The 70,979-nt window shown below is 44.8% G+C and overlaps 2 protein-coding genes and 1 long non-coding RNA gene across 4 annotated transcripts; 2 read left to right on the top strand and 1 right to left on the bottom strand.

Moving 5' to 3' along the window:
* The first annotated feature begins 5,127 nt into the window (after nt 1–5,127).
* On the top strand, nt 5,128–8,864 carry SLC16A3 (solute carrier family 16 member 3). The gene is made up of 4 exons (XM_082492276.1): nt 5,128–5,403; nt 5,896–6,039; nt 6,432–7,199; nt 8,535–8,864. The coding sequence occupies exons 1-4, from the start codon at nt 5,181–5,183 to the stop codon at nt 8,819–8,821; spliced, it is 1,422 nt and encodes a 473-aa protein (XP_082348402.1). The 5' UTR covers nt 5,128–5,180; the 3' UTR covers nt 8,822–8,864.
* Nucleotides 8,865–17,190: 8,326 nt separating this feature from the next.
* Nucleotides 17,191–37,307, bottom strand: CSNK1D (casein kinase 1 delta). Of its 2 annotated transcripts, XM_082492237.1 has the most exons (10): nt 37,013–37,307; nt 32,488–32,598; nt 31,199–31,347; nt 30,454–30,682; nt 29,915–30,085; nt 28,166–28,314; nt 27,530–27,701; nt 27,037–27,176; nt 21,777–21,843; nt 17,191–19,933 (listed from the first exon to the last, which is right to left on the bottom strand). In XM_082492237.1, the coding sequence occupies exons 1-9, from the start codon at nt 37,086–37,088 to the stop codon at nt 21,811–21,813; spliced, it is 1,230 nt and encodes a 409-aa protein (XP_082348363.1). In that variant the 5' UTR covers nt 37,089–37,307; the 3' UTR covers nt 17,191–19,933; nt 21,777–21,810. The 2 variants fall into 2 exon arrangements, with proteins under 2 accessions (XP_082348363.1, XP_082348362.1); XM_082492236.1 differs by lacking the exon at nt 21,777–21,843.
* Nucleotides 37,308–54,431: 17,124 nt separating this feature from the next.
* On the top strand, nt 54,432–55,571 carry LOC309679164. The gene is made up of 3 exons (XR_014269813.1): nt 54,432–54,542; nt 55,148–55,304; nt 55,480–55,571. It is a non-coding gene; the product is annotated as an uncharacterized lncRNA (long non-coding RNA).
* Nucleotides 55,572–70,979: the final 15,408 nt, after the last annotated feature.

Here is a 70,979-nt window from a genome sequence, read left to right on the forward strand (position 1 = left end):
CAATAATATAATCTGATTTTCCCAGATAATGTAAAGAACAAGGTTCTAACATTTTCATTATATAAATAAAAAACAGAAGCACAACTTCTCCTGTAGAGCACTTTACCCAGATAATCGAATGTACACTGGTTAGTAATATTTGCCACACATAAAGTTGCAGTGTGAATTTACTGTGTCATTGCAGTCTGCTCATAACTTGTGATGGTTGTTAATTACTGTGCTGTAACAGTGAACACTAAAATGGTTTGAGGCTAAGTGGGGGGCTGGAGATTGATTAATAGTAAGTGTTGGTACAGAACATCACCTACAGCTACAGACAGCACAAATTATTGTATGGTTTATCCTAGGAGTTTTGAGAGAGAAATGAGAGATTGGTGAAAGCTGGCAAACCCTTAAGAAAGGCAGATGCAGCGGAACTGGAAAACTGTCCCTGATAAAACGGAGGAGGCCGAAATGGGAGAGTGAAAGTCACTGCAGGGCCTTGCGGGGAGGACAGGCTGTCAGGGCAGGCATTGCTAAATACAGTAATGATTTTGTAGGGAACAGGAGTTTGCAGCAGCCTTTGGAAGTGAATGTATAATTCAGTTGGCTGATATTTAAGCAGGTACGCCATAAGAAACGCACTACTGTGTCATACCAGCAGCCCATCCAAATGGCTTGTATGAAGTACCTAGAAATGAGTTGTAATAAATAAAATTTGAATTAAAGATATATGCATTAGTGCTTTAGAGCATCGGGAAAGAGTTAAAGTCATTCTGAATAGGCAGATGTCAGTGATGTCAATGCAAAGGATAGTTGTTTTATATGTAGAGGGCTATAACCAAGGCCTGGAGGATATTAGAGGTCATTTCCTGCAAAATTTCAGTAGAGTTGCTTAGTCTTAGGATTCTTCAGTCGAAACCAAGGATAACATACATCTTCTGTTTAGTCTGCTTAGATTTTAATACCCTTGGGCAAATATAGGAGGTTTATGACGCCTATTAACACATTATTGATCAGTCTGCACTTTTCTGCATATCTGTACTCACAACACCCTGTGAAGAAAGAATCATTATTCTTTTAATTCCACAGATAACAAACTGAAGGAGGATCTCTACATTGCTCAGCTTAGACAGTCTTCCTCCTTTTATAATTGTACCGTTCTCAACCTAGTGGGGTTCCAGACTGAATTCCAGTCTGAACTGGGTTCCCTATGTGAAAGTTCATGTTTTATTTTTGATAACCATTATTTATTTCTATCCTAGGAATTCAAGGCTGGGTAGATTTCTGCCATCATTAAAACAAATTAATTCAGGGGAAGTTCTCAAGCTATATATATAGGTCAGCCTACATACTCACAAATGCCCTTCCTACCCATACTGCTGACCATACAGTACTGCTACATGGCCAATAAGGGTATTAGCTAAACACCAAAGTTAGATTCTTGCAACTTCTAGCTGCTCCTTTTTAGAATACAAATGCTTTCTTTTTGTGTATGCTGCACCATCGCACCAAACACACCACCCACAATGCTACCTAGTCACCTAATATTTCCTCCTAACCGATCCTGTATTAGTTTCCATGGCAACAGGAAGATAATCTCAGGAGCATGAAACCCCACAGATTTAATGACATTTGCTCACTTTGTTTTACACATTACCAAAGCAAGAATCCATTTATAATAGGAGGAATCTGGAATAAATACCGACAGTACTATCATGCCTGTTGTGGAGATACTGAAGCTGAGCTGCAGCCAGTTACATGTAATCCTTTGCCTCTGAACAGGGCTGAGCTAGCAAAAGCAGAAAGCAAAGCAAACTGTTGCTGTAGCCTCCTGTCTTAGCGGGCTCTGGCAGTACCCCCGTACTGAAGTAAAACTCTAAGTAGAAACGTTGCCTGTGCAGATGCACCACGAGCAAACTGGACGCATGGGGCTCCCCACCACTGCCTTAGCAGTGCCCGAGGAGGTGAATGGCCCGGGCTGAAGCGCATCTTCTGCTGTTCACAGAGACAGGGTTGATTTGGTTCTGCGTAATGCCCTTTTCATTTTGATGTGTGAACAGTCCATCAGTAGGTGGACTGAACCAGATGAACAAGATTGATGTATGCGTGTGCACACATAGACCAATACTAAAAGGATGGTGTTTGAAGGTCTAGTGTGCTGGTTTATGGTGATTTTTAGCCAAACGCGGCAATAGACATGACATAAAGAAGAGTAAATGGATGCTTCTGTTTCCCCATAGGCTTATTTTTATGACGTGCTGGGAGTAGGTCAGGCTACCCACATCTGCAGGCCCAGCTCTTCCCTCACAGCGAGCACGCGGCCGTCGGACAACCCTGTCGTTCCTCCCGCGGCACGCGAGGCCGGCGGGTCCCGCCGGGTGGGGCGCGGCGCGCTGCTGGGCGCGGCCCCGGCTCCAACCTCGCGGCAGCCAACCGGCCTGCGGGCGCGCGGCCTCAGCCCCGCCCTCGCCGGGCCGCTGCGCGGGCAGCGTGCGCGCAGCCTCTGCTGCAGTGGCGGCAGCCGCCCCTCCCACCCGCCCGGTCACGTCCCGCACGTCTCAGTGCGGCGGCCGTCGGCGCGCGCGCCCTGCTGGGGCGGCCCGCGCCGCCGCACGTCACTGTGGCGGGGTCACGCGGGGCCGCGGCGAGCGGGCCTCGCCCTAGGCCACCGCCGGCGGGCGGGAGCTGCCCAGTGCGTCCCCTGCCCGGAGGGTCGCAGCTCGGCTGCGGGCGGTAGCCGGGCCCGCCTCCGGGTCGCGTTTGTTATCTCCCGCCCCCCCCCGAGACGCTCGACTCGGCGAGGGCGGTTCTTTCCGGGAAGGAGCAAGCGTGCTGCCGGGTGGCTCTGAACAGTGATTCGCCTCAAAAGCCACCCAGGATGGCGTGGGTGCGGGTATCGGGGTCCAGCACCGAAGGTCTGCAGAGATTGCCCCTGAAATGCCTCTGCTGCCGGCTCCGTAAAGGAGACGGTCGCTCCCCGCCGGCCTGCGGGACAGAGCACAGACGTGGATGCCATGAGCCATTTCTTCCTAGGGCTGCCTGTTCCTGCCCCAGCGGTGTCAGCAGTCTGAGAAGTTGACGATCACTACTTCTCAACAAAACGTGCTCACCTATTATTACTGACTTGTATTGCCACTAGATAGTTAAGACAATAAAAATTACACAACCCTTCCCCCAACACTTTAAAACCTTCACTCCAAATAAAATGTTCTGCCTGACAATTTGGAAGTAGTGAGAGTGACGATTACTTCTGCCCCCTGGACTCTTTCAGTCTTACATCTTATTCCTGTTCTTTATACACTTGAGCTGAGATACTTGAATACGCATTTTCCCTGTTATTATTTATATTACAGAGCTACCAGTGTCACAAAGGATGACACTTTGTGCACTTACTCTGTTTGGTTGTCTGGTTATTGCTTTAAAAAAAGTAACAATATTTTTCCTTTTTTTTTTTTTTTAACAATGCTTGTATCATACAGAAGTTATGAAGGGTGGACAGATCCCAGTGTCAGGACAGTTGGCAGAGATGCATCTTAAAACTTTAATTTAGCTGCCCAAAGTCCAGTGCAGAAATCACCCAGTCTAACAAGCTGTCCGTTTTTACACGCAGCAACCAGTGAATCAGTCATCTCTAGTAGGAAGCACCTAGATGTCTACTTTTATTGAGGTATTCTGTTTCACTTATTGTTTAACCATTTTAGGTTCTAGTTGTATGGACTTAAGACAAATTGTTTTCTGTTTATATTTGATTTCCAGAAAACAAGACCTGAAGTCAGTAGGATGAGGCTTACTGTCTTTGTACAGCCCAGGGTAACAGAACAGCTATAGTCATGGCCAGGTTCATTTCTGCATCCTGTATATAGTTGTTTCTTCCAAGAAGTGGGAGTGTTGGTCTAAATGCCATAGTAAGTACGTTCATACAGGCCTATTAACAATCATGCATTCAGTGCTCAGTTGTCTAGGTGAGCGGTAAGAACATTCCCAATGCACAACAATCCCTATGCAGACCTACGCCTCTGAAAGCAGAAGCATTCTTTACTGATGAACATCTCTGATAGGCAGCTGTGCTTGCACTCCACTGTTAGATACTGTCATAGAGAAGCACTGACCCAATGGGAGTAATCAACTGTATGTAAAAGAAATGGTCAAGTTTTGTACATGTAAGATTTAATATATAACTTGTTTGAAGCTCACTTTAACATTTTCAAGACTTCTATAATACAGATACCCTGCAAAAACCTAATTGCTGTGATGCAGAATCTCCCTGTGCTTTTCATATACAGGGACACTTTATCTGCCTTTTCAGTGTTCCCCCCCTCCACCCATCTCTCTTTTAAAACTTTGCAGCATTACTGTCTAGTACATAACATTCTCACAAGAAAATATTTTATTTTTTAAATGTGAAAACGCTTGTGGCTGCATATGGAAGATGTGAAAGATAAGATTAATCAAATAAAATACTAAAAAGTTTACTCGGAATAACAACAATGGAAAGTATTTGCTTCAGGCAGACAGCGATACTGAGCATTGCTGCAGTTACTAACTCCCATCATCCACAGAAACTGCCCATGCAGATTTTCATTGCAGTTTGGCTTAGGTACTTATTGGATGCATGAAAACTGATAGCTCATCAGAAGCTCAAAGGGATCTGTCTGTCTTTTCAAGATATCGATGCATCAGGGCTGTATGGCTGTCCTCAGAAAGGAATAAAGAGCCTGGGCAATTTGTCCACTGTTGCACAGAATACTTGGGATGCACCAGGATTTTGCATCCAGGTCTCCTAAGGGAATAGTCCAGGAACTTCATAAAACAAGGTGTTGTAAGAAAAATCCCGCAGACTTTAATGCAGTAGTTATTACATATTTGTGAGAGTCAAATACACCCTGAACTGCTGTAATGGTTTCGTTTTTTCCATGAAACAGTGATTTGGTTCAAATCCAGTTTTGACTTTGAGAGAGCTGTGAGGGGACATGTGGTTCATTTAATTTAATTTTTTGCATGCTTTGTAAGGACTAAACCCAAGCAAGGAATAGTTACAATTGCACTGCATCTTCAAGGTTTGTATTTAAAATAGTCCCGTATCTTATTTGTAACTTTAACTGTAGTGCAATTTCTGCCTGTTTTGGTTAGATAATTGTCCCAATGTCTACAGACTGTAATTGTTTTTTGTTTCTTAGGGAACACTCTTGAGCTTCGTCATGGGAGCTGTAGTAGCTGATGATGGTCCATCTGGTGTTAAAGCCCCTGATGGAGGCTGGGGCTGGGCTGTCCTTTTTGGCTGTTTTATCATCACAGGATTCTCCTATGCCTTTCCTAAGGCAGTTAGTGTCTTCTTTAAAGAACTTATCCGGGAATTTGGCATTGGATATAGTGACACTGCATGGATTTCCTCCATTCTGTTGGCCATGCTTTATGGAACAGGTAGGTAGTTCTCTGTTTTTTGAATCAGTATTGCATCATACAATGATGTTTGTAAAGGATACAGCCATTTACAGTGTGAATCATGATTGCACATTGTTACTTGTGTGCAAGTAAGGCATTCCAAAGAAGAATTACTATTAATCACATAAATCCAAAAGTTATTTAAGCATATCCATCTTGCATATAAAATTAAGTCTCTGTAACTCAGTAGATGTAACTCAGACAATGAAAAATTGCATGGCACTCTGGAGACAAAAAAGATTAAGTATTTGACTGTAGAGGCAAGAACACTCTTCTGGATTGGCCTGAGAGTATGGACAAAGTACGGAAAGAATCACAGAATCATTTAGGTTGGAAAAGACCTTTAAGATCATTGAGTCCAACCATAAACCTAACATGGCCAAGTCCACCAAAGAAGAAATGCAAACTGACACAAACCAATTTTTGCAATTGATTTTATCTTAGCAACTGTAACTTGCTCTTCTTGCCTAGGTCCACTCTGTAGTGTATGTGTCAATCGCTTTGGCTGTCGGCCTGTCATGCTGGTGGGTGGCCTTTTTGCCTCCATGGGGATGGTGATAGCCTCCTTCTGCACAAGCATTGTTCAGATCTATCTAACTGCAGGCGTGATCACTGGTAAGTAGTATATATGGTTGAAAATGAGTTAGCTATGTCTTCGCTTTAGGTTGAAGTTTTGTGTAAGTGACAAATACCTAAATTACCAGGATCATCCAAATGGACTTTTATAAAGATGGCAGATAAATGTGGAATTCAACTGTCATTTATTTTTTTATGAATGTTAATTTTTTCTGGTATGTTTAATAGTCACTGCTGTAATCAGCGAAGTGTAACCATAGAGTACAAGAATATTATGGAGGTGGAATGCTTTTACAAATGTTCTCTTAGAATTCTTTTGTCCATTTGAAATAAAACTCTTTTAAGTCATAAATCAGAAAAACTGTAATTAGGGTTTTTGTTAATAGCTATATTGTAGGCAAGTATTAATTTTTATGTACCCTCTGTTACAGGTTTGGGTCTAGCACTGAACTTTCAGCCTTCACTCATCATGTTAAATCGTTACTTTGACAAACGCCGGCCCTTAGCCAATGGGCTATCCGCTGCTGGGAGCCCAGTGTTTCTTTGTGCTCTCTCACCGTTGGGGCAGATACTACAACATGAGTATGGCTGGAGAGGAGGGTTCCTTATACTGGGTGGGATGCTGCTCAACTGCTGTGTATGTGGAGCATTAATGAGACCTTTGGAGCCACCCAAAAAGTCTGAAGCTACCAAAGAACCAGCTGAGAAGAAAGTGAAGAAAAAACTTCTGGATTTCAGTGTGTTTAAAGATGGTGGTTTTGTAATCTACACACTAGCAGCATCCATCATGGTGCTCGGCCTCTTTGTTCCCCCAGTTTTTGTTGTGAGTTATGCCAAGGATTTAGGGTATCAAGACACCAAAGCAGCTTTTCTTCTGACTATTCTGGGATTCATTGATATCTTTGCTCGGCCTATCTGTGGAATGGTAGCTGGTCTTAAATGGGTTAGACCACGCTGTGTCTACCTCTTCAGTTTTGCTATGATTTTCAATGGCTTTACAGATCTCATGGGTTCTATGTCTGTTGATTATGGTGGCCTGGTGGTCTTTTGCATTTTCTTTGGCATTTCTTATGGAATGGTAGGTGCTCTTCAGTTTGAAGTTCTCATGGCTATTGTTGGTACTCAGAAGTTTTCCAGTGCTATCGGTTTAGTGCTTCTGGCAGAAGCTATGGCTGTTCTTATTGGTCCACCATCAGCGGGTAAGTATTCCATTAAGTTCAGAATTCAAAATCATTTGCATTTTATCCATTTACACAAATTGTATGATAAGGGAGCAGAGAAAAAGACAACGTGATTCACTCGAGAAGTGCATATTGTGCTAGTGTTGCACATGCTTCAATGACTTTCTGCAGTTACAGTCTGAAATAGTTCAAGACAGGGTGGGATGTCTTTTACTTCTTGGATCTATTTCAGGATTGGTTGAACTGCCATGTGGAAATGTTGCTCTTTCTCCACTGAAAGCCTACACTGGACCTTTTATTAGTAGATGGCTAATATTGTATGAGACGAGTTTTACACACACAGTGAATAACTTCTGTCAAGTTCAGACCTCTTTGGAGTTGGGATTCAGAATATGGAACATGTCAATTTTCTGTGGAAAGTACTAGAATAGATTCTCTATACCCATGGTAGATTTGGTGGAGGAAAGAAAACATCAGACGGAGGAGGGGGAAAAAAAAGCCTTACAAGGAGGAATATAAAACTGCACTGTTTTAAGGAAGGTAGACTGCTTCTGTTGCATCTGTCTCACAACTCAAGGATAAGGGGACATTACAAAATATTCAAATTCATTAATTTGAATTAAAACCAGCAAATGAATTACAACTCAAAAAACATAAATTTTACAGACCCAGAACTGAAAAAAAACCAAAGCCCACGCCAAACCCACCAGTTCACTGCTATAAAACGTTTACTCTTTATACCAGACACTAAAAGCATCAAGTATTTTTATCGTGACAGAACCCCTCGTGGAAAAAACAGTACTATGCACAACTTCCTTTGATCTTCAGGTTTGGAGAGGGACTTCTTCCACATCCTCCCTTCCTGTTCTTTCACCTCCACCTCACCACTAAAGCATAAGAATCAGTCAATTACACCAGACCAACTATTAAATAAGATTGGCATTTAAACCTGACAGTGCACTGCCTGCGTAGGAAGGGAAATGAGACAGGGAACAAGAGGATACTGATGATACTGATCCTGGCCACGGATGCACACATTTTGATCTGAAACACATGGCACTTGTCTCAGCTCTTGTATATGAAGGCTGGGCTGGTTTTATTCCGGTTGAATTGCATGACTCTGTGTGCACAGAAAACTATGTGTTTCAGAATGTGACGTAATGTCAGTAAATGTTAAACTAAATTGAAATAATTGAGAAATATTTTGTTATAAACAGGTTAAAATGCTATTTCAAAAACCTTGCTTAGATAGTCGTGGTACTTCTAGACAGTCATTTAAATGTAAAAAAGAGGAAAAAAATTCATTGCAAGATAACCACTTTTGTTAATTACCTGTAATGGTGTCATTTTCAGGAAAACTCTTGGATGCAACAGGAAGGTACATGTTTGTTTTTATTATTGCTGGAATTGAAGTTACCACCTCAGCACTCGTACTGGCCTTGGGAAATTTTTTATGCATTAAGAAAAAATCAGAAGAACCACATACAAAAGAAGAAGCAGCAGAAAGAGAGGAATTAAACAAATCTGAAGATAAAACTCCTGAAGATGCCAAGGTGGACTCTATTGAAGTGGAGCAGTTTCTGAAAGATGAGCCTGAAAAAAATGGCGAAGTTGTAACTAACCCAGAAACATGTGTGTGAGCATGACAGGAAACCAACAAAGCATTTAAAAAAGAAAGATTTTCAACACTATTTATTTTAGAAATAGAACTAGTTTAGGGCTGGGCCATCTCCTTTATTAACTGGAGGCCGTTTAGCTCATCAGGTCTCTCTGGAAGCTGATTAGCTAGACAACCTTTTATTGGAAAATTAGCTTTATCAGTAAAAGGTGGAGTATTGTGGTTATACTTTTTACGTAAACTAAAAAGTTTTTATAAACACAAGTAGAGTCTTGCTATGCATCACCAGAAACTGCTCACTTGATGAGATATAGGAAGAATATATTTTAAGAAAAGTGGAATTATATGTATGTTTTCAGGCAATAGTGGTGAAATCACTGTGTTATGCAGCTAAATATAACTTCCCTTTCTGTGTTCTTGTGAAGGGGAAAGAGTTTGAGATGGAGAAAAATCTCAGGAACTTAAAGGTCTCCATTAGGTTTTTTAATTTCTTACTTTTTTAGATTAATTGGCTCAGCCCTAATTTAATTTTGATAATATCTGTTACTTTGAATGATGTAAATGTATTTCTGAGTTTTATCTAAACCTGTAATCTTTGTAATTATCATCTGGAAATACTGTACGTAGAAAGGCACATTACAGATACTGTCCTCAACAGATCACACAAGTGGTATTCTGAGGTAGTACTAAAAGAAAATAAAATGAGCAGAATCAATCCTGGCACACAGCAAGCAAACAAAGTTAGCCTACGTTTACATACACAGTTTTCAGCAGTTTCCCTGCAGCACTGAAAAATACTGCAAGTAATATGGAGAAGACAGATATTAGGTTTAGTACAACCTTCTGGAAGAATGTCCATTTTGTATATAAAAGAAACAGTGTAAATTTCCAGATGACCTATAAAATAGAGTAGGTAGACTTAGGGAAGGGACTGGACTATTTTGAAACATTAGCCATCTTTAAAATGCAGTGTTAGCAACCTAGGAAGGTCTTAACATGTTTGTTGTTTGGGTTTTTTTGTTTGGTTGGGGTTTTTTTTGTTGGTGTGGTTTTTTTTTTTTCCTTTTTCATTTACTCCACTTCCCTATCCTTTTGCTTAATCTATGGACATTCAAGGTGCCATTCTTGCTGGTTGAGGAAACATGATAGAACTGTTGATCATATTTATGATGGCAATGCGTAAGGACCAGTCAAAAATGGGGTTGGCTCCGCTACTCATTGCACAAACAGAACGGGGATCCTCTGGCCAGTCTTTAAATCTTCTCTGACATTGGTATGGTGGAAGGCGAAGAAACAAACAGATCAGACAAAGCAGTGATGGCACATTTGAAGAAACGTGGAAAGGGAAAAGATTAATTGTGAGGACACTGAATACAAAAGGAAGGAAGGTATTCTAGATAGTCCTTTTTTTTTTCACCAAACATATTCAAGAAATGTAATCTTTTATACAAAATCATATTACTGCAGGCTACCTTTCAGATAGGTTTATAAAAAGCTCTCTAGGCTTTGTGGCTGCAGTACAATCTTCAAAACAGACTAATTGTAACAGATTCAGTTTTCTTGTTGGTAGCAAAGGAATATTGGCTTCCAGTTGCTAAAATTGTTCCACTTAATAACTGAAAACTTAAAAAAAAAAAAAAAAACAAACTGAAAGACCCTAAGCCCTTAAAACCATGTATCCCTTTTAAAAAATAACATCATTAGTTGTTTCATACGTGACCATTTTAGCAGAAGCATACAGTGAATCCAACAAAGTGCCAAAACCATGAACCATCCTCTAATGGAACGATCTCAGATACCAGCTTCCATTCTGGTAGTGTCTTCAAAATGGTTTTTAGGTTTTTCAAAATGGTTTTCAGGACAACCTTGAACAGAAATTGAAAAGTTAAGAACATGACTCTTTTTTTGAGTTATTTTAAAAAGAAATGGATGCTGGACAGAATAAACTGTTTATTTTTATATTGCATATAGTGGGTTACTTTAAAACCTTTTACTCATTTAGTGACAGGAATTGCGCTGGCATGTCCTAGTTATAAGAAATTAGTCACAGAGCTTAACTCCGGTTTGCTAAAGACTAAATCAGTACTTGAAACACAACACTGCTAGATCCAGAAGGCTGCCATATGAGAGGGCAAAAGGAAAATGGACTCCACAGATCAGTTTATGATATCCCTGGAGGCTGCTTCAGATGATACATGAAAGCTTTCAGATCGGAGTTCCCTGTTCTGTTTTGAAAAGCAAAAAACTAGAAACCTTCCCAAAGCGGCATTCAGGTTCTCAAATAGCCATTTTTTTTGTCTTACTGTAGGTTTTGCTCACCAGATTTCTTTGCTAAATAATGCACAGTTATCACAGAACTAAATGGTTATTCCTTTGACATCAGGTTTTGGCACAACTTTACATTCTGCAAATTGTCTAAACTGTAACGTCTCAAAAATTTGGGCTTATTATACTGTCTTTCCAAACTATGTTTCATTTTCCGTACATAATACCTTTATGGTTAAGCTGGAAACAAGAAGTGTTGTCACAACTTCATGGTATTGGGGCAGAAGAGGCTGTTATTAAGACAAGGGAAACAGATTTTAACGAGACACCAAAATAATTTCTAAAGTAAATCTAGCATTCACAGAAAGTGCCTCATTGGCCTACACAAGTTCTTTTCCTCAACTCAAGAATGAACAACTCTGAGTAGGACTGCCAGTGCTCTTGTGCTATTTTCAGCACAGATTCACCACTGGACTGCAGTATTTGTGACAGCAGGAGATGCTTATTGCATGAGGGAGGTCAAATCACAGGACTCTTACCCACTGTGAGAAATAAGGGTTGGAATTAAATTTGCTAAGGAGTTTCATACAGGCTATAAAGTCTTTTACCGTTTTTCATTATTTACAAGAAGCATCAACACAGAGATGAGAAACTCCTAATGCAGCGCTCTCCTCAACATCAAACTGGCAGGCTTGAGAGTACTTCTGAGTTCTGGAGCCAGTTAAGCTCCATGCTTCACTGTGTCCCATTCAGGGGTGACATCCAGGTGTGTGCTAGCTCTCTAGTCCTCCTTCCGTTCAGCTGCCTTTATTTCCTGGGAAAGAGATTGACTATACTGATGGGAAGGAAACGCCCCTGCTTGCCAGATCCCTAGCCTGGACAACTGCGGGCCAGTATGCCAGGCTGTGCTGAGGCATACACCCAACTGCTCCTACAGACGTGGCCACAAAGGCTTTTACATTGAGCTTCTCTTTTATAGACCTCCCTCCTTCCTACCCCAAGATGTTTTAAAAAAAAAAAAAAAAGAAAAAGAGGCAAGCAGTGAGTCTTTACGTTCTCAGTGCTGTCTTAGAACACCAGGTAGAGAATGTTAGATATAGGAGGAGAGGATTGTATTGGAACCCTTTCTCTCTGCAAGACTAGGTTGGCTCCATTATTACTTTAACTCTGCTTATTGTAAATTCAGAAGGAATTGCTTTTAAACCCCTCCAGGTATTTTGGTACAGTATTTCTTTAATCTCAACACCACTGAGATGCCCTTAAGAGCAGTTTGTGAAATGCGCTCTTTCATATATTTTGAGGACATGCATTGTCAGAGTCATAAAGCATTGCTGAAGAGACATTAACTGCCCGGGGCCACAAGCAGAACAGTTCCATGCAACATCTACCTCAACAAACCTTTGTTCAACCTTCATCTGGTTAAAATTCTGCGATTTGAAAAAAGAAAAGGGATGAAAAGGGGAAAGAGAAGGGAAGGCAGGCAATTATACAACTGAATTTCCAAGCAACCCAAAGACATAATTTGCTCCTGCATCACACACTGTTGGAACAAACATAATTTCTTTAGACACATAGTTCATTAATCTATTTAAGAAGTCTGTGAGGGAACCAATCGAAAAACACAAGTGCAAAAAATCAAAGTATAATTCTATAAAACAGTTGAAAGATAGTTTTCATAGATTATGTCTCTGAAACTAATGAATGGTCTTTTTGTGTACAGGCTAGCATAATTTTTAAAGCTTTTTAGATCTTTGTATGTTCTATAAATTGTGTACTATAGAATTTATGGTTAAAATATTGCGTGTTTGATCATGTAATGGATCTTAGGCACTTAATTTCCTAATGCAAGGAGTGTGTGTATAAATGCCTGTAACACAACAGAGAATATATAGAGGTGTATATGTGTGTGCATATATATATATTTATATATGTATGTATCAATCTCCATATATCAAACATGCAAAATACCCAGTAGAGCAGAAGAGACAGTTTGGCTGTTTACTAGACAATGAGCAATGCAGAGTTAAAACTATTTTGTTCCTCCTCCTATACAAAGATAAGTTTGCTTTTTTAAAATTTCTGAATAAAATATCTTGTAGCTATTTGGAGCATAGAAGATTTCAGTGGAACAAAAAATCTTAAAGTGATGCAGCTATCTGTTTAAAATCACAATCTCTAGATTTTATTTTTCTCCAGTCCTTAAATACATTACAGCAAATCTTTACCAGTACCTGCTGCTAAAGCAGCTAGTTCCCTAAAGTTGAGACTTGAGATGGTATGAAGATAAGGTGTGAAGGACTGGACAGATCTTGTGCTTGTTAATATTAAATCCCATCCAAACATGTGTTAGACCATGTAAAATCATTCTCTAAAAAGAAATAAAAACATTCCCCTAACCAAGCAATGAAACTTCAAAATGAAAATCCAAGATACACTCATGTATACGCACCTTTGTAACATCCCAAAGAAAAGCCTGTTTGGTAGGCAATCGTAAACGGAGGGCTTTCAGGAGAATGCAAACTCTTACATGTTACAGCAGTAAGTACTGACTTGTGTACATGCGTCGGTGTCTCTGCCACACTTGTCTTTAGGATTAGGGAAGTACACTTTAGTTTTGTGCAAGTGAGATAACTTTTTGTTTCTTGTTAATGCACTTTAATGTAATGTGTACATTTATAGTTAATTTTTTTTATGCTTTTCTAGTAAACTGTTGCAAATGTAGTGAATAAATATTTATTTGGTTGTCAAAAACTGTGGGTGTGAGAAAATAAGCATAGAAAAAAAACCTAACACCCAGATTTGGAAATTGGGCTTCAACTGCACATGCTCAAATTGCTATACCAGAAGCAGAGTGCTTATAGAGTAGAAAATAAGAGTTGACGCTGAGCTGACAGGCAGCCAGTTTAATGTGGGCAAGGGGACTGGTTTTGCCATGACTCATAGTTTGGCCAATTCCAAAATGGAAATGGCCTCCTGCTGTAAATGATCATGAAGACTATTTTAAAGCATCAACTAATTTCAAATAATAGCTATTAATTTCATGGTTGTCCATATAGAAATTATTGTTCTTGTCCTCTGAAGATTGCTCCAGGTTTTGATTGCAGGTAAAGTTTTATGAACTGCTATGACTTACAAAGCCCTAAATATTTTGAGTACTGACCTGCCAGCAAGCTGTCTTTATCGTCAAGTGATGGTCTTCAGAACTTGAAAGTTCCTAAGAAAACGTAGTTTAAGAATACATTTATGGTGGGGATTTTTTTGATCCTATGGTACCCCAGCTAAGGCCGGCTCCTCAAGGCATAGTCTCAAGGATACATCCAAGTGAATCAAAATTACAGTTTCTTCAATATAACAAGAGCTACATTTTGCTATCTAGAAGGCTTGCACCTCTGTGCCTAATTCTAAGTATCTCTGCTGAGAAATTTTGGAGAGGTATCTCTAGGCTCAGCTTCAAAAGTTTCTCTGTATGTATACAGAAAAGATTGTAGGTCTAGTTTACATAAAACTCCATGTTTGAATAAACATATGATTACCTTTTTAATGCTAGTTTAAATTGGTAAGACTTAAGGTGTAATCAAATGCTTTGCCATCCCACTGGCCAGATCAAGCCATATGCTTCTACAGGAATGAATGTTATTGGGTTGACTGAAATCACAGAATTTATTAGCATGCAGTCAGCACATCCTTGTGACAGAAAACCAGAGTTATCTTTGTTTTTGTTACTCTTTGAGTCTGAAAGAAAGGAGTCGGGCCATTTGCTGTGGAGGAAAACGTTGCACAGCTGTTGTTCCCCGCTGCTGAACCTGTTGAAGGAAGGTGACCCAATATTTGAAGAGTAAACAACTTTGACAATAGCAGAGGCACTGCATGAGAAGCAATGGCTTTGGAATGTATTATTTTAGCAGCCTCCTCAGTGCTTCTGGAATAGAGCTCCGTTCTGTGCCAGTAGGAAAAAGGCACATCTACTGCACAAGTCAGGGCTCTTAAAAGTATCTTGCTAGTGACACAGCGTGCAAGATCAGCAGTCCTGCGTTTGTCTGAGAAAGTATGGAAAGTTAGAGGCAGAGTAAAAAGCTACTTACCTGTAGTTATATGCTGTTTGTTCCTTGACTGATCTCAATACCTGCTACATCATCTCAGCAGCACTCCAGCTGGCAACTTCCCTCGCTATCTCTAGATGAATGCTTTGGAGCAGTAAGAAATGAGGCTAGCTCTTCCTCTTCTGACTCTTCATCTACTACTGTTTCAGCAGTTTAAAGCTTTTCACTGGCAAATTCTGAATCCAATGAAGAAGTGTATCTGGATTTTAGTATTTAAAATTCTTGAATAGCAAAAGACTTTTCAGTCTTGCTGAAAAATGTAGCTTAAGATCCAGTGGTTGACAATGTCAGACAAACTTAAAATACAATTTCTTAGCAGTGAGAGCAGAGAAACATTTGCTGTTGGGGGTCTTTTAAGAAAAAAAATCTGCAGATTACCTCAAAATATTGTGAATTGCTGGTTTATCCTTTCCTTAAGGATTATGGGAAATACCAGAAGCTGCATTGCCTTTGTGCCTGTAAGGCTTGCAGCTCTGAACCAACTTGAGGACTGTAATTAAACTAAATGTTTTGTCTGGTTATGAGATCAGGACTAGACATTTTCATCCCAGTGCATAATGTACCAACTGAATTCCTGTTTTGTTCCATGTCCCACTCTACCTCAAGTATCCTGGATTGGTCACAGCAAAGAGGTAGTAGACTAGAGCTTAATGCTTTAGGCTGATACACGCAATTTCCCCTTTTCCACATTCCTATTTGTCCATTACGCTTATATTTCTCAGACCAAGATCTTATCTATGCATTTTTGAGTCAAGAATTTTCCCAAAATGAGAACAAAGAACACTATGTTAAAAAAAGATTTTTTTTTGGTAGACTGTATTTTTGTAGATTGTGTATATATAGAGCTCATCTAATTTTCTGTTGTCCCTCTGCCTGCAGCATGCAATGATTTTGTCAATAGAACCAAAGCATACTAGTCTTAATAGGATTAAGCAGGAAAAAACCACCAATGGCAGAGAAAAAGTCATTAAGTGTAATTCCTGTGCAAATATTTGCTGATAAAGTTAGTAGGATTTTGTTGTGAAACAGATTCTTACTGAAGATCAGGCCTCTCGGCACCCTCCTGGTACCAAACTACTGAATGATGCGAATAGTCCATACAATTCAGGTTCATACAATCACTTAGATCTAGACTTATACATGTAATGCCAGTAATTGTCACCTGAATGAACCAGAGGGAAGTGTACTGTTTCTAATAACAAAGTACTGCATTCTTTAACAGCAAAGCCTTTTTGTTATTAACCTGTCTCATCCAGTGAATTTTAGAAGCTACTTTGCTGTAGGATTAAGTTCATGGTGGATTACACTTCCTTACAACTGGATTAAATCTAGATTTCTGACCAGATGGCTCAGCACTATTAAAAAAACATCAGCATTGTTTCTTTTCACTTAGTATTTTGTACACATGAAGTGCTGCTTTTGTAAAGCAAAAGATAAAGAACAAAATAAATACCTTCTTATTTCATTATTGTACAAAGAGAAAATAAATATCCTTGAAATGAACATGTATGCTCTAGCCAATGATCTACTTACAAATCTGTAAACTCACTGTAAAGATTTTTGTTGGGTAATTAAATTTCTGAAAGTGCTGCCTTTGACAGACTTTATGGAGGAGCTGCCACTCAGAGAGGTCTGTAATGTGGGGAAATAAAGACAACAAATAGTTGTGCTTATATTTTTCCCGACTGGAGAATTAAGGATGAGATGCCTTTGAGTTCTACATGCCTTCCTCCAAGGGAGATTTTGAGTACTTTTATGAAGTTAACATAGAATATATGGACTCCTTAAATGCTTTTACTTAATAGCTTTCTTAAAGCATAGGATTTATAAAGCATAGGATTTATTTTGAACTGTTTTCATGGTACTTACACCACAAAGAAATCAGGGACTCTGTAAACATCAAGATTATGTAAAACAGCAGCACAGGTGGTATTTTCCACATAAAAAGCACATAGCCAGTTCTAAATAAAAACTGTGAGGATAAATTAAATATCCTTCTAACTTTTAAAGGCCTGCTAATCAGAAACACAGAGGATTCTTGAAGGTGCATTTGCTCTCAGATTATGAATAGACTTTTGAGAATTTGATAGCAAAAGCCAGGACTTTTATTATACAGGGCATTGTGGGTAAAGCTCAATATTTTTCTTGCTTTTATCCTAGCTCCCATAACTGATCAAGTCTCAATAGCAATTCTCTTCACGTACTTCCTAACAATACAATGTATTACTTGATAAGAGAAAGCATTTGTAAAAAAAAAAAAAAAAAGACTTCTGGAAAAGAAGCAATATCCAAACAAAACCCATTTATCTTTAAAGAGACAAGAGACATGCTTTCTGCAAGCAAAGCAACGAAGGCCTTCTCTTTCTTCCTGTATACCCTAACTGCTGCCTTCTGACTACCAAAATCCTTCAGTGAAAGTTTTAGTACCACTACAATGTCTTCAAATGTTTGCAACTGACAAAGCTCTTTGTAGGTACAGAAACCCCTTAAAAAAAAAAAAAAAAAAAAGTTACACCAAGTAAAGAGTAAGGATTCATTGTAAGTAAGTTACACCAAAGAAGAAGTTATTATGAATGTATTTACACAATTGTCAAAGTACACAAATACAGTGGTAGTACAAATGAAGTGCTCTGAGATACTGGTTTCCAATACACAGGTTTATATAGACAGTCTAACTATTTTCTGCATGATGGAATTTAACTATTATGAAGGACAAAAATTGCCCACACATGAGTACAATTCTAGAAGTCTGCAGTCAACTTTTAAGTAGAGTACAGCAATCTAATATTCCAGATACAGAGAGAATAAAGAGGCTGCCTTTGTAAGTCCCTCTAACAGTACATTATTAACCACAGATATTTACAAGGAAAGCACAGTGAAGTGTAAAACTGTTCAAATGGTAGTGCACATGCCTAAAATACTGAAGTTTATAGTAACTGAGGAAATAATTCTCTTATGCAAACTTATCCATGGATCAAACTCTTAAGCTTTTCCACTATACTCTCCCCAAACACAGGTGTCCCAGTCAGACCCAGAGTACATACAGGCAAGTCGCTAATGTTCTAAAAACATCCAAAGAAGAGTGACTAATACTTAAGACGTGGACATTTGAGAGGGGCAAAAAAGAATTTGTAAAACACCAAACCAATAAAAATTACTCTTCATAAAACTTTGAAGACCAATATGCCTTTAAAAAAAAATTGTTTTCAAGCAGGGAAGAATTTCTCAAAATACCTAACTGTTCAAACAAAATCTCTGTATATACTATCATTTCTAATGTGGAATTTCCCATTGCTTCAGTCATATTAGTATAAACAGTACTTCTGATACTGTTCCAAGTACTGTGAGGACAGAATACTTACTTTTATTTTATGAGGCAGTTTACAGTAACAAACCATATGAAGAATCTCCCATATTCCATAACCAACAGGTGCTAACACCACCTGCAACAGTTTTTTGGACAACCTAAGCATGTCGAGTCACTCATTCCTAGCTAATGATTCTGGGCATACTCAGATTGAATACAGTTAAGAATTAAATATGGTATGCACCTAAATTGTAAAAATTCTCAGAATTTCACAGCAAGAATAGGTTGTTGGGTTTTTTTTTGGTTTGATTTTTTTTTTTTTTTTTTTTAAGAATTCCTTTTTTGAGTCTTGGCATGAAACAGAAGGCCTGAATCAATTAATTTACTTATTTTTAAGCATGTAGATGCTGAACGAAATGTGCAAATTCACTGAAGACTCAGTAGCAACGTCCATTTTACACTTGCAATACCTTCAAAGCTAACCAGCCTCAGAGTGCAGGAAATAAAATTTTACCAATAAAAATGATGTTTGAAACTACCCATTACCCAAGCTAAGCAGAGAGATAGGACAAGCTTTCAAATTCTAAATCCCTCAAATGCCAGAGTCTCTCACTTTGTCCTTCATTTTCTTTAAAAGAAAGAAATCCAGTACTACCATCTCTACTATACTGAGACTCTCCAGCAGGGTATTTAGTCTTCCTGTTTTATGAAAAAGAACAAGTATTAAAAATTCCTTTGTGTTACACGGAAAGTTAAATGTTAAGTGTGAATGGAGACAGCAAACAGCAAAGTAAAATTCTAACAGTTTTTAAAATTTCATGAGAAAACTGTCTCAGTCAGAATGGGACCATAAAAATAAGTAAACAGTTTAAATAAAGTCAGATGGTTTTGATTCATTTACATGTTCCCTGCCAGACTAAATTTTTTAAACAAGAAATTTCAAGTCATTGTATTTAGTTTCGGTTTGTTTATATTCTACATTTTTAAATCAGACAAAAGCAAGAGTTCTTTACAGAGAATTAAGCCAATAATTTTAGCAAAATGATACAAAAACTTTCTTAAACCAAGTAAAAGATTTATAGTTACAGTAGAATAATAAAAAGGGGGTAAAGTCTGCCGCCTGTGGAAGGAAAACTGAAATGGCCATCCGATAACAGGCGGTCAACTCTGTAAACCATCTTTCTTTTCCAGCCCTGTAACCACAGGGTTCTCTTAAGGTCATTGGGTTTCTGGCAAAAGCATCCATGGCAGCTGCTGGAGTCTGTCCATGTTCCTCCAAGTGCCTTTTAAGTCACATGGAGAACTCCAATTGTAATGTTTCCGCTCTAGTTCAGTGTATTTTTGCTAGTAAAGCCATTGGTAACATAGGAGATCAGCCATGCATTATCTGCCCTCCATGGCAAAATAATTTTCATCGGTGCACAGCAGACTGGAGAACACTGGTAGTAACCCGAGCAGGAATCTACCAAAGCCAAAAAACAAGACAAGATCAGCACATATCCTTCCAGTTAACATACAAGTGGCTCTCAATGTACTTTTAAATAATTCATTGCCAAAAGTAAGTGTGTGAATTTAAAATCCAATGAGCTATACAATGTTTCGCACCCACCTGTAGCTACACGAAGTTCCCTGTATTTTTCTCCTTTATTAGAAGTTAACATGGAAAATTCACCTTTCCAGCCAAAGGAGATGTTTTGAAGAAAAGTAAACAGAGCATAAACATGCACAGAAGAAAGAACAAACCAGATGAAAACACTACCAATGTGTAGAAATAGACTCAATGAATAATTAAGTTTGGAAAAAAAAATCCCAATAAGTGGGTAAAAAAAAATAATTAATTATTTTCAATGATTATCATTTTTCATGGGACATTGTGTTAAAAGACACTTCATTAATTTCCATAGCTTCACCTATTTCAGTAACAGTGTAACATTATTTCAGTAACACTTTCACTGTGAAAGTGAAAAACAACCACACATCACTGCAATTTAAGAAGCAAGAAATGTCTAAGTAGCTGAATCAGTATTCAGTATTAATTTCAGTTGTAAACAGCTACAAATAGTAAGGCATACAGTAAAGGCCAACCAATGCAGACACAACCCTCAGCAGACCAGAATCTGCACGTCTCCCACACACCAGCTTTCCAATGTAAAGCTTCAGGTTTGCCTTTTTTTATTTTAATTTATTTATTTAATTATTTTTATTTTTGACCAAGGTCTGACAATTGGACTTAAAAATGCTAAGCTGCCATTTATAGTTGGATCTTTTTAAGGTTACAAACTGTTCACAAAGCAGCTTGTGCACAGTCAGCCAAGCACACAAAGCAGGAGGAGAAAACGGAAGAGGAATAGCAGGATTCTTCACCAACTAGAGATACAGGATTAGTGCAAGCTTAGGCTTTATAAAGAAAGTGAGGCAGCAGACAGAGCTATACAACAGAATTTCTTAAGGAACAGAAAAATTTCACAGCCTTTTTTTAATAAGAAGCAAAGCAAAGAAGCTCCTGAAATATGTAAGAAAGCATCCTTCAGTCATCAAGGTTCAGATTCCAACTGAAACTTGTTACTTCCCTGATGAAACCTGTTATTGCCAAAAGCAGAACAGACTAAAAAGCCAAAAGCTGCACACAGAAAGGCAGAAACTACTACTGCACTGAAAAGTGGAAAGGAGTCCTAATTACTCAAATCCAAGTCTGCCTACCCCTGAGATGCTCATGTTCAAACTATTCTTATTAGTATGTAAACATTTTGAAAATACAGATCTGAATAGATCTGACTATTTTTAAAGTGACAGCTCATAAGGAATGGAGAAGAATATAAAACAGTGAAAAATGGATACGGCTGTAGTAGAACATTCCATTCATGACAAGACAGAGCCTTGAGTAATATAGTCAATTGAGTCTTCATACAAGTATTTTGATTTTACTATTCTGAAGCAGATCTGTTTTTGAATGGATGACACACTGCAGCATGAACATCCCTGGAAAGACATGCAATTCTCAAACAGCTAAAATTTAGACTTCGTTATTTAATTTTATTGTTGATGCTTGAATGATTTTAGGGACTTTTAAAGTCACTATTTTTGTCAATTCTGCTTAAGAGTCCAAGAGGAACAGCAGCAATAATTCAACTTTTGGAAGGACATTTACTTTTAAGTTAGAGAAAAAACAATGCTCCATCAAGCATCTGACCCGGAAGGCATAGGTACATCTATGAGATAATGTGAGGAGAAGCAAAGTCGGATGTTTCCAAGGACTTTTTTCCCCACCCCATCCAAAGTTTTGGTGTCTAATGAGAAGCACTCACCCAGTGCTGCCTTCCAACGAAAGTAGACGAGCAGCTACTTGCCATGGTGTTCGAAAGGAATGCTATTCTGAGGTAGGGGAAAAGACAGCAATTTGTAACAGTTCCACTGCCCCAACATATAAAGATGTCTAACAAATATCCAACCTAAACTTGCAGTAGCAAATGTGTCTCTTGAGGAACTCTGATTTCAGACTCAAGAAAGCTGACAGGGTCAGAAGAATACCGCAGAGTATGATGCCTATTAAGATGGATATATTGAGAAAGATTTGCCCATGAGGAGATGGAAAATGCAGAGGCATTGGAAGTACGTAGCTTTTTCCCTAGGGAAGCAGCACAACACTTAAGTTGTTCAATGCCAGCGTTGGCTACAGTCTCCTAAAAACTTCTCCTGTCAAAGAGACTTAATCAAGTATTTTTTTGTGCAGCATTCCAATCTTCTCTTCCAACTATAGAGAGAATACCTCTATTACCAGTAGGAATTATGCACAGCTTTGACTGTTGGGTGCTGAAAATGCTACATTCAGGAAAAAAAATAAATTAAACAACTTACTGTATATCACAAGCAGTCAGATTGAACCTTCTGTGAAAAGGAAATGAAGGCTACTCACCCACAACTAGACTCTTGAGGTGACCATTGCTTTCGGGATGCAGTCTGTGCAATGTGGACAGACAGAACTGATTCAAAGTAGTGTTTACTGGAATAATCACGACCTCCTTTACTACATTTCTTAATGTTTAAAGACTGACTATGTAAAGGAGACTTAGTGAACAGTTCACTCATAGAGCTCAAAAGCAGAACGATCTTTTAACAGCTGATATGATTTTCTGTCCAGCACAGATCAAAACTCTTCATTGCACAGAGACTTGTAGCTTAGGCTTGCTTTAGACCTGAATACACCACCTAGAAATGAATCCAGTTTTGATGCAAAGGCAAAGGGGACAGATTATCTACTTCTTTTAGTTCAGTGGCTAACTGCCTTCACGTAGACTTCTGTTTCGCTCTTCTTTAAACAAGTGGTTTTAATTCTAAGTAATAGGTTCTTCACATACGTTTTTCTGCATACATATCAGTTCCTATTAAAATCATTGTCTCTAAAATACTACACCAACTAACTCAAGATGACCTCTTACCTTTCAGACAAATGGAAAGACGCTGATTTGAAATTCTTGTATTATACAGTCTGTTTCCCCAAAGTCAGTTTTTATGGCTCTTCTTTGTGCTACAGATTTCCAACAATTTAAGATACCAAGAAGTGAACTAAGCATAATATTCCAGCATCTGTCTCATTAATGACATGAAATGAGCCTCGCACAGATTTTCAAGTGAACTGTGGCCGAAATCATGCAACCATTCTCCAACATAATATTCCAGCATCCGTCTCATTAATGACATGAAATAACCTCTCTGTTTCTGTTCATTATTGTACCATACATAAGATTCAAGGATGAAATTATGCCCTTTCATTACGACATCACGCTAACCTCTCCAACATTACACCTAAAGCCTCCTCAGTCATTGCTTACCACAGATAAAGTTCCCATATATAAGACAATGGGCTCCACTTCATCGTAATCAGGTTTTGGCATACTGCAGTAATACACATTTTATTTGAAGATGCTTTACCTGACTGCTCAGCTCTCACTGACGTTTACTGCAGTTAAACATCTGAGAAACTTGCAGGGTTTTAGCTGTTGCATTTACTTCCATATAATTGAGAAAAGTACTGAGTAAGGTGTGCTGTAGAATTTATGTCATTTCATTAGCAACACTGAAGTTTCAGGATCAGTTTCGTAGCCATGCTAGATACTCCAATGAACACTTGTTACTTAGTGTTACAATGTGCTAGTCTTTCTAATGAGAATGATTTAGGTAAAATGTGGGCCATACCTTGGAGGTGGGCAATATACATGACACCTATTTTGCTATCCTTACCAATTACCATTTTTCCATGACTGTTAATTTCTCTGAGAAGACCTGTTTTATATAAGAGAATTTTGGTTTGTATTACCTACATTCCCAGCCTTACTTTTCAGTTTCAGTCTGAACTGATTGGAAATCATTTTGGAAAAAAAGAAAGATAAAAATGTGGAGTCATCTTTAAGAACTCTATGTAGAGCTACGTAGCTTCATTGTTTCTTTGAGTAACCTCTGCACATCTCCACTTCCCAGAGTTTAACAAGCAGTAGCCCTTCCTCTAGATGATGGGAGGTGGAGATTACAGATGCAGCAAACCAAGGCATCCAAATAAAATAAAGTAACAAAACTAATTTATCAACATAAATAATAACTCTTACAAATGTAGTTCTTAATATTAAGACATGTGTAGATCTGCATAGCAAACTTTAAAAGCTGTTTTCTACTAGGAGTATGGTCTAAGCACTTCCTGAAAAAGGAACAGTGGTAGCATATTTACTTAAGACTTACAAAGGAAACGAACACATTTGGAACAGGCATGGACAAACAGTTGCCGTTCTTTACTGTTCGCCTGATAAGAAGCGGCATGGATGATTTTCTATATTCTTACACCTAGCCAATCAAAATTCTCCTTAATAACCTTGCCGTGCGAGTTCAATACTTTGGATTTTCCCCAAAAAAGAATAAGTTATAAAGACAATGGGAAACCCATAGCTTTAACTGGTAACCCAGTTAACATCTAAGGATAAATTTTGATTATGGAAGAATTACTTTAATGTTATCAAGAAAGTTAGAGCATAAGCTATAAAAACTTGCAACTTGACCCATCTTGCCTGCTACGGAGTAAGCAAAAACTGGGAAAATGAAAAGTAAATTTTCTCTAACAAGCTCAAGGGGAAGTGTTATAAGGTAAAGTCTAAGTAAATCTCTCGCTTCCAAATCCGAGAGGCCCATGGGAAGCTGTTTAAATTACACTACGGTTGCACATTATTATTCAGTCACCATGAGTAGAGACCAGCAGTGATTCACTGACTTGATAAGAACTAAATGAAGACAACAGATTATGAATGATTAATTCTAACAAACTCAGAGAAGATCACAACTAGGCCGCTATTGGGATTGTGAAGATGTCAACCGAGTGATCCCATGCTTGGAGCAGAGTGTTAAAAAGGCCGGGTATGGAAATGTGCCATTAAGCCAGACTGTACTGTTGGCCCACACCACAAATTATACACCTGGATATTCAAACATTACTCAAAAGAACTCACAGTCCAACACAATCTCAGAGTATTCCCATTTTACAAGTCAGGCAAAACCAAAATGTATCTGCAAACCCACCTGGATTACTTGTACCTTACAATGTTTAGAAAAGCGCCACATGCTGAGCTACATGTCAGCAATACAGCAAAAAAATTAAAGATATTCTCTTTTCTAACAAAGGCAAGTAACATCACTGCACTTATTTCTGTTACTCCCATTAATTATTTATCAGACTGGTAACAGAGATAAAGCATCTTGAGATTTGCTCAGAATACTAGAGACAAACCCTGGGCATACACACTTTACCAGGAATCCATCCTTAAATTTCAGTAAATGTGCAGGGGGAACTCCGCGCCACAGCCTCACAGAACAGCTGAGGTCAGGAACAACCCTTGGAGTCCAATCCCATTACCCAAAGCACAGTCAACTAGAGTAGGCTGCTCAGGACCATGTCCAGTTGGGTTCCGAGTAATTCGGAAGAGGGAGACTCCACAACTTCTTAAGACAACCTGTTCCAGTCATTGCCCACCCTCATAGTAGAAAACTATTTTCTTATGTCTAAATGGAATTTCTTATATTTCAATTTGCGCTCACTGTCGTTGTCCACTCACTGGATATCGCTGAGCAGAGTCTGGCTGCACCTTCTTTACAGTCTTCTATCAGGTATTTATGCATATTTACAAGATCCATAACTATGCACAGTTCTACCTTCTTTGTTTACACACTGTTTACAAATTTCAGCCATAAAATACTTCAACATGAGAACTTCTGGTGGCAAGAGTTGTAGTTCAGTGAACAATTTAAGCTGGCCAAAATCGCCACCAAAGCCAACACAGAAAACCTCACCTGTCTCCTGTTCTCGTCCAGTCGTTTTTGCTCCTGAACTATTCATGTGCAAGCACAAACATTTGTGCAACTATGTTGCACATGAAACAATTCATTTAGCTGAAAACAAACCCAAAAAATCCCACTTCACTTTTGTTACAGCAGAATTGTTTCTCCAATCCAGTTCACCCTGTGTTCATTAGAGATACCCACCTGGCCTCCATCTAAAAGAACGCTCCCTCTAGCAGTATGATTTTATATACAAGAACATGTACTATCCAAAATAAGTAATTCTGCCAATTAAATGATGAAGCCAAAGGGAATTGAGTTATTTTTTTATCAATATGCTCTGGCAATGAGGAATAAAATGAGTCCACGGCAAAAATTACATAGTTAGAACTCCAGCACAGCATTGCAGATTGCTCTCAGTAATGTTGCAGTATGCCTATAGTAGGCCGATTCTGTAGGCAAGACTGAAGGTAAGCTGTACAAAGCCAGGCCACACACTACTTAAGACAAGTCTGTGTGAATATCCTGAAAAGGAATGTTTCAGCCATAGCATAAACAGTTAAAAATATATTTAAACATTGTTTGTGAGGCTTAAAAAGAAGCATTCCTAAAATCTCTTTGCTAAGTCACTGTGACCAATGAGGATGATTTCAGTGCTGACTATGGCTATGAATCACTGTATAACTCATTGTCCTGCCATCCTCTTCAAATGAGCCTTCTGTGACCTATCCATCAACCATGTATTTGCTTATCTGCTCTGCATTACAGTACTACACTACAACATTTCTTCACTTTTGCACTTTTCTGTTCTTCACCAACTAGTTCTTGTCTATTGTGCACCAGTATTCTTTTCTCTGTTGATTTGGAAACATGACTCCCAACTGCCTCTAACTTACTCTGCTTCCTCATTGATAACACATGATAACAGAAATTCAGTAAGCAAAGGAGCTAAACACCATAATAGTAGGTAAAAACGCTGTATCTCTGGGATCTAGCATCATCTAGTACACCAATGATTCTGTATTATCTTGAGTATTTTATGCTTACTGCTGCCAAGGTAAAAAAAATGTTTTTCTTTACAGGAGTCTACAGCCACATCACAAACATTCAGTTAAAATGTCAAGTATTTATACAAGCCAGCATCATCTGCAAAATCAGTATGAAATCACATCAATTAGTTGGTATGTTCTTTTGGCAAATTAACTTTATCAAATCACCCTCATTTTTCCATTACACAGAAACCTTTTTTACCTGCGAAGTTGACATGCGAGAGGTATCTTGTCGGCCTGTTAAGTCAGACGATGAGATATTGACTGGGGCACCACGATGCAATCTCATACTCACTTTCCTTTCTCGTTCCATACCAGATACTGGCCGAGGAGAGGTGTTGGCTGTGAGAAAAACTGCATTAGATTCTCATAACAAGAAATGGGATTATAACATGGTCACTGGAAAAATTACACTCTCGTTTGCATATAAAAATTCCACAGAGTCAAACAAGGGAAATCAAGGCCTTTGTTTTACATTCATAGAAATCTCAGTAGCAATTGGCAGGTAATGAGTGTTGACAATTACCTACATGCACTGAAAAGCAAGGGGGAGAAAAAACAAACAAAAAACCCAAACCCCGATCACAGACAAATTACCATTCAGGTATTCTTATTCTAATTTAAAATTTCCAATGACCAGGACTAATTTTAGAGTAGTCTACAAGGTGTGTCTATCCAGGTATTTCCTTATTTACCAGCATGTGAAGTTGGGGTAAGAGGAGTAGGAGGAGCTACATCTTGCGTTCCTCTCAGCCTGCCCGAAGCAGTGGAGGGTAATCCACGCACAGCTGGGTTTCGTGTATGTCTCAATCTTTCCTCTCGTTCTCGCCTTTCACGTTCAGCATCTTCAGCTGCTCTGCTTGCACCCTACGGGTCAAGACTAGTGAACAACTTGGGGGATTATTGAGTTTACAAATATATATTCAGATAAAAATACCGAAATAAAGAAGTGGACAACCCGTGAATTGAAGTTTGCTAGGGTATTAGACACCTCCTCAACAGTTGCAAATGACTGGTGCTGAAGATCAAGGTGAGAGAAAATAATAATTCCACAACCTAGCATGGTGACTGCCCTGACAGAAGTGTCTCAGAAGCCTCACACGTTTAAAACCCTGTAACTTCAGCTTAGTTGTCATCAACTCATTCAACAGCCGTCTCATGGCTCCTGTATCTCCTGCCTTTCCTAATTTCCTGATCCTTTTTCCTAGAGTTTCCAGGAGGAAAAAGGCAAGACAATCTTACAGTATCAGTTAAGATACTCAATACTGCCAATGTAGTAAAAAAAATACCATTACAAAAAAAAAAAAAAAAAAGTTGTGTCAGCTACTCACAAATTTCAGCATGTTCCAGTCAAACACGTAGTCATATGAGAACCCTTGTCGGTGGAACAGGTTTCTGAATAATTGCCTTAGATAGGAATAGTCCGGTTTGTCATCAAAACGCAAAGAACGGCAGAAATTCAAGTATGTGGCAAATTCAGCTGTAATAAAAGAAACCCTGTTTTTTATCTTCAGCTTCACATTTGCTTTTTATAATTCTGAATCACACAAAAAATCCGCAACCACCCCAAAACCAACAAATAGGGAATCTCCTGAACATAAGAAAAAGAATAATGACCTAATACTAGAAATCTACTGCAGGCAACACTATGGCCCATCTATCAAGTCAACCCTGAAAAAGAAATTATTTGTCTATCACACAGTAGGCAAAGATCTCATTTTTCAACAGCAGTGGACCCAATATTAGAGCTCTTTAACCAACAGTTGGGGGGGGGGGGGGAGGAGGACAAGTTTAAAACTACAGTTGAGCAAAGAAGATATTTTGCCTTTCTCTGTGTTGAATATATTTAAATGCAATTTATTGCAGATCACGGAATAGCATCTCTTTGTCATTAAGTCACATAAAGCTTTATGTCTGCTACTTCACAAAACGTGCAAAAACTAGGAGACCCATATAAATTTCCCAATGTAAGTCACACTACAATTTTAGATTTGCAATAATCTGAACACCTGTTTTATACGGCACACAAAATATTAGTTACACAGAAAAAAACCGAATATCATTGTGAATTCAATGCGCCAGAGATAATAGCAGTATCAAAATATCAGCTTTTGAGTTCAGGTCTTTTTGGCTGAAATAATATATTTATAATCTACATTAAGAAAGAAATCCCAACAAACAGCACAAGAAAACGTGTTTAGTCTTGCCTGCCTGTTAAACCCAGAGAAAAACAAAGTTAATGAATGTAAAGGAACACATATGAAGCTACATTTGAAACAAATCGAAGACAATAAGTTTTCATACAACCCTAACAAAAACTATAGTTCTCATATTATTGTACCTAGCTGCTGAAGCCAAGAGTGTGGAAAGAACAGAGATCTATTAATGAAGAGACAGATCTATTAATGAAAGATCAACAATATTCTCTGATGGCAGCTAATTTTAACAAGTTTTAAAACAGATTTAAGTATCATTTTGCAGGGCTCAAAAATGCCTAGTTATTATTGTGGTGTAAATACCAAACTGAGAAACAGAACAGCTTTGAGGCATGATGCTAGGATACAGGTGGATTTCTTATGCCTGTCATGGATGATGACCATCAACAGGCCAAACAAGATGAACCTGCAATGACAATTCCCAAGTGAAACAACTGCAATAAGTAACAGGTGCATCTGACTACACAATCCAATTCATCCAAGAAACAGTACCCACACATATGAAGAAACAGATAGTTTCTTAAAAAGCTATTTGTCTGTTAGAGTTATCCAGACAGCATAGATGCATGCACACACAGTACAGCGCAAATCAGATGTACCAAGCTACCCTTCAACTCAAGGGCACCGCAGTGATTGTCTATTAATAGTTAAGACATGGGATAAACAGAAATAGTCTATGATCACAAAGATCCCACTCTTAAAAGCGCAGTATCTTTATCATGGACATGTCCAATCATGGCGGGTACGGGGGGGAAAAGGGAGAGAGAGAGCAATAAAAAAGACTGGTAGAATTCAATGTAAAGAAAAAAGAAATACCACTATAATGCGAACATGTAGGCCTGGTGCCATGTAAGAGTAACTTACAAGGATATCCTTTACACAAAACCTCAATGGGTGTAGACATTTTCTTTTCACTGATACGTTCGTATTTCTGCCTCTTTGTTGCTGCTTTCAGTCCCTGCCAGGGGAGGGAGCCCAGGTTAAAATACATCAGTACATAGCCCAAGGACTCCAAGTCATCTCTGCGAGATTGCTCTACAACAGCATAAAAAAGTGGACTCATTAGGTTTCATCTTCTACTGGAAAAACAAAAGACTGTGCAACAAGACTGTAATAAAAACCCTTAGAAAAACAAGAGATAGCTGAGAGTTACTGTGCCCATAATAAACTCATCCAGTACAAGAAAAGGCCTATCACCCTTGCAGTTATTAAAAAATGTGCTAATTCCTGATAATTACAAAGTGACCAAATCCCACCCAATCAAGAGATACAAAGCCAAGCATGCTGCACTGCTAGTGCCAGAACTAAGGATACTGTCTTCTGTGCCTCCATAAAGCAACATCTACTTGCACTAAAATTATGTGCCTTGACACTATTTCTATTTATTGCTTTCCCCAGCTCACCAATTCCAAGATGAGTGTTGATGGATGCATAACGGGCAGTTCCTGTTAAGTTTTTATTTTCACGATACGGAATATGTTGGTGAGTTCGAGCATCTCGATACTTCTTTGCTAATCCAAAGTCTATTATGTAGACCAGATTGCCTTTCTTCCCCAGGCCCATTAAGAAGTTATCTGGCTTCACATCTCGGTGGATGAAGTTCTTGGAGTGAATATATTCAATCCGACTAATCTAAATACAGAGCAAAAAAAAAAAAAAAATCATCATCAAGAGACTGGGTATACACCTTTTTTTCTTATAAAAACACTAGTAAAACTATCGTAATGATAAAAGAGGTAAAGAAACTTTTTATTGTAAAATGTAAGGGCATTAAAGAGAACATAACCTAGAAGACAAGATAGACAGGCCTTCTCTCCAGCTCCTTCCCTGTATCTATTTTGCATTTGTTTCCAAAAACTTTCGGGGGGAATTTTATTTGTCTTTGACCAGTGTAACACCTGGTTTGCAAACAGCACAGGCCCAGTTTTTAAAAATCATATTAAGACTCTGTAGTGACTTTTGTCGGGACACTTTATATTTACAGAAACAAAACTATTTTTGAGTCTTTTCTCTAATGACACAGCCTATTCACCTCTGAATTACAGAAAAAAAAAAAAAAAAAACCAAAACATAGTTAGTTACTATCTCTCAAGGAATTTTAATATCCCAACATACTGCACTATCAAGATCAACAAAGCAGTTTCCTACCATTTGGTCAGCGAGTAATAGGACTGTCTTGAGACTAAATTTCCTTGAACAAAAATTGAAGAGATCTTCAAGACTCGGTCCCAACAGTTCCATCACCATTACGTTGTAGTCCCCTTCAGCTCCACACCACTTAATTGTGGGAATACCCACTAGAAAAAAAAGGAAACAGTTTATTCAGTGTAACAATTTGATTTATACAGTTCATACACACAAATCGTCGAGGCTCTCCAAGAGGGCCATTACTATGAATGTTTGTATTTACAGTGAAGCTTAATATTTTACACTACTTTCAGCCATTCCAAAATGAAAAGTTTGATAATTTCACAGCAGAACCAATATAAAATTACAGCAACAGAGGTCTAAAAATAGCCTTTTTCCTCTTCCCCAGAAAACTCCCAGTCTTTATGCTTAGCTTGTAACTTGGAAGTATTTACTGGTTTTGCTGGATTTGAACCTTAAGCATTTCACAAGTTTTAATACTCATGTCGTCTCCCAGATGGCAATAAGGAGCAAATTGGAAGTCTGAAAATAAAGACACTGACAAATCACTAAATATTACTGCTGAAGAAGGTCTTAGAAATTAACTACTTTTAGTTTCAAAGCCTACAAGATCCCTGTAAAATACCTCTCTCTTCTATTTCAATTTTCAATGAATTTTCACCCTTGCTTCATACATTTGTCACTCCTCTAGTTCCATTGCATTTGCTGTTTGGTGAGTCTCTACCAAAGTAGCATTGTTTATAAGATGCTCGAGAGAGCTAAAATTAGTCTCGCTTTACGGAGAAACCTAAGAAAGTTATTTCACACAGAACTACAGAATTGCTCAAAATTTTTTGATTAAACCTGTACGTAGGTAGCCTTATTCAGAATTTCAAATACCTTTACTTTCACGGAATCATGGAATCACGGAATTTTCAGAGTTGGAAGGGACCTCTAGAGATCATCTAGTCCAACTCCCCTGCTAAAGCAGGATGGCCTAGAGCACATTACTCAGGAACAAAAATCAATCAGTGTACTGCCAGACGGGACCAAACTTTGTTCCACATTGCTCGAGGTTTTCACATTTTAATATTCTGGGACCATGTACAGCATTGTAGGATCTTAGTGGTTATCATGAAGTTTGGTAGCCATGGATTTGGAACTGCTACTCATGTAGCATGCTTGCAGCCACCTTTCCCACCTTCTCCTTGTATGTCAAAAGAGAGCCTAACCATTAAATACTTCCAGGTGGCAGACGCATCAGACACACAAACAGTTAAGCCTCCGAAGAAGAAAGATCATTTGCTTGCCTCCACCCTGCATCATTTTGTAGATTTTACTCTCGATGTGGAGCTGAGGATGTTTGGTTTTCACACATTCCAACTTAATTGCAACCTCCTCTCCAGCAGCAATATCAGTTCCTAAAAACAGAAGAATTTAAAACATTGTTCAAAATACTTTTTTAAGATGCATTTCCTTTGTCAAGACTGAAACAAAGCAAATATTGACAAACTACTTCTCAATGACAAACATCCAGAGATTATTAAGTTCTTTGAACCACGATTATCTAAAAATTCTTCTGAAGTCTTACAGATTTTCTCCAAAACAGTAGCAGTTTAAGAGACAACTATTAGACACTGTAGCACAGGAAGCCAAAACTGCTGCTGTCCCATTCAAAAAAAAAATTCGAGTGCACCTTCTGAGGAGTGTCTTTTCATTTCCAGTTTGTGGTAGAAGCACTCAGAATGAGTGTTTACAGGTGTGGCATGTATCCCTGCCAATCTAAGAAATGCTAGGAATTCAGATCACCTCCTCTTACGCCTTGGAAACAGAGACTACAAGTTCCCTAAATCTCAAAATACTCCAGATGTATTCTGACACGTTACGATTTTATCCAGTTGGGAGGCAGATTATCTACAACCAAGAATTTGTCCTCTCAAAAAACTCTTTTTAAAGCTCATTAAATTCTTGTTTCAGGCATCAAGTGACCCAAAAATTGGCTTACCTTTTCACTTTGAAAGTTTAAATGTATGTAAGAAAAAACTGACATTCTTAAAAAGAAACACTGAATCAAGAACATACATACTGTCACAGCCAAGCAACTTAGGAACAACAAGAGAACAGGAAATGGCAAAAGGAGATGTGTAACACTTTTCAGACATATTGCCGAGTCTCTCTACTTTCAGAATTTGGCTTTCTCTTTTCTGCATTACCTCATGGTTTAGGATCACATGAAGTATATCACCTGCTGTTTGTTCTGATCCCCACTCTTAAAAGCTTAACTTGAGGTCTGCTAGTTTTTGTTTGGAAAGAACAGTAAACAATCATTTTCTACTCACTCCCTCCATAGCGATCAGGATTTCATAGACTTCTACCCTTCCTCACTTTCCCTTAACTCTTTTCAGAGTTCAAAAACTCTTGTCAGTCTTTGTACAGAAGTCATTTTTATTTACCCCTAATTATTCCCCATTTCACTTATCTGTACCTTTTCCGGTTCCATAATGCCCTTTTTGAGAGTCACACAAAGCAATTAAGACAGAGATGCACAATTATAATTTTTTTCTGCTTACCTATTTTTTTTCCATATGCTTTTCTTTGATCATTACAGAGTACTGCGCCAACATATTCACCTAACTCTTATAACTGCAAAATCTTGTTACTGAGATTAAGGAGCTACTTCAGTGCTTTATAGCTTTTTGCCTATAAAGTAAGGTTAATTAAAGCTAACAAAGACAGGCTAACACCTCACACCTCAAAATGGACACGACTCATCACTTCGTAAGGAACTCATGGTGCATGGAATTATCTATAAGTTCACACAAGACTATACATTTTTCTTTAGGTTAATGTCTTTTTGTGTCCACGCGTACATGAATATTAAGGTGTTATTACTGGTACAGTGAGTTGTTCCAAGTGAACACCAGGGTCGATATTTATTAGACATTCTAAAATGCACCTTAAGAAAACAAACCATGTGACGCTCACTCTAGGTACAACAAGCACAACTCAAGGTGAACAACGGGAAAACACAAAGGAAAACAAGGCTGTACATATATCTGTCTCATATGACTCCTTTGTAACTGCCACAACAGGCGGCAGGATCCCCAGTTGCTACTCTGGTCACAACACAGTAGCAGCAACTGGAAACTTTCTTAAGAAAAAAATATAAATAATGCAAAAATCATGAAAACACAGCAAATATAATGCTTTCATGACTCATATCTATCCGACCTCATGGACCGAGCAACAAAACAAATGCTTACTCTGATCCCCCCTCCCCCTCATCCCTTGTCCATCTTTTGTACTATTTAGAATATTTGAGAATCCATTTCTTTTGTATCTTCCTCCAGATGGTGACTTCAAAAGATGCAGATAAAATTTAGGAATTCAGTATATTTTCTTTAAGTTGTCCACATTCCTTTATTTACAACAGTGCCTTACATTTCAAAATCCTGTCCCGTAGACCCTGCCATTCTAAACAAGCAAAGCTGGGGCCATTCCAAATTCCAGAAGACATACTTTGAGGTACAAGGGAGAAAAGGAGAGATTATGAAAGAACTATGATAATAACAACAGAGTCATCAGTCCCATATTCCAAAGAACTGATCAAAAGAAAGAAGGTTCCCCCTCTCTACTCTGCAATGCCTTCAACACTCCCATAGTTGCATTAAAAAAAATACAGAGGGACTGGAAAAAGGCAAAAATAATCAAATCTTCCTTTTCAAAGCATAAAACCAACCTGGAAATCTACATTGAGGTAATCTACAAATTTACTAAGGGCTATCAGAAGGCAGAAGGAATTTTAAAAGTTATTTTAAGGCACTTATGTCCTACTGTACGGTCTGAACAACCAAGTAGAAACTTGTGGGTTGTTTTTTTTTTTTCTTCAATTTCGTTGTCACAAAAAGCATAGATTTCAAATGCCTCCATTTTACCTGATAATGGTAGGCAAACCAAATGGGCCTCTACAAAAGGCTTCAGTTCTTGACAGACAGTAATCTCCCCTGGAAAAAGAAACCCATGCCATTAGCCGGGTCTTTCAGGCATATAATTCTGTGCTAGTTCCTGGCTCAGGTATGACATTAGCAACAAGCCCTATGTCCACTGGCAGCTGTCCCCCAGGTCCCCAGTAGCCGATTTTGGCCTAAACCACAACACCCTGAAAGCAAACCTATGCTGACTACTTAAGATATAAAAAGAAGAGGTTAAAAACTGAGGATGAGGAATCCTTATGCAAAATGCAGCATGGCAGTAGTACTAAAATACAGAGAATTATTTCCTGTGCAACTTTACTGGTGTGGGCTGTACACATAAAACGTAAAAGCAACAAATAAAAAAATGTTTATTTTACTTTCACTTCAAATTTACTATAATATAAACTGATTTACCATAGCAGTAGTCAAAGTAAAGTAGGAGTTCCTCAAATCATCTAAGATTTTTCAGATGCTAACTGCTATCTTAATCTCAACCCAAAATCCCAATGGTAGCTAATGAGGATTTTTGCACAAGTGTTACCACCATCTTTCTCACAATAGTCTTCAATCTTTTATGCAAGCACTGCGGAGGGAAAGAATCATGTTCTCTGCCTCTAGACAATCACATGCCTTCAGACAGAAACACGCGATTTTTCATCAGGTATATGATCTATATTACAGATAATCAGTATTTCGTTATCTGCTAACAAGCAGCTTTAGCTAACAAATTATTTTGGAGTGCCAGCTGTGTGCTGCAACATGAAGCACTGCTGTCTAGGAAGACAAAACACCTCTCATACTGCATACACTGCCAAAACATACCACATACACCAGCTAGTGACGTTGTTTTTACCCTCCAGCCGTAAAATGCAGTTAATGTACCTTAGCTCCTGCAAGTTCCATTTCCCTCCCTTTTTGACTTGCTCTTCTAAGTTACCACAATTTTCAAATGCAGAGTACTTGTTTCTTCGTGGCAGAATATAAAATTCATATTTCTCTGGATTTAACCCATTTCTTATGTTTCAAGAGTTTGCAGAATGTTTTGAGTATTTTAAAAATACTGGCTTTCAAAACTTGTACCCATCACTGCTTGTCATAATCATAAGCACTAAGACGTTATGACAGAGAACTTCATAAACAGACAGGCAAAGACAATGCCAATCCTGCAAACTTTACAATTGCACAGAAATAACGGTAGCAGAATAAAATATACACAGTAAGGCATTAGGGCAACATTCGAGCAACAGGATAGCCAAAATATGATGATTCTTTGAAGGATCCGAGAGATTTTTTCAACTGCCACCTAGTCATCCGTAGTCATGTAATTTTTTTCTTAGGCCTCACAAAAGAAACAAACATCCCTATGACAGCAATTTTTCCTAGTCCACTGCAGTAATATTTAACCCTGATGCACGTTTCCTTCCCAAAATATTTTTCTGAAAGTGGTGTTTTTTCGTTTCCCTTTTTTCAAATGAGGGGATTTATACCCTTATCCCCATTTTACAGATCAGAAGATTAACGGTGCCCAAGGTCACAAGACAACAATGGGAAGAGGCAGCTAAATAAGCCAGAATTTCCAATTCCTGAACTGTCCAAATTAGACATGATGTCTACGAAATATTAAATCGCTATTGCTGTGTCCCTAGCAAGGTACTTCATATCAAAGAGCATTTCTCGGACAGCAGCGCAGCCTGAGCTCCAGCTGGGGTGAAACGAGGTCCCGAGTGCTGCCCCCGGCCCAACCTCGCCGGGGCTCGAAATGGGCACAGCAGCGCGTAGCGCCCACCCCGGCCTGGCCCCCGACACTCTCCACACAGCCACAGAGCCGCCACGTTCGTCCCCAGCGAGCCACCCTCCTTACCCAGGTAGATGTCCCCGAAGGAGCCGCTCCCGATCTTCCGGCCCAGCCGGTACCGGTTCCCAACCCTCAGCTCCATGGCGGTAGCTCGGCTCGTCCGCGACCCGCCCTGCCGGCTCGCACTCTGCCGCCTCACAGCCCTGCGGTTCCTGATGCCATCGCGGCTGTGGTCCCGCCGCTCGATACTAGCGAGACAGGTAGCACCGTCACCGCAGCTCCCGGCAAGGATGGACGTGGATTCCCCGTAAGACTGTCCCCGTAAGACTGTCCCCTCAGCCGCTCCCGCTGCCAGCCGCCATACTGCGTGACCTCACTTCCCTAGCAACGGGGGCGGGGCGCGCTGGTTGCGGGGCCGGGCGCGGTGCCTAGCCTGGCGCGCGAGTGCGCTCCCGCCTCATGTCTGCCCCGTCTCTCCCGTGTCGGTTCAGGCACCGCCGCCGGCTGCGCGGCCCCTGTGGGGAGGAGTCGTTCGCGGCGGCACCATCTGCTGCCCCATCGCATCGCATCCCATCGCGCCGCTCCACCGGGCCCACGGACCGGGCCCGCTCGGGACGCTTGCGCCGTGCCGGGAGGGTCTGCCGGGCGGGGGATGCGGCCCGCGGCCTCCCGGGTCACTGCGGTGGAGAGGTGCTCCAGCTGCGCTAGGCTCCGAGGAGCGCTCGTTTGACCGTGGGGCGTCAGGTACAAAGTCTGAGTCATGACCCTGCAATTTTCAGGGAAAAAGGTGTCATTTCTGCTGGGGAGGAGTGTTGGGATCTCTGCGGCCTGCTGTGGGGTGGAGGGACCACCTACCCTTGCTACAATGGAGCGAAGTGGTGAGAAAATGTTTCTGTTTGCATGTTTTCTCCTTTTCTTGCAGCAACACCCCGTGAAAGCACGACCTTGACAGGCTTGTGGTCTTACATTGGGCGAGTCGAGGTTGCCTTCTCTTATGGCAAGCAGGGGACTACACTTGCAAGTGGGTAGATGGATCATGGAGCCAGCTTCTGGCATGAGCCGGGTTGGACTGCAGGTGGCAGTGGACTGTGGTGTACAAGGGCTGGGAGTGTTGAGAGGTGCGTACAGCAGATGTGTGGGGTGGCAGAGGGAGGGAAAGTTAAGTCACAGTAAGTTTCTAGGCAAAGAGTCTCTGAGTACCCTTCCAGTTGTTTCATGTGCCGTCCTGCAAGGGGGAATTTTTCTGTGTCCTGAAAGTGAATGAAATGTATAAGCTGGCATATGGGAGACAATGGCTTCCTGCCAGTAATGCTACTGAGATGCAGGGTTTTCTGGATCATTCTGCCTGGGTGGTGTTGCAGACCCAACTGTGTGGGCAGTGATTGCTGTGTTGTGTGCCAAGGCCTAAGCTACAGCTGCCTGTCAAGTAGGAACTGCAGTCTGCTCCTCCGGGTAAGAAGCAGGATCTGAGCAGTAGGACTAGGCTACATGGGTACATGGGTACCCATGTTTTTCTGTGGAGGGTGGTTGTTAAGAGCCTGCAGCATAAGTGCACAGGGAGGGGTGAGTCAGAGAATGCGTGCATTAGGAAGCTGATGGGACCATGTCACCCCTCTCCAGATGTGTGGCATGTGTAGTGTATTCCTCCCTGCACTATTGTTGAAGAGTCTGGGAAGACCGTCCTGCCAACTCGCAAGGTTCAGACTGGACCCCTTTGCTTTCTAAATGGCTTCTAGCCGGTTTAATACAGCTCAAGCTGTGTGTCTCCAAGAAGAGGGACCCCCCTGGTTATTTTCCCATGCTTTTTAAAGCCTCACAGTCTATGACATAAGCTGATCACACACATGTTCACGCGACAAGTGTGTATCTTTTGTCCAATCAGATTGTTCAACGGTTATGTGTCCTCTTTGATGACTGGAGTTTTGATGCAGGGGCTTTTACCTTCTTACAGTTTCATAGTCTCTTTGTCCCATCTGCACCTGGATCTCATCCGTCTTCTGTATCTCATCTGTCTTCTGCTGGCTCCGGGTAGAATGGTCTCTTTCATCACTATCTGCACCTGAAATTCATCTGTCTTCTGCCAACTCCAAGTAGAATGGTCCCTTTCTTCATTTCCAAGAATTATAGTTCAATCTTCATTAATATTACCTATACAATTTCATTAAGTTAGTTAAGTTACAATGTATCAGTCATACAAAACTGTCGCTGTTGGGTTGGCCAGACTTCCCTCCCATGTCCCCAGTGGCTCACCTACTACAGGTGTCTTCTTAAATATGATCTGGATCCGTCAACAGCTCTGCCCGCTGTCTTCAGCTTCACTGGGCTCCGTCCCCATGACTATTTCCAGTCGCCTTCTTCCTTAGCATCATGTCAGGGTCACCATTTGTGGGGATTGAAATGCACGGACTCTGATATGCAGGATCAAAATCGAAATCCGCTTTATTAAGCAAGCATCCTCTTTATATACTTTTCTACCAAGGCCAGTAATTTTCTACTTTACTTGTTTACACCATTGCGTACTCTAAAAGATCATGTTCCCACCGAAAAGGGAATCTCTCTTCCCTGTGAGCAGCACCTCCTTATCTAGGGAGTAGCTTCACACAACTTCATCGTCTGCCAAAACAGTGCTGCAGCTGCTTATTCCTCCCTATTAGTTCTACCACACTTAACCCTTCTTTTGCCTCAGTCCCCACACAAAACTACTAGCCCTTCTTATTGGACTAAGAAGGAGTTCATCCTAAGTTCACTATGTTGCTAGGTTACAGCTTGCGGTCTAAGGAAGGCTTCACCATCTAGCTACTTATGCTAAGCAAAAGTTCGTTTCCAACAACCATCGAGGTCTGAGTCCTGCATAGAGAGGAATCAAATACCAGCAAAACCTTTTATGTGTCAGGATGTGGTATCCCAGAGTTTTCCTATGAAAAATGAGCGTGAGTACGTGTCAATTTTGCATGGGAAGTGCTTGTAGAGCACTGCAGACTCAAAACTAGAAGGGATCTTTGTACTGAACATTGAGGGGCTTTGGCTGTTTTTCTCCCTGTCATGCATGCGATCCCTGTGATTTGGCCTGCAGCAGTACTGAGATAATCATGGTTCCTCACAATCTCCTGTGCTGAGACTAAGAGCTACGCTGTGCTATATGTGTTAGAAGGGAGAAAATGAGAGTAGTGCCCTCCTGTATGTATTAGGGAGTGCACTGGGCAGCCTTGGAGTTAGGGGTGTCCTGACCGGCTGGGCAGAACTAGTAACAGAAGTACACAAGAGCAGCTCAAACAAGAGCGGACAGCCGGAGACAGGGGAGGAAGCAGTGCTCTATTAGTTGGGGTGTTGGACCACGTGTACAGGTTGAGTTGTGGACTGTGTAGGTCATATTGAGTTACTTAAAGCAATGAAGGTTTCGGGCACAGTGGCAGAGGCAGTGGGTTCTACTTGTGTTCATAAGAGGCCCAACTTTGTTGATTTCTGCTTAGGTACATAACCTTGTACATGTGGAGAAGGCTGCAGTGTTGGTATGGAAGTGGAAACTTTTTTTTTCTACAGTCTTGGCCTTTGCAGTAGGACGCAGGCTGAACATAGGACCAGAACAGTTAATCACATCGGAGTAACAGAATTTCAATGACCTTGACTTTCACCAAGAAGTGTAGGTGTGGGTGTATAGAGGTAACAGTGTGATGTCTTCGAATATCATTTACCAAAGGCTAGCTATGGGTCACGTTCCCCCTTTCCATTGGTAGTTTGCAAATCATGGGTTGTGCAAACTCATGGCTCTGGCAAGGATGTTGCAAAACTACCTGTCGCTCAGGCTTTCTGATCAGGACCAATCAGAGTCATTTGCCTTCTCCTTTCTGGTCTTGCCTCATGATGACCACTAAAGGTCTGAGCATAGTAGCTTGTAGTTCTTTATAGCAGTGCATTGCCATTACGTTGTTTTGCTAAACGTCTGTAACACAATTAATAAACCTAAGTATAATCGCTGAAATTATTACTATAGAGCATAGAACCAAGTGAGAAATTTCTGCAATTGCTGAAAATGTCTCTGAGTCTGACAGAATGAGAGACATATGCACAGTACCTATAACTGAAGGCTAGCAATCACTGATGAGCAATGTTCCTCTGGCAGGCCATGTATCTCAGCTCCTCGGCCATGCCTCAGAGTCTCCATCGTGACATTATAACTTTGTAAGCCATTGCTTATCAATGCAGTTGTGGTAAAATCTGTCATTCTTCAAAAACATACAATAAATAATGTCCTACAGAAAAGCATAAACCAACAGTTACTATGTAAGCACATGACGATACCTAATGCACACATGTATATGCTGCCATAAGAAATTAAAGTCTCTGAACTCTGTTTTAAGTTGAGATTGATTAGGAGTCTTTATTTCATATGAGACTTTAATCTTTCTTCTAGGTATCTGGCTTCTTGTTTCCCCAGTTACAACACCCAGGTAATTAAAAGGGGGTTGCAGTAACTGCGCCTTACGCAAGTTGATCTCTTACTTTTAAAACTTCTTTCACACATCTTCTGTAGCTCTAGTCACTGGAATATCATCTACATGAGGTAATAACTTGATTTCTTGTAGCTCTTAATGTCTTGTAGCTCTTGTGGCTCTTAGTATCACACACACAGTTACATATCTATATTAAAAATGTATATGTTCATACATATATTCCATAGGCAGATGTTACAATATATGTCAATGGTCTATTAAGCATGATCACTATTAAAATAATAATAAAACATCAAGTCTTATCAATAGAAGTAGGGTTTCTCTTGTTTGAAGACGAAGGTGCTCTTAAACTGGATCCATTTTCTTTTATTTCCTCTGTTTGGGTATATTTTCCTCTTGCTTTTAACTTCAGTCATGGCAACTAATGTAAAAAAACCTGCCCCAACACCCAGAAACCACCCATCCCCTGCCTGCAGGCCCCAGATGACTCTACATGTCTCCAACCTCCTTCTGCCCCCTGGTTCTGTCTTTCTGGCCCTCATGGGGACATCTATGCACCCTCAGTCCCATGCCACATGGGAATGGGAAGTTTGCCCCAACGCACAGGGGCATGGAGCCCTCAAGGGGGTCCAAACTAGAAGAAACAGTTTCTGCTTCAATAGTAAGTGAACGTAGCTTTGTGTAATGTGAAGTGATTCCATCAATCACAGTTAAAGCTTTGGAAAAGTACTCTGAAAATGGGATAAACTAATGGCCTCAACAGTCTCTTTGGTTTGTTTTGCAGGGTGGTACTTTGAGGGCCAACAGCTTGAAGAGACACAGCTTGACCTGATTTGTTGCTTTTAGTGATATTTTAAAGAAACATGTGAGTATAGAAGGAGCCTAGGAGTGTTAGGAAGAAAGAAAAGAGTAAGAATGGTTTGAAACAGAGGAAAAGCTAAGTACCGTGACTACTGAAGTTGGTAAAGTTGGAGAGAATTTAGGGTTATGCTGAGCCTTGGCCTCATCAGTGAAGAACCTGTGTGGTAGGCACCTGGGGGGTGAGTGTAGCTAGAGTGTGGTGAGGGGTGGGCTGGGCTGTCTGGTCTGGGGCACACCAGGAGGGAGAGGAAATGCAAGAGGATCTGAAGGAATGTAGGGTGCAGACTTTTCCTCTCCGATTGCTTCTTAGGCACACAGGGTCACTCACGAGGTCCCCCATGGCTCCTCCTGGAACTCTTGACAGCCACACAAAGCACCTAAGGCACTGGCATTTGCACAAAACCAGGACCGCTCTTGTGGGGGACTGCCACCCTGATGTGCTGCCAGCAAAAGCCTTCTGTCCAAAGGTTCTGCAGGCATTCCTCCAACCAGCCCCAAACTGTCCCACAGCTGCTAAACCCTGTGCCAAACCCACCATCAACCCTCAAAGTCCCAGGGTGTCAAAACACCCCCAGACCTGGTCCAATAGCCCCCAACCCCAAACCTGCCCTGACACCCCCAATTATTCTAGCACTGCCCTGAACCCAGTCCCAGAACCCCAGTGCCCCCAAACTCACCCCCCCAAACAATGCCCTGGTCCCGCCCCCAAACTATGCCCTATCACCCCTGCTTGCAGGCTCCCCCTCAACCCTGGATGTCTCTTACATCCCTCTGCTGGCCAGCCCTGACCTCCTGGTGCCTTTTGGAGAATTGTGTACCCCTAGTCCCACACCGCAAGGAAACAGGATAGATGGTCCAATGCTGCTGGGATGTGGACACAGACAGTCAAAGACCCGGCAAGGGATGGATGCTCCTGAGGCACTGCCCCCTGTACTCCCCATTGCCATCCCAGGAAGATAAACACAAGCTAGCCCTTGGCTGCACTTTATTCTTAATTGATGCAGAGGTCATTAGATTCATTAGGGAACACAGTAAGTACCCAGCCAGGCAGCCTCCCCAAGCCTGGGGTCCTTGAGGTGCTCTGGTCATCTCAGTGGAGCTGCTGTAGAGGCCTGTGGTGGGCTGCCTGTGGTTTGCAGGATGTGCTGGTCTTTCTGGGACTTTACTGAAGTCTCTGGGACATTCAGTGTGGCTGGGGGAGCTTTCTCCTCACCTATGGGGTCTGTTCCTCATTCGTGTGGGGCATTTGGGGGTCTGCAGGGCTGTCCCCATCATGTTTGGGGTGGTACAGGGGTCTTTTCAGGTCTCTGCAGCTTTGAGGGCTGGGTCTTAGCCGTATCGTGGTATCCCTTTCCTCGTTTTTGGGGGGTAGTTTGGCCACGCCCAGAGCTCTCTCTTTTGAGAGAGTTATATTAGGGTCTTTGGTTCCCTTCCCTCAGTTTCATTTGATTGCTGTGTACTCTGTTTAGTATCTCTTTCAAACAAATTTAAATATGGAGGGGTTTTCCTCCAGACTGGTGGAAGGAAAGACGGGACTACAATACAAAATGATAAACACAAGAGATTACACTTGCGCTTTCAAGTTATGGTCTTTGTTAAAAGGCTGTCCCCAACTCTAGGGAGAAATAAATGTGCAGTTGCTGCCCAGTGAGTTTTATTGCCACTCTGTGAGCTCAGACTGAAGAAAAGGGGGAATTACAGGGAGATGGTGCCACAACCAGCGCTGCAAATGGAAGAATGCTCCTCCATCTGCTGGCTGTCTGCACGCCTCCCGCAGCAGCCAGGCTGCGCCTGCCAGCTGCCGCACGCGTGTGTGCACTGGGGCGTGCCGCCGCTGTGTGCTCAGGCCGTCAGTGCCCAGGTTTGGCAGAGTGGCACAGCGTTCCCAGCAAAAGCTACATTTACCTTTTGGCTATAAAGGTGCAATCAGTGATAGAGAATGTGTACAGATAACAGAGAGAAGACTGGTGAACAGATTTTTATGAACTGGATGAAATGGAAGCAAAAACGCTGTTCAGCGGACCCTTGGTATCACTAGAAACTCCTAGAGGAGGAGATGTTCCTGCCTGGATAGCTAAGACAACTAGCAGTAAAAAATTTTTGTTACTTCTGTCTCTCAGGGGCAGCTCTAAGGTCTAAATAATCCATTCCCATGCTGCGGATACTGTTAATTGTGTCTAGATTAGCTTAGCTATGGTAGTTTATTGTTTGTTTTGTTACCGGGTATGCATATGTGAAAAGGGAAAGATGTAGTGCCTGCTTTTTAGATTAATTGCTATGCCTGAAGTCAATTACAGCCTGCCTTATGGCCCCTTTGGTGTGCACCAAGGCTCTGCATGTGCGCCAAGACCCTCAGTTCGTATTTCAAAATGCCCCTAAACCCTCTGTGTACCTTTCTGTGTGCCCCTGGGCACTGTGTTTGTCTTGCAGCATGCCCCAAAGCTTTCTGTTTATCTTTCTTCCCTGTCTCAGAATTTTCTGGGTACTTTCTGGTGTGCTCCAGGATTGTGTTTTCCTTTCTTTAATGCACTAAGGCTCTCCCACTGCTATTCTTTGCTCCCAGAATATTTTGTTTGCCCTATCACCCCCTGATGTTTTTTCTTTTTTTTTTTCTTTTTCCCCTTTCGTTGCACCGCAGAGCTCACCATTTGCCCCCTTAATACTCATTCCCTTTCATGCATCACAGGTGTCTCTCTTTAGCTTTCAGCAAGCTGCCCTCTGGAGCTGGGCACCTCTGCAGCTCTGGCAACCCCAGCTATTCCTCACAGGGTTGATGACAGTGGCTCTGTATCCCCTGTGGGCTCTGGGGCAGGGATGGCGGAACAAGCAGCCCCAGATGTGACAGCAGTGCCCTCTCGGTGTCCAACGGGCTGTAATCATACATAAATAATTGTGCTGCCCAGGGTGGCCGTGCTCCTGCAACTCTTGGAGAACGGGGCCAGCGCCAAACGGGGGAGGGTGGTGGTGGTTGTAATAAGTAATTTGGCAAAAGTTTTGCTTCAGCTAAAATGAATGTGTGCTTGCTATGGCTTCAGCTAAGGTGGGTGTGTGCTTGCTATACATTTGGAAAAGGGATAGTGTTAAATAAGATATCAGATGAAAGCAACAGTTAGAAGTACTGAAACTTGCAGAACAAAGGGTGGTATAGTTAGCTAAGATAACCACAGGAGTGTAAAGAATGAAGAAGCCACAAGAAGGACATGGTGATAAAGATTTCAAGCCTCCAACAACTACCAGGAAGACCCCTGAGGAAGCATAGCACCTGTGCCACTAGAAGAGAGGGGGCATGCTCGGGGGTGGGTTGCATTCCAAGAACTTATTGATTATGTAAATTGGGGGATGGGTTGCATTCCAAGAACTCATTGATTATGTAATTGAGGGTGGGTTGTGTTCTGAAAACTCATTGATTATGCAAATTATGTTCCAAGAAGAATCATGAATAAGTATAAGGAATACAAAATAAAAACAAGTGTTTGTGAAGGAAAAAATGAGCCACAGGAGGAGAAATCCCCAGTGTAACTCCCAGCGCTGTAATAAATATTCTTTGCTCCACCTAATTTGCCCCGGACTAAAATTCAATACAGTGAGCGTGTTTCTCGCATGGTGGTGCAGCAGGGCAGTGGAGCCCGTTGGGGGGGCGAGGGGGGCGGCACTGGCGCGGAGCTGGGGGCTATCGATGTGGGATGACAGGAGTGCTGGGGAGGCACCTGCCTTGCGAAGGGTGGGGGTCCCCTCGGAGCTCCGAGGAAGGGCTGTGGGGTGAAGGGGCGTCAGGGGCGGTACGCGGTCGTGCTGGAGGCGTGGGGCGTTGCCGGAGAGGTGGTAGGGAGGGGTGGGTTGGGGTCACTGGGGGACACCGGGCCGACATCGTGGATCCGAGGGCTGCGCTTCACGCTACGCGGGCGGGACGGGGAGAGGAGGAACGGACTATCCGCAGAGTTAAAACTCGGAAGACGCAAGACCCGCGGAGAAACCGGGAAATGTACTCTTCTGGCGCTTGATTTACGGGCGGTGAGTTGCTTTGAGACGAACGCCGGGAGGTGTACCGGCACTGGGCTGCGTGGCGGCCAGGGTGGTGCTCGGGGCGCGCAGGTCGCTGCTGCCGCCCGGCGACCAACAGTCGCTGCTGCAGTACGGGAGCCTTGCGTCCGCCGGTACCGGCACTGCGATACCGCGGTGTCCGCGGGGCGGTGCCAGCGCGATCGTTGCTGCCTCCTGGTAAGGGAACGCCGCTGCCGCCCACGTACCAACAAGACGGTACTACAGATGCAGAGTCGCGCATACGCAGGGAAACGCGGTTTACTGCCATCGCTGCTTCCGCCCGGCGACCAGAAGGCGGTACTGCAGCTAAGGAGCCATGCATGCAGAGTACAGCGCGTAACTGTGCTCGTTGCTGCCGCCTGGCAAACAAAAGGTGGTACTGCATCCGGGGAGTCGAGCATGCGCAATACAACACACTTGTTGCTGCCCTAGCTGCTGCCGCATGGCGACCAAAAGCTGGCAATGAAAATTATTGTTTTTGGCTCGCTGCTCCCACCATGCGACCAAATGCTTGTACTGCAGCCGAGGAGCAGCGCGTGCGCAGTAGAGAACGCTTGGTGCTGCCCTTAGTGCTGCCGCCTGGCGACGAAAAGTCCGTACTGCAGCCGGGGAACCACGCATACGCAGCACCCTCGTCGGTCCCGCCTCCTTCTCCACTCCGGCCCCGCCTCCGTACTGCCTCATTCCACCGTCCCGCGCTCCCCGGCCTCGTCTCCCCACTGTCTTCGGACTCCTCTCTTCCACCCTGCCTCCTTCTCGTCTTGTCCCCGCCTCCCTGCCCGAAGCGGCATCGCCTACCCTCGGCCTGTCCTCCTCGCTTGCCCTGACCCCACCTCCCAAATCTCCTTAGTCAGACCTCCTGCTGCGCTCGGCTCCGCCTCCCGGCCTGCTCTGTCCCGCCTCCCCCACCTCGGCTCTGCCTCCATCTCGCCTCAGCCCCGCCTCCCGCCCCCTTCGGCCCCGCCCCCAGTCCACATGGACTCCACCTCCCACCCCCCGGTCCCGCCTCCTTGCCCTTTTGGGCCTGGCCTCCCGTCCCTCCCCGGCCCCGCCTCCCAGTGTGTGTCGGCCCCGCCTTCCAACTTCTGCAGCCCCGCCTTCCGCCCTCCCAGGGCCCGCCTCTTGCCCTTCTGGGCATGGTCTTCTGCCCTCCTCGGCCCCACCTTCTGACCTCCTGGACCCCACCTCCTAGCCCTTCTTGGCCCCGTCTCCCACCCTCCCCGGGCCCACCTCCTGCCATCACCGTCCCCGCCTCCCGCCCTCACAGGCCGCGCCTCCCAGCCCGACTCGGCCCCGCCTCCTTGCCCATCTGGGCAATGCCTCCTGCGCTCCCACGGCCTGCCTCTTGTCCTGTTGGGCACGGCCTCCCGCCCCCTCGGCCCCGCCTCCCCGACCCGCCTCGGTCTCGCTGCTGCTGCCCCCGCGTGGTCGAAGCGCGGTACTGCAGCGCCGGCCCCGCACGGGCCGAGGCCGGGTGCCGTCCCCCGCGGCGGGTGAGGGCCGGGACCACTGGGGAGCCGAGCGAGCCCCTTCGGCTGGTGCGGGGTCGTCTCTTGCCCGCTGGCCGCCCGGCGGTGGCGGGGCGAGAAGCTTCAAACTGCCCGCTGCGGCAGCCTGCCGGTCCACTGGAGGCGAGCCGGGTCCGAGCAGCCCCGGGGAGTTGCCCGAGAGCTGACGGAAAGCAAGAAGATAAGACGGCGGACACCCCCGTCAGACGCAGACGCCGCGCGCCTCCCCAACTCGCCAGAGCTGCCCCGGAGCCTCCCCCGTCACCCCTACGGCCGTGCTGTCGCGTTCCCCCCCCCTTCCCCTCCTCCTCGGTCCCCCCCCCCCCCCCCAGTGGTTGGCCCACGCGCAGGTGCAGCGGCCGGTGACCCCTGAGCTGCGGGAGCCGCGTCCCCGCTCGAAGCGCCTGGCCCCAGGGAGCGCTGCGGGGAGGGCGGGCTGTGCAACCAGTTTATTTAGTGCTGTGGCACACAAATCTCTGAAGCTTTTAGGAAGCAAAAGCTGGGTTTTGATTAATTACCCCGGCAACGGACCCACGCCACCGCAAGTGCCTCTTCACCATGGCAACCGCTCCCGGGAGGATAAGCGGAGGGTGGACCAATCACAGCGCGGGCGCCGCGCTTCGATTGGTCGGATGGCCCCGTCGGGGTGGGGCGCGGCGGGGATTGACGGCGACGCCGAGCCAATAGAGAGGGCTTCTCAAGGAGGGGTACGGACAGCGGCCAATGGGCGAGCGGCGTGGGTGGGCCATCGGCGGCGGGCCGGGGCCCTCCGGAAGCGGAGGGGGCAGGGGGAAAACGGCGCCCAGCTCGAAATTGGGGGGGGGGGGAAGCGGGGCCCGATCGGTCCTGTGGGGTCGCTGCGAGCTCGTCGTGAGGCAGGTGGAGCGCTTCGAGGTGAGCGAGGGCCTTGAGGTGGGCTGGGGGAACAAGGGGCCTGAGGGGGCCACTGTAGGGTCGGAGGCTGGGACCGGCTCCCCGCGGGGTCCCTTCGGCCTGGCGGTTCTGGGGTGCGGTGCTGGTGGTGCTGGAGAAATCAAGCCCGAAAGGGTGGTAATAAAGCAGCGCCCCAGTCGTGCTGGCGCTGCGCCACAGAGGCTCGGGTCTGGGCCCTCCGCAGTTCCCTAGCACTCCCCAAAACAGGCTGTGGGCCCTGAGGGTGGCGGACTGTGGGGTGAATGCACTCCCCCCGCCCCTCAGCACCACCCCGAGAACTGCAGAGCGGGTGAGGAAGTAGAGAGAGTGAACTGGTTTGGGGCCTGAAATGGAGACCAGGTCTTCTCTCCGGGGGCTGGAAGACAAGCTCCCGGGGCTAGTTTCAGGGCTTAGAAGCAGAGTTGTGAGGCCTTGGGCTCAGGAGTGGGGGCCAATTCCTGCGTTTCTGGGGCTTGAGAGCAAGCCCAGCAGCTGGGGTTTTGGGCTCAGAAACAGGCACTAAGCGAGCTGGTTTGGGGGCCAAGAGCAGAAGGCAATTTGGCTGGTTTTGCAGAGGGATGGGAGGCAGAAAGGGGCGGGAGGGCGTTGGGGGCTGCGGGGAGAAGCAGGGGGTGGGTGGGATGCGTGGACCCTCTGTTGAGGTGGGGGTCTGATCCCGTTGGACCCCAAAGTTCAGGAGGTCAGCATGCAGCGGGCTGAAGTCGATGTCTGAGGGGGTCTCTGGGGGGAAAGGTGCTTTTCAGACCCCACGTGCCATCTCCTCTTCGAGTCTAGCTCTTCTTTGTACACTGTTTAGAATAGTTATTGAATAATTTCTCATACAAGGTAATCAATACTTATACCTGGTAAAGCTACAGTGTTTAATCTTAATACTCAAGTTATGATGGTGATTGATTGATGCCCTTGTCAAAAGCCCAGACTGTTGCAAATAGCTGGAGCTTGTCAGGAGAAGGAGCGGCCAGATGCAGGCTGGGCTGTCCCCAGCGAGGAGCCACAAGCAGCGGGAAGGTGAGTGGTCCTTCTGCTGGCAAGGAGCCCCCCCTCTTCCCTGGGGGGTTAAATCCACGCCAGGCACCTCTCTGGGCCTCGCTCCCGAGGGCACAGGTGGTCTGGGGGTCCCCCTGCTTGTCCCTGTTGGCGACAAACAGTCGTTTCTAGTCTCTTCCCAGTGTCACCTGCGGCATCACGGGAAGAAAATCCTGCACGGTTGGTTCTGCTGGCTGCTCATGTCATAGCATGCATGGGGCTGGGAGAGTGGGGAGAAACACTTGCGACTTCAGGGACGCTACAGCGGCTCCACGTCAAACCCACAGAAAAGGCAAATTGCTACCAGTGCAGAAAAGCTGATGCAGAATTGCAGTAAACGGAGCATGCCTCCTTCCCGAGTTGGTGCCTCGGTAGTTAGGAATGTCTTCCTTTCAGGTAAAAGAACAAACTTGCATCTAGGATAAATTAAGAGTTGCCTGTTACCTTCTTTAGGGTGAAGCGGTTCTCTTCTGTTTGTTCATACTAGTTTTATGGGCAAGTTGGAAATAGCCTCTTTTTTTTTTTTTTTTCCTCTGCGTAACTATATTTCTATGAGTATGTGGTGGCAGCAGAGTTAACTTGTGAGCACCTATATGCCAATAGAAATGCAATGAATGAAACATGATGGAAACTGATGTTTTGCTTGGTTTTTATTTGACTTTTTTTTCTTCTTCAAGTGTTGATGGCGTGTTTTTCTGTGGCTCAACCCACGTTCTGTTCCATGGAGCCTTCAATCTAGGACTTTTAAGTCAGAAAATTTTGTTCTTCCAGAAAAGGATTAGTCATTCAGAGGATTGAGGTGTAGACTCGGAGGGTCGCTGAAGTACATGGTCAGCATTAAAGGCAAATTTCACTTAATGTTGCTGCTGTTGGTCTTCACTTTGACTAATTTTCCCCACATCTGCCTCATGGGTGGGAGCTCCGAATCGTAATTTCTTTTCAGTCTCTAGCACACTTTTTTCCCCAAGGAGACACTACATTTAAAAGCTAACTATTTTCCTCCCAGATGTGTGAGTCAGTAAAATCGAGTTAGGATTATTAAAATTTTCTCTTCCCAACAGCATAATCTTCTCTTTCTGTGCGCTGTTAACTGGCACTGTGAAAATAATGTTGTACTAAAAGAGGGAAGAAAGTGTCGGTAAGGGTTCAGATGTTCCGAAGAAACAGTCTTTGTTTTCACGATAAAAGCTTTATGCTTTTTCGGTCAACGAGTTTTTCAAATACCTTCCAGTGGTACTGGAAAACCTTACGGAGATACTAGCCTGTGTATGAAAAGCAGTCGAGGTCAGGGAAGAGACGTGGACAAAGCAGGACAAATCGGCGTGGCTTCTGCGTGTTTTCCGGGCTTTGCCAAGAAGCATTACAGCCTTGTAACTGGTGACAGCGACTCCCGATGCAGTTTTGGTGAGTTATTGCTTCCGTAACGTCCTTGTTCGGCACCAAGATTTTTTTTGGCACCAAGATTTTGCACTCTCTTTTTAAAAAACAACCAACCAACCAAAACAAAACAAAAACAAACCAGGAAAAAGTCCATTTCCTTCCCAAGGCCCAAGCGCAGCTCGTCTTCCAAATCGCCGGTCTTTGGGTTCTCGGGCGTAACAGGCGAGATGTCATAACAACGTGTTCCTCTGCACGTTCAGCACAGCCAAAAGCATCAGCCCATCTGCTGGTCCTTTTTGGTAGCCTTATGGATTGCGGGACCAGGGATTTGATCCCCCTCTCCCTCCCCAGTAAAACCGCGTGGGGGATTTTTTATCCTGCTGATTTTTCTATCCTAAATTGAGCTTTAAAAAGGGTTAAAACCGTATAATTTCCAAACTGTCTTGCGTTGTTTTAACTGCAACTGCCAAATAACTGTAGCATAGAATGTATTAGGTGTACTTAGGCAGTTAGGTATTTGTTCTAAAGCTTTAAAAACAGGGACCTTTTTAAAAAAGGTAAAAAAAGGAAACGTTTAAAAAGAGGCAACTGAATGTTAGAGGGGTTTTATTGCCGATATATAGATGGAGCGCTCTGAAGGTCTTGATTTCTGTCTGGCTGTCAGCGGCTCATTTCTCTGGCGGTTCAGTAGCATCCTGGGCCGGGCAGCTGGCCAGATATCCCTGCTAATCGTGCAGCGCCCAACCCCCCCCGAGTCAAATTATAGCTGTGTATTTTGGAGATGGACAGTTTAATGGTATCGACTGACAGCTGTGCAAGTACAATTTGTGCCAAAGGCAAGTCAAATACCTTTATAGTGTGTTTTTACTGGAGATAGATCTACCTGTCTGTAAGCATACGTGCACCTTTTCGGCATAAAGTGAACGACTGACCTTTGTTCCTTCTTCTTCATTGCACTCTTCAGAGTCTTACCCTTCTGTTTTGGCTCTATCGATCCACCAAGGTGTGCAGCAGCGGCAGTGCGAGGGCTGTAGCTTTTGGTGGGGTCCGTCACGTCAATTCTGTCCCAGCCCAGCCCTGTGCGGCAGCCTGGCAAGGTGATGTCCCCGCGGCAGCACCGTGAGGAAGGGAGGAGGCGTTTCCCAGGGCCAGCCAGAGGGTTTACTGTCGTGCTCAGAACGTGTTCAGAATGGCACCAATTAGTCTTAATACTGACTGGAAGAGTTGCTCTGGCTTTTAAAGGCTGCGCTGTATTTTGCGCTGAGCTGTTTCCCTGGAGTCCTCCTGTAGTTCAGCTGCTGTCCCCGTCCCTGGGTGTGAGGGAATTCCTCTGCTTTCTTCTGTGCTATTTGTTAATGTGCTGAAATATAATTGGGGCTTTTTGTGTTTCGGGTGTCTCTCCTTATGGGTCTGGTGACGCTCAGTAGATCCTCCTGCCCAGGTTTGCCTGCGGGTGGTTGAGCGCCCCGAGGGGAAGCGGGCCAGCCCTGGGTCTGGTGGCTTTGTGCCTTTTTTGGGAGGGAAAAAAAAAGTGGTGTGTGTGTCTGTGTGGGTGATGATGTCATTTGGGGCAGCCCAAGATCACCGGGGGAAGGGAGGAGTGGGGGACCATGATGCTGCAGAGGAGCGGGTGAGGGGGGGGTCATGTGGGGGTCGCAGCCCCATAAGGTCTGAAAATTCATGGGGGAGATTAAAAACCAAGAGAGCCTGTAACTATGGGCATGAGGCATTGAAGTAGAGAAAAATGTCTCGTTTTAATATATATTGATAAATGAATATTCATTTATGTATCTCAAAGGAGTTCAAAATAAAAAACCTACTCTAAAAAAATTATCTTCTATTACATAAAGGAATTTTAAACTCTAACAAGATGCATTCCACAGCCCTTTTCTGCCATTATCGTTCTCTCTCTGCCTGGCTGCCCGTCCCTCTGCTTTAATTGCTGTTTCTGCCCTTCAGCTCCTGGAGGTTTTGTGGTGTTTCCCAGGTTTATCTTTTCCCTAAATAGATGTATCTATGTGTGAATAGGTACATAAGTGAAATGTCTGTGTTCTATAAGGTCTCTGAAAGGCTTTCTTTGCGTTTTTGCAGAAAGCATTTAAAAACTCGACACACACCCACACCCCCCCGTAATCTCTAGGGAAGATGTAAAAGCGTTTTCAAGAGCTGCGGCCCCGGCCCCGCCCCCGCCTCCGCCTGCCATCCCAACTTGCCGCCGCCTCCTGCCCACTGCAGCCCTGCTCCCGCCCTCTCGGCCCCGCCTCCTGCCTCCTTGCGTCCTGCCTCCCGCCCCGCCTCCCAGCCTGCTCCGGCCCCGCCTCTCGACCACCTGGGTCACGCCTCCAATCTGTCTCGGCTCCTCCTCCCGCCCCCTCTCGGCCTCGCCTCCCCGCCCCGCCTCGTTCTCACCGCTGCTGCTGCCCCCGCGTGGCCGAATCTCGGTACTGCAGCGCCGACCTCGCACGGGCGGTTACCGGGCGCCATCCCCGGCGGCGGCGGGGGGGGCTAGGAGCACCGCGGAGCCGAGCGAACCCCCTCGCCGGGGGCGGGGGTGTCTCTTGCTCGCTGGCGGCCCGGGGGTGGCGGGGCGGCAAGCTTCAGACTGCCCGCTGCGGCAGCCTGCCCGTCCGCTGGAGGCGAGCCGGCTCCGGGCAGCCCCCGGCAGTTACCCGAGCGCGAACGGAAGGCGAGACGGGAAGCAGGCGGCTACTCCCGCCGGGCGCAGACGCCGGGCTCCTCCCCAGCTCGCCAGAGCTCCCCCGGAGTCTCCCCCGTCACCCCTACGGCCGTGTCCTTCCCCCACCGCCGTGTCTCCTCCCGCAGTGGCTGGTCCACGCGCCGGCGAAGCGGCCGGTGCCCCCCGAGCTGCGGAAGCCCCGTCCCCCCTCGAAGTGCCTGACCCCAGGGAGCGCTGCGGGGGGGCCGGGGCTGCGCAACCGGTTTATTTAGTGCTGTGGCACACAAATCTCTAAAGTTTTTAAGGGGCAAAAGCTGGGTTTTGGTGAATCTCCCCCCCGCCCCGTCAGGCCCGGCCGCACCTCCCCATTGCCCTGGCAACGGCCCCGCGCCGCCGCAGGTGCCTCTTCACCATGGCAACCGCTCCGGAGCGGATGGGCGGGAGGGCGGGCCAATCACCGCGCGGGCGCCACGCTTCGATTGGTCAGATCGAGTCGTCGGGATGGGGCGCGGCAGGGATTGACGCGACATTAGACCAATGGAGCGGGACTCCAAGGAGGTGTTACGGGCGGCGGCCAGTGGGCGCGCGGCATGGGCGGGCCGTCGTGGGCGCTCCGGAAGCGGAGGGGACCGGCGGAAAATGGCGCCCAGCTCGAAATCGCAGCGGCGCGGCCCGTAAGCCGCCGCGAGCACGTCGTGAGACAGCTGGAGCGCGTGAAGGTGAGCGGGGGGCCTGAGGGGTCTGTGGGAAAGGGGGGCACTGTAGGGTCGGAGCGGGGGTGGCTGGGCCCGGCTTCCCGCGGGGTCCCTTCGGCCTGTGGGGTTTGGGGTGCCGGACTGGTGGTGCCGGAGAAATGAATCCTGAAAGGGCGATAGCGAAGCGGTGCCCCGGCCGTGCTGGCGCTGCCCCGCAGCGAGGTGGGCCCGGGCCCTCCGCAGTTGCCCAGCGCTGCGCAGAAGTGCCCGTGGGCCCGGGGGGTGGCGGGCTCAGAAACGGGACAGTAAGTGAGCTGTTTTAGGGGTCAAGAGCAGACTCCCGTTTGGCTGGTTTTGCCGCGGGGTGGGAGGCAGAGAGGGGCGGGAGGGCGCTGGGGTTGGGGGGGAAAGCAGTGGGTGGGCAGGGTGTGTGGGCTCTCCCCCGAGGCGGGGGTCTGGTCCTGTGGGACTCCCGAGTTCAGGAGGCGGGCGTGCAGCAGGCTGAACTCCGTGTCTGAGGGGGTCTCTGGGGGGAACCCTCTCCTCTTCGAGCCCAGCTCTTCTTTGTATGCTGTTTAATTATTAAGTAATTAGTCACACAAACTAATCGATATTTATACCGTGTACAGCTGTGGTGTTTAATCGCAACACTCAAGTTATGACGGTGATTGAAGGACACCCTTGTCAAAAGCCCAGACTGTTGCAAATAGCTGGAGCTTGTCAGGAGAAGGAGCGGCTGGGCGCAGGCCGGGCTGTCCCCAGCGAGGAGCCACAAGCAGCGGGAAGGTGAGTGGTCCTTCTGCTGGCAAGGAGCCCCCCCTCTTCCCTGGGGGGTTAAATCCACGCCAGGCACCTCTCTGGGCCTCGCTCCCGAGGGCACAGGTGGGCTGGGGGTGCCGCAGCTTATCCCCATGGGCTGGCTGTGACAAACAGGGTCGTTTCTCGCCTCCTCTTTTCCCAGTGTCCCCTTGTGTGTCCCGAGAGGAAAATCCTGCAGGGTTGATTCCGTCGGCTGCTCAGGCAGTGGCACGCGTGGGGCTGGGGGAGCAGGGAGAATTGTTTGCGAGTTCAGGGGTGCTACAGGTTCTCCGCGTCAAACCCGCAGAAAAGGTAAGTCTGCAGCCACCGTGGAAAATCGGGTGCAGAATTGCAGTTAAGAGAGCGCGCCTCCTTCCCGAATTGGTGCCGCAGTAGTTAGGAATGTCTTCCTTTTGGGTAAAAGAGCCAACTTTCCTATCGGATAAAATAAGAGCTGCCTGCTACGTTCCTTAGGGTCCAGTGTTTCTCTTCTGTTTCTTTGTGCTAATTTTATGGGCAAGTTGGAAATAGCCTTTTCTTTTTCCCCGCCTAACTGAATTGTTATGAGCGTGTGGTGTGTGGATCGTTATTTTTGGAGCACCTAGATGCCAGTGGAAATGTAATGAATGAAACACGATGGAAACTGATGTTTCCCTTGATTTTTTTTTTTCTTTTTTTTTTTTTTTTTTCATTTGAGCGTTGATGGCGTGCTGTCCTTTGGCTCAACCCACCTTCTGTTCCGTGGGGCTGGGACTCTTAAGTCAGAAAAGTTTGTCCTTCCAGAAAAGGACTAGGCATTCAGCAGATTGAGGTGTAGACTCGGAGGGTCGCTGAAGTACACGGCCAGTGTTAAAGCCCAATTTCACTGAATGTTGCAGCTGCTGGTGTTCCCTTTCATTAATTTCCCCCCGGCTCCCTCAGGGGTGGGATTTTTTTGGCTTGTTTTTTGCGGGGGTGCGGGTGCGTGGGGTTTTTTTGGGCGTGCACGTAGTTTCCAAAGCAGAGCGCGGTGTTGCCCGGTGGCAGCCTGCAGAGCTCCTTTGCTGCCTGACCTTCTCTTTTTGACTGCTCTCTCAGGGCTGTAACTTTTCTTTGGCTAATTTGAGCAGAGCAATGAAGTGACTTGCCTGTGTAAATGGGCTTGTAGTACCAGGAAGGGAAGCGCTTGAAGTGGCAGTGAAAAACCTGGCTACAAGTAGAATATCCGAAGGAAGAACAACAAGAGCAGCAGGAAGCCAATAGCGAGTTCCCCAAAGATGGTGTGTGTCAAACCCATCAAAGTTTCATTGCCAAACGTTGTTTGGCAGTACATTCCAAGTGGCTCTTTTTGGTAGAGGTAACTTTTCAGGAAGTTCAGGGTTGCGTGTGGCAAAAGCTGTCCCTCTGTCTGCGTGCCCCGCTCCATAAACGTCCGGTGGCAGGGCTGTTGTTCCCCACTCTGGGTATTGCCGCCGTGATGCTGCGATATTTAGACCTAAGAGACAGGTTTCGGAAGGGAAGGAGAATGCCCGTTTTTTGTAAGGCCTGTGAATGCTGACCCTTTTCTCTGTCTGCCGCTTTCCTGCGCGCGAGAGGAAGCTGTTTTATTTTTCTCCCTTGTTCCAGGTCTAAATATCTCTGAAGCTGCTGCTGCGGGTTTGCAATTTGCGTTACTACGTGTTTGTGGAGTTCTCGTTATGGATGACTTCTGCTGTGGCCGAGTGTCAAGAGGCGGCTTTCAGTTTAAAGCTTCAGAAACAGCATCCCCTGAAATCAGCGTAGGTGAAGCTGATCCTGCATGTGCGGCTGCGCTAGCAGGGATGCTCGGGGGCTCCACGTGCAAAGAGTGAGGTATGCGTGGGCACCCGCAGGGTTGCGCTGGGGTCTGGGGGCGTGCCATACTTTCGCTGTTGGGAGATGACAGAGAGCGTGTGCCCGGTAAGGTGGAGGGCAGTCGAAAGCTGGCAGGGACCCTGAGCAGGTTTGGTGGTGCAACGGTGGTTTTAAAAGCTCGTGACTGTCTGGAGAAAGGGCCTGGAAAAAGTCATTGCTTTTTTGCAAGGAGGCGGTTCAGCAGGACAGGTGGGTTGCTGCACCCTTTGACAAAAACGTTCACCTTGGGACGTCTAGGGTTAGGAAACCTTGGCTGTGTGTAGGCTTGAGGAAATGTACGTGTCTGTGTCTGTCACCTGCGTGCGGCCGGGAAGGTGGCTCTAGTGCAACGGAAGCTGCCGGTGAGTCAACGAAAGGCAGGGTTGCCTAAAAGAAACAAGAGCTCTCGTGGCCTGCACCAACAACGGTCCCAAAGGTGATGCCAAATACTGTTTCCTCCGCTCAGGTGTCGTCTTGGCAAACCTTCAGGGAAGAAGGCAGCTTGAGATTCCTACCCAGCTTTACGCTAAAGGTTTTTTTCCTCTCTCGGCAGATTGTCAACTGCCAGCATTTCTCCGAGGTCGCCCTTTCTTCTGCCGTGACGGTGCGGGACAGACGGCAAGGATCCAGAGTGGTCTGCGAGGACGAGGTACGTCTCCGATGTGCGTCTGCGTTTTTCCTAAGGTCCTTGTCGCGCGGACTCTGAAGTTAACGTGAAGGATGTGCCCACTCTCCTCCTGTAGTTTTTCGATGAAATATTGAAGGCGAATACTAAAAATAAGGTGTGTTGTGGAGCGTGTTGCGCCCACGCAAAGCTTACTTCCCTCCGCTTATTTTCTCTTCCCAACAGCATAATCTTCTCTTTCTGTGCGCTGTTAACTGGCACTGTGAAAATAATGTTGTACTAAAAGAGGGAAGAAAGTGTCGGTAAGGGTTCAGATGTTCCGAAGAAACAGTCTTTGTTTTCACGATAAAAGCTTTATGCTTTTTCGGTCAACGAGTTTTTTCAAATACCTTCCAGTGGTACTGGAAAACCTTACGGAGATACTAGCCTGTGTACGAAAAGCAGTCGAGGTCAGGGAAGAGACGTGGACAAAGCAGGACAAATCGGCGTGGCTTCTGCGTGTTTTCCAGGCTTTGCCAAGAAGCATTACAGCCTTGTAACTGGTGACAGCGACTCCCGATGCGGTTCTGGTGAATTATTGCTTCCGTAACGTCCTTGTTCAGCACCAAGATTTTTTTTGGCACCAAGATTTTGCACTCTCTTTTTAAAAAAAAAAAACAGGAAAAAGTCCATTTCCTTCGTAAGGCCCAAGCACAGCCTGTCTTCCAAATTTGATGGCATCGCCGGTCTTTGTGTTCTCGGGCATAGCAGGTGAGATTTCTTAACAACGTGTTCCTCTGCACGTTCAGCACAGCCAAAGGTATCAGCCCATCTGCCGATCCTTTTTGGTAGCCTTATGGATTGCTGGAGCGGGGATTTGACAACTGACCCCCCCCCCCCCAGTAAAACCGCGTGGGGAATTTTTTATATTGCTGATTTTTCTATCCTAAATTGAACTTTAAAAAAGGTTAAAACCGTATAATATCCAGACTGACTTGCGTTGTTTTAACTGCAACTGCCAAATAGCTGTAGGTATTTCAGTGGTGTGGCGTGTGTATCTGTGTGGATGATGATGTCATTTGGGGCAGTCCAAGGTCCCCTGGGGAGGCAATGATGTGGAGGAACAGGTGAGTGGGGCATGGGGGTGTGTGTGTGTCATGTGGGCGTTGCCCCAAAGGAAGTGGGTCACAGCCCCAAAACATCTCACAACTCATTTGGGGATTAAAAAACATGAACACCTGTAACTATATTCATGTGGCATTGAAAAAGAGTAAAATTTCTATTTTTTCTATATATTGATAAAAAATATTTATGTATATAAAAGAGTTCAAAATAAAAACCTGTATCTCCAACCATTCTGTGATTCTGTCTTACGTAAAGGATTTTAGAATATAAAAATTTTTTTAAAGTTTTATTTTTAAGAAGATACAATATTGTTGAAATATGTTTAAACAGGTAGTTAATTAGATGTTCTATATAATAAGTGTTAATATATAATTTGGAATAGATATGTCCAAACAGATATTCTATATATGTATAAACAGATAATATATATTCCCTAAATATATATGTGTAAATAGATACAGAATTGTAAATGTCTACGCTATATAATGTTTTCAAAATGCAAAGAACGCCTCTTTATAGAAAGGATTTAAAATCTTGCCCTCCCTCTAATCTCTATTGGAAGGCGCCATCCACAGAGTGGGAGCTGCTGCCATCGCCCAAAAATACCCCAACCCCCCCGACTCTGTTTCTGCATGGAATAAACCAGGCTGAGACCGGTCACTGCTCATCACGCTGATGAGCGCTCAGGGACAGTCAATGAGCGGGGCGCTGCCGCCCGCCTGGGATCCGCGCATGCGCAGTGGTACCCCCCGGTGGCAGTTTGCCGTGTTCGCTGTTGCCGCCCGGCCACCGATCGTCGGCTGTGCAGCTCGGGTCCATACGCGGCCTCCCTGAGGTCGGGCCGGCACCGAGACAGCGGCGACCGAGGGCGAAGCGGCAGCGGCGGGGCTCTGGCGGCCCCCCCGCCACCTGGAGCGGCCTCTGTGCCCCCCGCCCGGCCCCGAGAGCGGCCATCAGCGCTCCGGTACGGGCTCTAACTGCGCTTCGGAGCCGCACGGAAGCGCCTGTCAGTCCTCCAGAAATCGATCTCTACTGTCCGTCGGTCCTCCAGTACACCGGAAGCCCATCAGTCTTCCGGAAGTGCATCTCTATGGTCTCGCGGTCCTCCAGGACACCGGAAGTGCTCCTTAGTCATCCGGAAGTCCATCTCTATCGTTCCGCAGTCCTCCAGCATACCGGAAGTTCCTCTCAGTCCTCCGATGTTGATCTCTATAGCCCCACGGTCCTCCAGGATACCGGAAGTTCCCGTCAGTCATGGCTGTCCCACTGTCCGCCCCTCTCCTGTTTGCAGCGTCCTGTTTTCTGGATCCCTGTCCCACACCTCTTCTTTATGTTCCTCTGTCCTTTCTCCTGCTTTCCTCTTGCCTTTTCTCCCTCTGTCTTCCTGCGTTTGGGCACGGAGCCTTGTAGCCAGCTCACTGCCGGGATTTCTTACGTACATTGACGGACAAACTTTTTCTGCCTTCTCTGTGCCCATGGATGTGTTTGCATCCCCTGGGTGCAGAGGTCGTGGCTGGGGACAGGTATAGGGGAGGGGTGATGTGCTGTGGGGCGTTGGCAACGCCCTAGTCCCCCCTTTCTCGTTACTTCACTGCTGTCCCTCCTTTTCTCATTTCTTGGCTCTCCCTTTTCCCCTTTCCCCCTGTGAGAAACGCGCTCGCTGTATTGAATTTTAGTCCGGGGCAAATTCGGTGGAGCAAAGAATATTTATTGCAGCGCTGGGAGTTACACAGGGGATTTCTCCTCCTGTGTCTCATTTTTCCCTTTACAACCGCTTGTTTTTATTTCGTATTCCTTATAATTATTCATGTTTCTTCTTGGAACATAGTTTGCATAATCAATGAGTTTTTGGAACGCGACCCACCCCCAAATACATAATCAATAAGTTGTGGGAATGCAACATGCCCCCCTCCCAGGCAGTATGCTTCCTCAGGGGTCTTCCTGATAGTCCATGGAGGGAGGGCCAAAGTCTTTATCACCATGTCCTTCTTGTGGCTTCTTCATTCTTTACACTTCTGTGGTTATCTAAGCTAACTACACCACCCTTTGTTCTGCAACTTTTCGGTAGTTCTAACTGTTGCTTTCATCTGATATCCTATTTAAAACTATCCCTTTTCCAAACGCATTGCAAGCACACACCCATCTTAGCTGAAGCCATAGCGAGCACACATTCATTTTAGCTGAAGCAAAATTTTTGCCAAATTACTTATTACACCCCATATTCCCCCATATTACACCCCTTGTTCCCACCTCATCTCCTATTCTCTCTTCCCCTTTTCCATCCCCCTTCCCATCGCCCCTTTCCCCTACCATCATTGCCATGGTGCACCTTTCCCCCTTTGCCTTCCCTCCCTTTTGCCCTTTTCCCCTTTGCCTTCTCCCCTTGTTTCCCCTTTCCCCTGGCCTTGCCTCCCTTGTCTTCCCCCCGTCGCCCCTTTCCCCCAACCCTTCCCCTGGATTCCCCCTTTTCCCTGTCCTTCTTTCTCAATTAACCCCCACCCCATGTCTCCCATGTCCCTCCTTTCTCCCTTTCCTCCCCCCGTCCCCTTTTTTCTCCCTTTCCTTCCACCCCTGTCCTCCCTTTCCCCATTTCCTTGTCCCCCCAGTGCCCCTTTTCTTCTTTCTCCATTATTCCCCTTGTCCCATGTTCCCCCTTTCTCCCTCCCATCCCATTTCTCTCTTTCCTTCCCCCAGCTCGATCCACTGTCCCCTCCTTTCCACCTGTCTTGTCTCCCCAGTCCGCTGTCCCCCTTTCCCCTTTTCTTTCCACCTCCCCTTTTCCCCCCTCCCCTGTACTCCCTTTTTCCTTTCTCCCTTTGTCCTCCTTGTGCCCTTTTTTTACTCTGTCCCCTCTTTCCCACTTGCACTTTTCTTCCCCATCCCCTGTTCTGTTTTCCCCTTTCTTTGCTCCCATCCTCTGTCCCCACTTTCTTTCTTTGTCTTCCTTCCCTCCCCCATCCTTTGTTCCCCTTTCTTCTTTTTTTTCCCCCTACCATCCCATGTTCTGCCTTTCCCCTTTCTTTACTCCTCCCTGCTCGTGTGTCCCCTCTTTCCCTGCTGTTCCCTCTCCTCCTCCTGTTTCGCCTCCCTGTCCTCCATCCCTTCTTTCCCTTTTCTTTCTGCCCTCTTTCCCCCTCCTCTTTTCTGTCCATTTCCTGTTCTCCTCCCACTTCTTTCTCCCTTCTGCCCCCATCTTCCCCCTCCATGGTTTTCGCTCCTGACCCGTTTTTCCTTCCCCTCCCCCCCCTCCCTTCCCATTTCTTTCCCTCCTGGTCCCGTTCCCCCATTTCTGCCTTTCCTCCCCCTGTGTCCCCCTTTTCCCTATTTAACTTTTCTTCCTTTCCCATTCTTCCCCTGCTGTTTCTGATTTTTGCCTTTCTTCACACCCACTTTCCACCTTTTCTCTCCCCCTCCCATCGCTTTCCCTTACTCCCCTGTCCCTCCTTGCTGCTTTTCTCCATTCTTTCCCGTCTTGTGTTGCCACTCTCCCCCCCTTTCCCCTCCCCCCCTCTCTCCCCCCTTTCCCCTCCCCCTCTCTCCCCCCTTTCCCCTCCCCCTCTCTCCCCCCTTTCCCCTCCCCCTCTCTCCCCCCTTTCCCTTCCTCCCTCCCCCCCTCCCTTCCCCCTCTTTCCCCTCCCCCTCCCCTCCCCCGCTCACACCCTTTCCCCTGCCCCTTCCCCCCATTTTTTAAAATTATTTTTTTATTTTTTAGTATAGAAACACATGCATACTTTTCCACCTGAAGGGAAAGGGGAGGGACAAGCCCTTTCCCGAGAACAGACAGCAGCTTTACTGCTATGCTAACAATGGCTTCAAAATTTCATCAATTAGGCTGAACACTCATTTGAAGTCTTCAAATACTTCTCATCTTTAAAGGAGGTGCTGCATGTCCACCTGAGTCCTTCCTGTTTCTTCTATTTGGTAATATGCTGAAATAGGATGATGCCATTTAGGGCAGCCCAAGGTCCCTGGTGGGGGGTGATGATGCGGCAGAGGAGGGAGATTAGAAAACATTACAATCTGGAAACGTGGGTGGGAGCCATTGAAATAGAGAAAACCCTCTCATTTTACTATAGATTGACATATGACTACTTGTTTGTGTATAGCAAAGGTGTTCAAAATAAAAGTCTACTCTAAAAAACCACTCCTCTATTACATAAAGGATTTTAGAATATAAAAAGATGTGTCCCACAGCCCATTTTTGCCTTTATTGTTCTCTCTCCCTGGCTCCCTGTCCCTATTTTTTAATTGCTCTGTCTCTCCCCTTCAGCTCATCGAGGTTTTTTGGCATGTCTCAGTTTATCTCTGTCTACCTCACTGCCCCTTTTTTAATTCCTCCTTCCTGGCCTGTGGCCAATCGCTCTTTTTTGGTGTTTTCCATCTCAGTCAATCTGGTTCCCTGTCACTTCCTCCTTCCTGGCCTGTAGCCCGTTGCTGTTGTCTTGGGTTTACCATGCGAGGTGTCGTTAGCTGGGGCGGGTGCTGCAGGGGTGGGTTCTGTGAGAAGACACCGGATGTTGGTCCCATGTTGGGCACAGCCAGTTCCCGCTCTGACACGGATGTGCTGCTGGTCAAAGCTGAGCCTATCAGCAGCGCTGGTAGGAAGCAGAGCAGAGATTCTCCTGCAGCCTGTGGTGAAGACCATGGTGAGGCAAGCTGTCCCCCTGCAGTCCAGGGAGGTCCAGAGTGGAGCAGACATGCCCTTGCAGCGCGTGGAGGACCCGAGGCCGGAGCAGGTGGCTGTGCCTGAAGGAAGCTGAGAGCCTCTGCTGGAGCAGACTCCTGGCAGGACCTGGGGCCCCATGGGAGTGACCCCACACTGGAGCAGAAAAAGAGCCTGAGGAGGAAGGAGCCACAGGGACAAAGTGTGATTAACTGACCGCAATCCCCGTGCCATGTCCCCCTGCGTCGGTCAGGGGTGGGATGTAGAGAAGTCAGGAGAGAAGAGGCGCCCAGGAAAAGAGGGAGGGGTGGCAGGAAGGTGGTTTTTGGATTTGTTCTTATTTGCATTATTTGAGGAACAATAACTTAATTTCCCCAAGGTGAGCCTGGTTTGTCTGTGACAGTAATTGGTGAGTAATCTCTTTGTCTTTTATCTTGACCTCTAAGCTTTTCTGCTGTATTTTCTCCCCCTCTCCTGTTTCTTAATCCGTTTGCTTTCTAAATTTTATCACTAGGTCAACTTTTCTTCAGTTTGCTGTCCCCTTTTTTGTAATGTTTTCCTGTCTGCCTCTTACCCCGTCGCCATATCTCTTTCTATGTCTACTTTTATGAAGTTGCCAATACTGATTTTTTAGAGTGTTCTGTGTCGGTCGGGTACCCTGTTGCTTTTAAAGATTTTTATTTAGTTTGCTGTCCCTGTATTTTCATTTTTTTTTATTTCTTTCTCAAATCGCTTTTTTTTTTGCTCGTTCTTTCTGCTTTTATCTCCTTTTCTGTGTTTATTTTAACCTTTTTTCTTCTTTCATTAATGCTGACATTTTTGCAAATCTTCTTTCTGCATGTCTGATTCAGTTAGCTGTTCATATTTTCTTTTTTTTTCTTTTGTTTCCCTAATCCCCATCTCTTGTTAAATTTTCTACTTTTCTCCCATTTTTCTTTATTGCTTATCTTTTTTAATTTTCTCGTCTTTCCTTAGTGCCATTGCTTTTAAAATTCTCTTTTACATCTGTTTTAGTTTGCCATTAATCTTTGTCTTTACCTCCCCTGTTGCCTATCGCTTTTTTAATGTTCTCGCTATGCCTGCTTTTAGTCTCTTTGCCATCTTATAAAAATTGTCTTCCTTTGTGCTATTGCTTTTTAAATTTTCTTCCTACTCCTGCATTTTAGTTTGCCATTACTATTTTCTAATTTTTTCCTTGATTCTTTAATCACAGATATTCTGAAGACTTTCTGTCAACATTTATCTCCTTTGCTGTCTGTATTTTTAATTATTTCTTGCCTTTCCTTAGTGCCCTCTCTTTTTAAATTTTCTTTCTACATCTTTTGAGATTGCCATCGCTATTTTTTGATTTTCTTTCTTATTTACTCGATCCCCGATCAAATTTTCTGTCTGAGCTCTTTCCCTCAGACACCTGTCCTCTCTTTGTTTGTGCCTCAGAGTTCTCTTATTGTCCTTTCTGCCATCTAGCGTGCTTCCATTTGGTCCCCAGCCTCTCCGGACTCCCTCCTCACGTCCCTGAGTCTTCCTTGGTCTCTCTCACCATGTCGCAACGCCTACGGATGCTTTCAAGGTTGCCCTTAGCATACCTTTAGCTTTATCGCAGGCATCACACCCCTTTTGTTCCCTCGGAAGAGTTCCTGAGTCCGTATCTGCTACCCAGAGTGGGAAACCAAAGTTTTCCCTAGTGTTTCTAGCTAGATCGGCAAAGCCTTAGACCGCAAGATGTAACAGCAACGTAGCAAACTTTGGCGGAACTCCTTCTTAGTGCAAGAACAGCTAGTAGTTTTGCATGACTTTGATACATTGTAACCTAACTAACTTAATGAAATTGTATAAGTAATAATAATGAAGATTGTATACTTAACATTATGAATTAGAGCCACTGTTTCGGTCAAGGGGAAACTAATTCTTCGAAATGAAAAAATGGACCGTTCTGCCCAGAATCATCAGAAGACAGATGACATACATCAACGGACGAGACAGAGAGATCCTGAAACTGCATAAGGCGGTAAAATCACCTGCACTAAAACTCCAGTCATCAAAGAGGACACGTAACCGTTGAACAATTTGATCGGTCAAGAGCCACACTCGTCACGTTAACATGTGCATGAATAGCTTATGCAATAGAATGTGAGGCTTTAAAAAGCACAGGAAAAGAACCCACGGAGTCCCTCTTTGGAGGCCTCGAGCTGTTATTAAATCAACTTTGTGACAGAACCTGGGGCACAAACTCTTTATTTACGGTCAGAGGCTAAGACCGGTTCCACCTAGACTCCTTTCTGAGGAGTTTAGACAGGAAGGGGTTCCGGTCTGAACCTCGCGACTCTGGCGGGCAGGTGTTCCCAGACCGTTCTTCAAGACCCAGCCCAGTCCTTCCGTCCTCTCTTCCTTCGAGCTGTGCCTCTATTAGTTCCCTGGCCCTCCAATGACACGGTTACTCTGTTGAAATTCAATCATCGCGTTCCCAGTCATTTTTCTGTCCCTCCGACTTCCGACACTTTCCCTGTGCTCCACATCCATCTTGTAGCTCTTTAGGTGGGGCCATCTTTGAGCCGTAGAGCACTCATTTGTTCATCTACACTTCCTAGGATTGCTCATTCTGTCCCCTGCGACCCGAGACCATCTGTACTCCACTCAGAGGATCACCCGAGTTCCTCCTTGTCATCCCCAAGCCTTCTTTGGTCACTCATAGACACCCCTCTCCTCACCATCAAGATGCTTCCCGAGACCCTCCTCGATCTCCCCAGCACCTCATAGCACTTAATCTCCCTTTCTTTCGGTTCGTCAGAGCCTCTGTTTTTTCTTTGCCATACAACGCTCCTTTATTTTTCTCTCTGCTATTGAGGGTATCGCCATTAGGTGCTTCTCTCACTCATTCATCTGTGATTTGCCCAGATGCCCTCCTGGATCTCCAAGGCATCCGCCATGGCTCTGAGCCTTCTTTTCTTACTCTGCCCCCTCCTAATGCCTCTACTCTCTATAGCCATGCGTTCCGAGTCCTTTCTCGTACTCCACAGCGCTCTTAGAGCACTTCAGCTTCCTTTTGGTAGTATTTTTTTGTGCACCTCAGAGCGCCCTTAGCTTACTATTTGCAATTCAAGATGCCTTCATTCTGTCCCCAGCGCCCTGACAATATCTGTACTTTGTCGAAATCCCCTTTGGAGTTCCTCATCCTTAGTTTTGAGACTTCTTTGAGCTCTCAGGCCCCTTGGGACTCCTCCGCTGCTCCCACCGAGCTCTCGTGACACAACCGCTATGTCCCGGAGTCCCATTTTAGCTCCGGAGGGCACTCCACACACCTCTTTCCCCCTCAGAATGCTTCCCGAGTCCCCATCTCTTACTCTGGTCTGTCTTTTTCTCCTGTCACCCCTGGTCACCCTCCAGTCAGTCCCCAGGTCCCTGAGGACATCTGTATTTTGCTCAATTCCCTTTTGAGCTCGTCACATCTCCCCATCTCCTTTGGTCTCTCTGGCCCCTTTGGGACCTTTCTAATTCCTCTGACCACATCTCCTGTTCTGACAGAACTTTTTACGAAACCATCTGTATGCTCCAGAGCCACCTGTTTGGTGTCTGTCTTATGTTTCTATATCGTATCCAGTACCCTAAAGATGCCTATCGTCGGCTGAGATCTCCTCTTAGAAAGCCCTCATCTATTTTTATAGACATATTTCCCGTGGTGGTTTTTGTTGTCTTTTGCAACTTGTTTTTGTTCTACGTACTCAGGTGTTACTTAGAATGCTTCATACCTGTTATGGTTTGAGAGACCCATAACAATTTGTTGTCATTTAGACAATCATTCTATCACCCGATGACCCCTCCCCACCTGGGAAAGGGAAATCGGGAAAAACAAGAAAACCCGAGAGCTGAAGTATAAACAGATTTAATAAAATAAGATTAGATAATTAACATTAACAGCACTAAAGAACTGATATTGATCCCGACACCAATACGGAATATGCAAAGATTATACTCAGCCAGTTATATCAGTAGGAAGCTGTGCACTCCCAGCAGTGGACAGCAAATGTCGGACACTGCGAGCGCTACAGCTTCAGGAGGAAGGGAAGGCCTCAGGGCTCCGGCACCAGGGCACGAAGTTCTCAGGATGGCAGCCGTCAAGGGAGAGAGCGACTTCGCAGCCAACTTTCTAATTTATAATGAGTGTGACGTTGATGGTATGAAATAATCCTGTTGGCCAGCTTGGGTCAAGTGCCCGGGTCTCGCTCCTCCTTATCCCTGCACCTGGCTAGCTCAAAAACACTGAGACCTTGAGACCCACACACCATAGCTGGCTGTAAAGTAAATATTTTCACAAATTCAGACACTGGAGTCTTCTGAAAGTGCAGTTTTCCCAAGCATTAGAAGAGAAATTAATCCTGTGTCTCTCAAACCAGGACAATACCATTTCTGATACTTTTGTTGAATTTCCACATGTTTTGGTGCTTTCTGTCCTCTCGGACTCATCTAGTTCTGTTAACGGTATCGGTCAAGGAGAGATCACGTAGGGCTCTAAATTGTCAGCACTTTACAGTAAATAACGTACGGTACAAGCAGAGATATTTTTGGGAAGGTTTTCTCACGGGATCTAGTTCCTCTTTGTCGTTCAATCCTATCCAGAACATAATTCGGGCAGAAGGTAGGTAGTATGCACGGTCCCGCTAAAAGTAAAGCGTGACTCCGTACCTCTGTATTTTGTTTGAAAGGAAACTAAAGCACATAAATTTTGATAATATCATCATTACATTTAGTAAACTAGTGTCTTTTAGGGCTTAGTATGATTTCTAATTCTTTCTATCTATGCAATGGAACATTAAGTTGAATTACTTACCCGGTCACATTGCTGACGCCATTGCTTCAGTCACAGTAGAAAAGCAGATATCGGCCTTTCTTGTAAGCACCACTTTCCCTGTTCAGTCCCTCACATGCTGTAAACTTAAGGCTGATGAGAAAAGGAGCTGCTACTCCTGTGGCGGCCCTTATGCCTTCTGCTGGTCCATCCCACCCCTTCCCGGGGGGTTGTGGGAAGGGCGGAAGGCGGGGCCCGGGGTATATGAGCCACAGCCTCTGCTGAGTGAGCTCATTCTGCAGTTGGGTGTCTCTGGTGTAGGTCTTTTGCTGATCCTGTGGTCAAATGTAGTTTTGGAGCCGGCTCAGCTGTTCGGGCTGGTGTGCGTTCACATTTAGAGAAGGAGAACTCATAAGTTCTAGGAAAGACCTTCCAGACCAGTTAACGTTCAGCAGCGTGTTTAATAGAAAATATTTTTTTTTTTTTATTAAGGTTAGTAGTTTTGTATTATGCATTCAGGCATGGTAAGATGGTTTAATAGTAAGTATTTCTTTTTTTTTCCAGGTACCCTGCATTTTCTTGGAATTCCTGACTTAATTGGAGATGGAACTTTGTGGGTTTTTCTCACCAGTTTTGTTACATACAGCGTAAGTTGCTAATATAAATTTTCTTAATAGGAGCAATGATAAGATTATTTAGCGGGCGCTAGGCTGAGCATCTTCTATACATCCGTATATGAAGTGTTAGCATTTCTCAAGAAAGTAGCAGAGATTTAAGGTATAGTGGTTTTCACTGGCTTTGTGGGTCTGTAACACAGCCCGGAGTCCGTGGGAAGAAAGGAGCTGCCTGCAGGGCACGGCTCGGAAGAGCAGCTCCCGAGGGGCAGCTGACAAGAGGGGATTCAGAGGCTCTCATACAGGGAGGGAGTTGTCTGGAAGAAGCGGGGTTCCTTCCCTGTCAGTACAGGAGAAGAGAAGGGGGTTCTGAAGCTTTGGGACAGGGGAAAGGGAGGCAGGTTCATTAGACTTTCTCAGATGTTTTGCAGTTGGATTTGGGTGTCGATGAAGTCTGTTCCCTTGCGGTCTCCTGCATTTGAGGTGGGCCGGGTAGTATCGAGGAGGAGCATGTGACCTGTGACTTTATGCAAGCGCATTGGTAATTTTGTGTTTTTTGGTGTCTTAGGTGCCGCAATTAATTGTTGCATATGACTCTGGATTTGGTGGGTTTTTTTATTTCTTTTTTATGCAGATGATGGACCCGGTGACTGCAGGAACATACCAGCTAGCTGTTTTTTGCGTGTTAAGTCAAGGATGGATTTGGATGCCCGGCCCTTTGAAAGATGAGTTGAAGAACAGGCACAGGAGAGGGGACAAGGGAGACAATTGTGGGAAAGGATTTGTAAAGTTAGTGTAGGGCAGAGGGCTGTTGCGGAGCAATCTCCTTTAGGCAGGTAAAGAGAGCGGGTTACTCTTCAGCCTGATGGTAGCGTGTGCCAGGCAGGGCGGTTCCAGCCTGTGTCTGCGGTGTCATCGGTGTGGTGTGTCTTTGGTGTATTAGACCTTCGTCGGATCTCGATATCGGGTTTATGCTCAAGCAGCAAGGCACGTTGCCTCAAGCGGCACGCCTGGAGTCTCGAACGCCTGTACTCATCGGCGTAGCGCCAGTCGGGCGCTGCTTCTCTTGCATTAAAAGCCTAAAGCGTGGATAGGTGCAGTGTCACGGAAGTGTCTGGACGGTCCTCATTTGCGGCACGGTTCCCAGCTGCGTGAGCAGCTCTGCTCTCTGGCCATCCGTTTTCAGGGCACGGGCCTTCTGCCCCGCATCGTTACGCTCTTATGTCTTGTACATGTAGAAAACTGGGCTTCATCTTTGCAGTTTGGCGAGTCAGTTCTTGTCACGGGTCGCGACGTTCTGCCTGTTCTCCGGGGTTTCCGTTGAGGCCCCTCACTTCACCATTACGCTCTCGCTCATCCTTTTGCTTGATGACATCTTTGGTCGAGGTGTCGTCATTCTCGCTGAGAGTTTTCTCTCATCCTTGAGGTACATTGTAGGATTTTGCGTAGCGTCAGTCTGTCCATCTGTGTGCTTGTGTGGCTCGGAGCTGCCCTGCCCGGGGGTGTCGAGTCAGGGGTAGGTGGGATAGGAATAAGAGTCTATGCTTAACATGTTGCTGTGTCCAGGCTGTTTGGGGCCAAGGTGGTACAGTCATCTGGGATCGCGTAGCCATCAGCAGGCTGTATGGACAGTGCTTCCATTAGTGTTTTATGAGATGAGCAGTGCCACGTTGGACGTGCTGGTCAGCAGTAGTGCAGGAGTCTGCACCTTAAAGACAAAGAAGGCTGCTTTGTATGGCACTCTGAGTTTGGTAATTTTTGTTTGGTGTTTTTTTTTTTTTTATGGCAGGCTGTAGTTGGAGTCTAGATAGTATTTGTAATTGGGAATGTGGCCATCGGAATGAGGAAGCCATCGCTTCCCAGGTGACTTGTTTGATGTTGTTTTTCAGATGCAGAGGGACAAGCTGTGCAGGGCGACAAAGCAGAGCTGACTGGAGCACTATAAGAAGGCGGGTCACCATGTGCGGCATTAGAGGGAAGATGTGAATGGTGGCTCTATGATAGCATTTATGGTATGGTATAA

Source organism: Vanellus vanellus (genome assembly GCF_965231255.1).
Source record: "Vanellus vanellus genome assembly, chromosome: 17".
NCBI lineage: Eukaryota > Metazoa > Chordata > Aves > Charadriiformes > Charadriidae > Vanellus > Vanellus vanellus.

Coding starts and splice junctions, on each gene's coding strand:
- SLC16A3 (XM_082492276.1), top strand. CDS start 5,181: ATGGGAGCTGTAGTAGCTGATGATGGTCCATCTGGTGTTAAAGCCCCT. Junction 5,404..5,895: donor GGCCATGCTTTATGGAACAG/GTAGGTAGTTCT, acceptor CTTCTTGCCTAG/GTCCACTCTGTAGTGTATGT. Junction 6,040..6,431: donor AACTGCAGGCGTGATCACTG/GTAAGTAGTATA, acceptor CCTCTGTTACAG/GTTTGGGTCTAGCACTGAAC.
- CSNK1D (XM_082492236.1), bottom strand. CDS start 37,088: ATGGAGCTGAGGGTTGGGAACCGGTACCGGCTGGGCCGGAAGATCGGG. Junction 32,599..37,012: donor CTTCGGGGACATCTACCTGG/GTAAGGAGGGTG, acceptor TTCTGTTTTTAG/GAACTGATATTGCTGCTGGA. Junction 27,702..28,165: donor ACTGGAACATGCTGAAATTT/GTGAGTAGCTGA, acceptor CTTGACCCGTAG/GGTGCAAGCAGAGCAGCTGA.